At 37.2% G+C, this 72089-nt stretch overlaps 1 long non-coding RNA gene and 2 other non-coding genes across 4 annotated transcripts; 2 read left to right on the top strand and 1 right to left on the bottom strand.

Annotated features, from left to right (window-relative positions):
- Positions 1–10415: 10415 nt before the first annotated feature.
- On the bottom strand, positions 10416–10522 carry LOC112767801 (small nucleolar RNA R71). The gene has a single exon (XR_003185241.1). It is a non-coding gene; the product is annotated as a small nucleolar RNA R71 (small nucleolar RNA).
- Positions 10523–30074: 19552 nt separating this feature from the next.
- On the top strand, positions 30075–30178 carry LOC112768353 (small nucleolar RNA R71). Its single transcript, XR_003185788.1, has one exon. It is a non-coding gene; the product is annotated as a small nucleolar RNA R71 (small nucleolar RNA).
- Positions 30179–51633: 21455 nt separating this feature from the next.
- Positions 51634–55623, top strand: LOC112766903 (uncharacterized). Of its 2 annotated transcripts, XR_003184611.3 has the most exons (3): positions 51634–52131; positions 53212–53368; positions 55251–55623. It is a non-coding gene; the product is annotated as an uncharacterized lncRNA (long non-coding RNA). The 2 variants fall into 2 exon arrangements; XR_003184610.3 differs by lacking the exon at positions 55251–55623 and having other exon boundaries at positions 53212–53566.
- Positions 55624–72089: the final 16466 nt, after the last annotated feature.

Here is a 72089-nt window from a genome sequence, read left to right on the forward strand (position 1 = left end):
TCATATGCATTTTCGAATTATTAGTGTCTACACATTAAAAATTTTTAAGTTTGGTGTCTTGCATGTCTTTCTTTTCTTAAAAATTTTCAAAAATATGTTCTTGGTATTCATCATGATCTTCAAAGTGTTCTTGGTGTTCATCTTGACATTCAAAATATTCTTGCATACATTTTTTGTTTTGATCTTAAATTTTTATGTTTTGTGTCATTCTTATGTTTTTCTCTCTCCTCATTAAAAATTCAAAAATAAAAAAAAATATATATTTTTCTTATTTTGCTCAAAATTTTCGAAATTTTGGATTGATTTAGTCATAAAATTTTAAAATTTAGTTGTTTCTTATTAGTCAAGTCAAAATTTCAAATTAAAAATTCTATCTTTTAAAATATTTTTCAAATTTCTTTCAATATTTTCGAATTCTTTCTTAAATAAATTTTCAAAATATTTTTCTTATTTTATTTCATAATTAATGCTAATAATTTAATGTTCAGATTCAAAAAATTTTCAAGTTGTTACTTGCCTATTAAGAAAGGATCAATCTTTAAATTCTAGAATCATATCTTTTAGTTTTTTGTTAGTCAAGTAATCAACTTTAATTTCAAAAATCAAATCTTTTTAATTTTCTTTTCAATTTTTTTTTCAAAATAAGGTTTCAATCATATCTTTTTCAAAACTTAATTTCAAAATCTTTTTCTAACTTCTTATCTTTTCAAAATTGATTTTCAAATCTTTTTCAATTAACTACTTGACTTTTTGTTTGATTTTAAAAGTTTTTTTATATTTCAATCATATCTTTTTTCAAAACTACCTAACTATTTTTCTCTCTCTCTAATTTTCGAAAACCAACTAACAACTTTTTTTCAAAAATCTTTTTAATTAATTAATTTATTTAGTTTTCAAATTACTTTTATTTCTCTTCTTAAATTTCGAATTCTAACTTCTAATTAAAATAAAAACAAAAATATTTTTTCTATTTTAAACTAATATTCGAATACACACACTCTCTCTCATCTCTTTCTATTTATTTTATTTATTTACTAACACTTCTCTTCTTAAAAATTCGAACCCTCTCCCTCTCTTTGTGTTCGAATTCTTCTTCTACTCCCTTCTTCATTCTATTCTTCTATTCTGCTACTCACATAAAAGAATCTCTATACTGTGACATAGAGGATTCCTATTCTTTTCTGTTCTCTTCTTTTTCATATGAGCAGGAGCAAGGATAAGAATATTCTTGTTGAATCTGATCCGAAACCTGAAAGGACTCTAAAGAGGAAGCTAAGAGAAGCTAAAGCACAACACTCTGGAGAGGACCTGACAGAATTTTTCGAAAAAGAAGAAGAGATGGCCGAACCCAATAACAATGGTGGAGATGCAAGGAAGATGCTTGGTGACTTTACTGCACCAACTTCTGACTTCTATGGAAAAAGCATCTCAATTCCTACAATTAGAGCAAACAACTTTGAGCTTAAGCCTCAATTAGTTTCTCTAATGGAGCATAATTGCAAGTTTCATGGACTTCCATTGGAAGATCCTCATCAGTTCTTAGCTGAATTCTTGCAAATCTGTGACACTGTTAAGACCAATGTGGTTGATCCTGAGGTCTACAAACTTATGCTTTTCCCCTTTGCTGTAAGAGACAGAGCTAGGATATGGTTGGACTCACAACCTAAAGAAAGCCTGAACTCTTGGGAAAAGTTGGTCAATGCTTTCTTGGCCAAATTCTTTCCACCTCAAAAATTGAGCAAGCTTAGAGTGGAAGTCCAAACCTTCAGACAGAAGGAAGGTAAATCCCTCTATGAAGCTTGGAAAAGATACAAGCAACTGATCAGAAGGTGTCCTTCTGACATGCTTTCAGAATGGAGCATCTTATGTATATTCTACGATGGTCTATCTGAATTGTCCAAGATGTCATTGGATAACTCTACTGGAGGATCTTTTCATCTGAAGAAGACGCCTGCATAAGCCCAAGAACTCATTGAAAATGTTGCAAATAACCAGTTCATGTATACTTCTGAAAGAAATCCTGTGAATAATGGGACAACTCAGAAGAAATTAGTTCTTGAGATTGATACTCTGAATGCAATATTGGCTCAGAATAAAATATTGACTCAGAAAGTCAATATGATTTCTCAGAGTCTGACTGGAATGCAAGCTGCATCCAGCAGTACTAAAGAAGCCTCCCCTGAAGGAGAAGCTTATGACCCTGAGAATCCTGCAATGGAAGAGGTGAATTACATGGGAGAATCCTATGGAAACACCTATAATTCTTCATGGAGGAATCATCCTAATTTCTCATGGAAGGATTAACAGAAGCCTAATCAAGGCTTTAATAATAATGGTGGGAGAAATAGGTTTGGCAATAGCAAGCCTTTTCCATCATCTTCTGAGCAACAGACAGAGAATTCTAAGCAGAGCCACTCTTACTTAACAACCATAGTCTTTGATCTATCTAAGACCACTCTCAGTTTCATGACTGAAACAAGGCCCTCCATAAGAAATTTGGAGACACAAGTGGGTCAACTGAGTAAAAGAGTGACTGAAACTCCTCCCAATACTCTCCCAAGCAATACAGAAGAGAATCCAAAGAGAGAGTGCAAGGCCATCAATATACCCCACACGGCCGAACCTGGAGAGAGTCAAGAGGCAGTGATTTCCAGTGAGGAAGACCTCCATGGACGTCCACTGGCCACTAAAGAGTTTTCCAATGAGGAACCAAAGGAATCTGAGGCTCACATAGAGACCATAGAGATTCCACTGAACTTACTGTTGCCATTCATGAGCTCTGATGAGTATTCCTCCTCTGAAGAGGATGAAGATATTATTGAAGAGCAAGTTGCTCAGTATCTAGGAGTAATCATGAAGCTAAATGCCAAGTTATTTGGTAATGAGACTTGGGAGGATGAACCTCCATTGCTCATCAATGAACTGAATGCTTTGGGGCAACTAAAGTTACCTCAGAAGAAACCGAATCCCGGAAAGTTCTTAATACCATGTACTATAGGCACCATGACCTTTGACAAGGCTCTGTGTGACCTGGGGTCAGGAATAAACCTCATGCCACTCTCTGTAATGGAGAAACTAGGGATCTTTGAGGTACAAGCTGCTAAATTCTCACTAGAATTGGCAGACAAATCAAGGAAACAGGCTTATGGAGTGTAGAGGATGTCTTAGTGAAGGTTGAAGGCTTTTACATCCCTGATGACTTCATAATCCTAGACACTGAGAAGGATGAAAAGGACTCCATCATCCTTAGAAGACCCTTCCTAGCCACAGCAAGAGCTGTGATTGATGTGGACAGAGGAGAGTTAGTCCTTCAATTAAATGAGGACTACCTTGTGTTTAAGGCTCAAGGATCTTCTTCTGTAACCATGGAGAGGAAGCATGAAAAGCTTCTCTCAACACAGAGTCAAACAGAGCCCCCACACTCAACTTCTAAGTTTGGTGTTGGGAGGCCACCATTAAGCTCTGAGTCTCTGTGAAGCTCTCTAAGAGCTTCATTGTCAAGCTATTGACATTAAAGAAGTGCTTGTTAGGAGGCAACCCAATGTTATTTAATTATATTTATTTATTTTTCATTGTTATTTTATGTTTTCTTTAGGTTGATGATCATGTGAAGTCACAAAAACAAATGAAAAATCAAAAACAGAATGAAAAACAACATCAAAAATAGCACACCCTAGAAGACAGGCTTACTGGCAATTAAACGCTAGTAAGGATAGCAGAATGGGCATTTAACGCCCAGCCTGGCAGCATTCTGGGCGTTAAATGCCAGAATGGGCAGCACTCTGGAGTTTAACACCAGAAAGGGTTGTCTGGCATTTGGCTGGCGTTAAACGCCAGAAATGGGCATCTGGCTGGCGTTTAACGCCAGAAATAGGCAGCAGAGTGGCGTATAACGCCAGGAAAGGTAGCAGAGTTGGCGTTAAACACCAGGATTGCCACAGAATGGGCTTTTGAACGCCAGATTGGTGCAGGGAGCAGAATTCCTTGACACTTCAGGATCTGTGGACCCCACAGGATCCCCACCTACCCCACCTCTTCTTCTCTCCTCTTCACACCTTTCCATAACACTCTTCCCCAAATACCCTTGACCAATCCCATCAATAACTCTTCTCCAAATACCCTTCACTATCAAATCCTACCCTATTCCCCATATCCTCTTCACCACTCACATCCATCCATCATAAACCCCACCTACCTCACCATTCAAATTCAAACCCTCTTCCTCCTACCCTATAAATACTGCTCCTCACTCCCTCAACTTTCACATATCACAAACACTTCTTTCCCCCTTGGCCGAATCACTCACCTCCCTCCATCTCCTCCATTTCTTCTTCTTCTACTCTTTTCTTTCTTGTTTTGCTCGAGGACGAGTAAACCTTTTAAGTTTGGTGTGGAAAAAAGCCTTGCTTTTTGTTTTTCCATAGCCATTAATGGCACCTAAGGCTGGAGAAACCTCTAGAAAGAGGAAAGAGAAGGCAATTGCTTCCACCTCCGAGTCATGGGAGATGGAGAGATTCATCTCAAAGGTCTATCAAGACCACTTCTATGAAGTTGTAGCAAAAAAAAGGTGAACCCCGAGGTCCCCTTCAAGCTCAAAAAGAGTGAATATCTGGAGATCCGACATGAGATTCAAAGAAGAGGTTGGAAAACTCTCACCAACCCAATCCAACAAGTCGAAATCTTAATGGTTCAAGAGTTCTATGCTAATGCATGGATCACTAAGAACCATGATCAAAGTATGAACCCGAACCCAAAGAATTGGCTTACAATGGTTCGGGGGAATTACTTGGATTTCAGTCTGGAAAATGTGAGGTTGGCATTTAACTTGCCAATGATGCAAGGAGATCCTCACCCTTTCACTAGAAGGGTCAACTTTGATCAAAGGTTGGACCAAGTCCTTAGGGACATTTGTGTGGAAGGAGCTCAATGGAAGAGAGACTCAAGAGGCAAGCCGGTTCAACTAAGAAGGCTTGACCTTAAACCCGTGGCTAGGGGATGGTTGGAGTTCATCCAACGCTCTATCATTCCTACTAGCAACTGGTCTAAAGTTACAATAGACCGGGCTTTCATGATCTATAGCATCATGAACAGAGAGGAAGTAGAAGTTCATGAGATCATGTCCCTAGAACTCTTCAAGGTGGCGGACAAGCCCTCCACTTTGGCAAGGTTAGCCTTCCCTCATCTCATTTGTACCCTATACAATTCAGTTGGAATGGCCATAGAGGGAGACATCCTCATTGAAGGAGACAAGCCCATCACTAAGAAAATGATGGAGCAAACAAGAGAGCCCACTCATGGACCTCAACAAGAGCATGAGAAAGTTCCTCATCAAGAAATCCCTGAGATACCTCAAGGGATGCACTTTCCTCCACACAATTATTGGGAACAAATCAATACCTCCTTATGAGAATTGAGTTCTAACATAGGGCAACTAAGGATGGAGCACCAAGAGCATCCCATCATCCTCCATGAAATAAGAGAGGACTAAAGAGCCATGAGAGAGGAGCAACAAAGGCAAGGAAGAGACATAGAGGAGCTCAAGTACTCCATAAGATCTTCAAGAGGAAGAACTAGCCGCCATCACTAAGGTGGACCCGTTCTTTAATTTCATTGTTCTTATTTTTCTGTTTTTCGAAAATTATGCTTTATGTTTTGTCTATGTTTGTGTCTTTATTACATGATCATTAGTGTTTAGTGTCTATGTCTTAAAGTTATGAATGTCCTATGAATCCTTCACCTTTCTTAAATGAAAAAATGTTTTTTGAAAACAAAAAAGAAGTACATCAATTTCCAATTACATCTTGAAAATAATCTAATTATTTTGATGTAGTGGTAATACTTATTGTTTTCTGAATGAATGCTTGAACAGTGCATATTTTTTGATATTGTTGTTTATGAATGTTAAAATTGTTGGCTCTTGAAAGAATAATGAAAAAGGAGAAATGTTATTTGATAATATGAAAAATCATATAATTGATTCTTGAAGCAAGAAAAAGCAGTGAAAAGCTTGCAGAAAAAAAAAAAGAAAAAATGGCGAAAAAAATAAAGAAAAAGAAAAAACAAGCAGAAAAAGCCAATAGCCCTTTAAACCAAAAGGCAAGGGTAAAAAGGATCCAAGGCTTTGAGCATTAATGGATAGGAGGGCCTATAGGAATAAAATCCTGGCCTAAGCGGCTAAACCAAGCTGTCCCTAACCATGTGCTTGTGGCATGAAGGTCCAAGTGAAAAGCTTGAGACTGAGTGGTTAAAGTCGTGGTCCAAAGCAAAAAGAGTGTGCTTAAGAGCTCTGGGCACCTCTAACTGGGGACTCTAGCAAAGCTGAGTCACAATCTGAAAAGGTTCACCCAGTTATGTGTCTGTGGTATTTATGTATCCGGTGGTAATACTGGAAAACAAAATGCTTAGGGTCACGGCCAAGACTCATAAAGTAGTTGTGTTCAAGAATCAACATACTGAAATAGGAGAATCAATAACACTATCTGAATTCTAAGTTCCTATGGATGCCAATCATTCTGAACTTCAAAGGATAAAGTGAGATGCCAAAATTGTTCAGAAGCAAAAAGGCTACTAGCCCCGCTCATCTAATTGGAAATGAGCTTCATTGATATTTGGAATTTATTATATTTTCTCTTCTTTTTATCCTATTTTTTTTTTAGTTGCTTGGGGATAAGCAACAATTTAAGTTTGGTGTTGTGATGAGTGGATAATTTATACCCTTTTTGGCATTGTTTTTATATAGTTTTTAGTATATTTTAATTATTTTCATTATATTTTTATTTTTTATTCATAAATCACATTTCTAGACTTTAATATGAGTTTGTGTATTTTTCTATGATTTCAGGTATTTTCTGGCTGAAATTGAGGGACCTGAGCAAAAATCTGATTCAAAGGCTGAAAAAGGACTGCAGATGCTGTTGGATTCTGACCCTCCTGCACTCAAAGTGGATTTTCTGGAGCTACAGAAGTCCAATTGGCGCGCTCTTAATTGCGTTGGAAAGTAGACATCCTGGACTTTTCAGAAATATATAATAGTCTATACTTTGCTCGAGATTTGATGGCCCAAACTGGCGTTCAAAGTCAACCTAAAACATCTTTGCGTAAAACGCCCAAACTGGCACCAGAATTGGAGTTAAACGCCCAAACTGGCTCCAAAGCTGGTGTTTAACTCCAGGAACAGCCTATGCACGAAAAAGCTTCAATGCTCAGCCCAAGCACACACCAAGTGGGCCCCAAAAGTGGATTTCTGCACTATTTGCACTTAGTTACTCATTTTCTGTAACCCTAGGTTACTAGTCTAGTATATAAACTACTTTTAGAGATTTATTTTACGTCTTTTGACCAATTTTGGAACTTGTATCTTCATGTTTGGAGGCTGGCCATTCGGCCATGCCTAGACATTTTTCACTTATGTATTTTCAACGGTGGAGTTTTTATACCCCATAGATTAAGGTGTGGAGCTCTGCTGTTCTTCATGAATTAATGCAATTACTACTGTTTTCTATTCAATTCACGCCTACTTCTTCTCCAAGATATACTCACGTACTTAATTCAGTTAAGTCAGAAAGAAGGGGTGACCCGGGACAATCATCCAATCTTCGTTACTCGCTTAGACAAGATCGCGTGCCTGACAACCACAAAGCGGTCTACATGATGTTCAACATAGTCATTGGACGACAGCCGGAGTATATTCTCTTAGATATCTAATACACAGACCGAGTCCGTGAGATTAGTATCTTCGTGGTATAGGCTACAACAATTGGCAGCATTCCTGGGATCCGGAAAGTCTAAACCTTGTCTGTGGTATTCCGAGTAGGATCCGGGAAGGGATGACTGTAAAGAGCTTCAAACCTGCGAATGTTGGGCGCAAGTGACAGTGTGCAAAAGGATCAATGGATCCTATTCCGACGCTAGTGGGAACCGACAGATGATTAGCCATGCGGTAGCTGTACCTGGTATTTTTCATCCGAGACGAGAAATCCGACAGTTGATTAGCCGTGCAGAAACCGTAGAGGACCATTTTCACTGAGAGGATCTTACAGCTTGCCATGGAAAGAGGTAACACGTGGTTGGAAGAAGGCAATAGAAAAGCAGAGGTTCAGAAGCAACAAAGCATCTCCAGACGCTTATCTGAAATTCCTACCAATGAATTACATGAGTACCTTTATCTTATTTTATGTTTTATTTATCTTTTAATTATTCAAACCTCATAACCATTTGAATCCGCCTAACTGAGATTTACAAGGATGACCATAACTTGCTTCAAGCCAACAATCTCCATGGGATTGACCCTTACTCACGTAAGGTTTATTACTTGGACGACCCAGTGTACTTGCTGGTCAGCTGCACGGAGGTCTGAGAAAAGTGTGAGATCACGATTCCGTGTACCAGGCACGCCAGGGATGCCTATGAAGTAGGGAGTGCCACTTGAGGAGTTGAGCGTGGCACGCCAAGCCAAATTTAGAGCAGGGCGTTGCATGCCACTGAAGCGCCAGTCACACGCCAGCTGGAAGATCATGCCTATTGAGTTTCTTTTCCCTCCAAATTGTATTTTTCTTTTCACTTTTGTATTTTCTTTATTTTCTAGTGATAGGAGTAGTATAAATAACCCCTGAAAGTACTGAGACAGGGGTTAAGCAGTTGAGCTATTAGTTATAGCTAGATTTACTTTTCACTTTATCATCTCTTCCATCTCTTGTACTTTTCTCTGAGCTATGAGTAGCTAAATTCTCTCTCATTGAGAGAGGAAGCTCTGTTGTACTTGATGGATTAATGATAGTGAATTTCTTCTTCTTTTCATCTTCTCTTTGATTTGCTAGAAGGAATTTCGTTTTAATGATAGTGTTCAATCACCCTGGAAAAGGAGTTGAATGCAAAATGGGTTTCATGGGAACCTTGGAAAAGGAAACATGAAACCATGCTAGAAATCCCTTCTCACACTTGAGTAGGATCTGGGTTTTGGTGTTTGGATATGGTGACATATAATCCTCCCTCTACTTGGACCTATGATGATGTGTGGTATAATCAGGGACCAAGCATATCTCTCTTCATGAGCAATTAGACCAAGGATTTGGCTATTGATCAAGATTTGAGAGATTGAGTCACCAAGGGATTGGGGCTCAATCAATCATGATTGCCAAGAGGTCAATGAGTTGCATGATTAAGGAGGATATGAGCTGGATTTAATCCAAAGAGACAACATCTCCTGATCTCAATGAATTCCCTTATTCTTATCTTCCACTTTCTTTATAGCTTCATTTACATTCTGTAAATCCTCATTCCCATTTACAATTAAGTCATTTACATTTCTGCACTTTACATTATTGCCATTTTCTTTTCTGCACTTTACTGCTTATATTTACTTTTGAGCCATTTATGTTTCTGCCCATTTACAATTCTGCAATCACAATTTATTTTGCTTAGCTTGACTAATTCATCAATCAATTAAAGTTGCTCAAATCTACCAATCTCTGTGGATACGATCCCACTCCACTGTGGGTTATTACTTGACGATAATTTTTGGTGCGCTTGCCAAAAGAACGGATTCATCATTTTTATATGGGGTGTGAATTCTGGTCATCAAGTTTTATGGCGCCGTTGCGGGGATTGGTTTGAATTTGACAATGATTAAATTGATTGGAGAGCTAGATTAAGCATTTTAATTACCTTGTCATTTTTTTAGTTCTTTAATTCTTCATCTGTTCTATTTTATTTTGATTTTATTTTGGATTTTAGTTATTCATTGTTCATATTTCCATTCTTCTAACTGTTTGATTAATTGCATCAACCAAGCTAACCATTAATCTTAACAAGAGTGATTCCTTCACTTGCCCTCTGCTTGCTGTTTGTTGAATGTATGACAGGTAGAAGGGGAGAAACTTCATCCACCTTCGATAGTGAACCTGAGAGGACCCTCCTTAGATTAAGGAGGGAAGCAAAAGGTAAAGGCATAGTTGGAGAGAAAGTAGTAGAGGAAGATCTAGGAGCAACTATGGAAGGAGAGGTACAAGACCATGTTGGAGTGGATGCTGGCAATCATATTGGGCAAGAGAGGAGAGTCTTAGGCTCTTACATCAACCTAAATCCAGGAAAATGTGGCAACAGCATTCTCAAACCAACAATTCGTGCTAACAACTTTGAGTTGAAACCTCAACTCATCACACTTGTTCAGAATAATTGTTCATATGGAGGGGGCTCAGAAGGACCCAAACCAACATCTCACTACACTCTTGAAGATTTGTGACACTGTAAAGTCCAATGGTGTACATCCTGACACCTACAAGCTACTCTTGTTCCCTTTTTCACTCAGAGACAAGGTAGCAAAGTGGTTGGAAGCATTCCCCAAGGAGAGCCTAACAACTTGGGATGAGGTTGTAAACCAATTTCTAGCAAGATTCTACCTTCCACAGAGAGTCAACAGACTGAGAGCTGAGGTGCAAACTTTCAGACATCAAGATGGTGAAATACTTTATGAAGCTTGGGAGAGGTTCAAAGACTTGACAAGAAAGTGCCCTCCAGATATGTTCAACGAATGGGTTCAACTTCACATTTTCTATGAAGGGCTATCATATGAAGCAAAGAAGGCTGTGGACCATTCTTCAGGGGGTTCACTCAACAAGAAGAAAACCATTGAAGAAGCCATAGATGTCATAGAGACTGTAGCTGAAAATGAATATTTCTATACTTCAGAAAGATCTCAAAAGAAAGGAGTGTTAGAGCTAAATCCTATGGATGCCTTGTTAGAACAAAACAAGATGATTGCAGCACAACTAGCAGCCCTAACAAAGAGGATGGAGATTGGCCAAGTTTCAGCTGTCCAAGCTTAAGCACCATCACAGGAAGAAGATACCCCAGAAGTTGAAAGTGAATGGGAGCAGGCGAATTACTTGAACAACTCTTCTAGACCACCATATGACCCAAACTCCAAGACATATAACCCAGGTTGGAAGAACCACCCAAACTTTGGGTGGAGAAACCAACAAAGCCATAACCAAGACCATAACAAACCATACCAATCCAACCAATACAACAACCATAACTCCAACCATCAAGCAAGCAACAACAGACCCTACAAAAATGCACAAAATACATCATACCAATCCACCCAACAACCACACAACAACCACCACCAAGAAACATCAACCTTGACCATGCAGCCATGTGAGATCAAAAGCAATTTTGAAAGAATGGAGGCTGCAATAGCACAGATGTCATCACAGCTGACAGGAGCTATTTCCAATGTTTTGGAAAGACAAATACAGGCTGAAAGAAAGATGGATGCCAACCAAGAAGAGTGCAGATCAAACATAAAGAATCAAGGCGCAGCAATTTCAAAATTGGAAGCACACTAGCGAACTTATCTAAGCAAATTCTAATGCCCACACATATATTTTCCAGTGATACCATGGTCAACCCAAGAGGGGAATGCAAAGCCATCACACTTAGAAGAGGAAAAGTTGTAGAAGAGGCATCCCAAAATCAAAGCAATCAAGAAAAAGAAGCTGCGAAGGAGCCTGAAAACAAGAAAGAAGAAGAGACCCCTGCACCATCCTCATCAATGCCAGTCCTAAAGCCATATGTGCCACAAGCACCCTATCCACAAAGGCTAAGGAAAGATAGAAGAGAGAACCAGTTCTCAAGGTTCCTAGAAATCTTCAAGAAGCTCCAAATCAACATACCCTTTGCTGAGGCATTAGAGCAAATGCCTCTCTATGCCAAATTTTTAAAAGAACTGATGGCAAGAAAGAGGAATTGGGAAGAGAAGGAAACCATAGTGCAAACTGAGGAATGCAGTACTATCATACAAAAGAAACTCCCCCAGAAAATGAAAGACCTTGGGAGTTTTCAAATTCCATGCATCATAGGTGATATCACCATTGAAAAAGCATTGTGTGACCTGGGAGCAAGTATCAATCTCATGTCCCTGGCTATGATGAGGAGGATGAAGATTGAGGAAGCCAAACCAACAAGGATGGCACTCAAATTGGCTGACAGAACATTCAAATTCCCTCATGGGGTGGTGGAGGACTTGTTGGTGAAAGTGGGAGAGTTTATTTTTCCAGCTGACTTCATTGTTCTAGATATGGAAGAAGAAGCCAACACATCAATCATCCTAGGAAGGCCATTCCTAGCTATTGCTGGAGCCATTATTGATATCCAAAAAGGGGAACCAGTCTTGAGGTTGCATGAAGAGAAGATGGTCTTCAATGTGTTCAAGGCAATGAGTTACCCCAAAGAATCCATAGGAGAGTTCATGATGGTAGATACCATAGAGAAGATAGTCCAAGGAGTATTGGAGGAAGAACAATGTGAAGAGATTATGGAGCTGGAACAACAAGTATTAGGTGAAAAAATGCCACAAGAAATCACAGAGAAATCGATCATGCTGAACCACAAAGACAACAAGGAAGTGGAAGCACCAAAACTAGAGCTGAAGACCCTGCCTCGAAGCTTGAAGTATGCATACTTAGGTGACAACAACACTTACCCAGTGATCATCAATTCAAGCTTGAGTAAGGAACAAGAAGAGGAGCTTCTCCAAGTGCTGAGATAACATAAAGATGCTATAGGATGGACACTTGCAGACTTGAAGAGAATTAGTCCTTCAATGTGCATGCACAAAATCCTACTTGAAGAAGGAGCCAAGCCCTCAAGATAGCAACAAAGAAGGCTGAACCCAACCATGAATGAAGTGGTTCAAAAAGAGGTGCTGAAACTGTGGCAAGCTAGGGTGATTTATCCTATCTCAGACAGCCCTTGGGTAAGCCCAGTGCAAGTAGTCCCAAAGAAAGGAGGGATCACTGTTGTACCAAATAAGAAGAATGAACTGATACCTACAAGAACAGTGATCGGTTGGCGCATGTGCATCGATTATAGGAAGCTTAATGAGGCCACCAAGAAGGATCACTTCTCCCTACCTTTCATGGATTAGATGCTTGAAAGATTGGCAGGACATGAGTATTATTGCTTCTTGGACGGTTATTCTGGTTACAACCAAATTGTTGTAGACCCCAAGGACCAGGAAAAAATCTCATTTACTTGTCCATATGGTGTTTTTGCTTATAGGAGAATGCCCTTTGGATTGTGCAATGCACCTGTAACATTCCAAAGGTGCATGCTCTCCATATTTTCAGACATGATTAAGAAATTCATTGAGGTGTTTATGGATGACTTTTCTATATTTGGTGATTGATATTCTAACTGCTTGCACCACTTAGCCTTGGTGCTAAAGAGATGCCAAGAGACCAACCTTGTTTTGAACTGGAAAAAATGTCACTTTATGGTTACAGAGGGGGTGGTTCTTGGCCACAAAATCTCAAAAAGAGGCATAGAGGTGGACAAGGCTATTAAAAAGTTACCTCTACCTTGCAATGTCAAGGCAGTTAGAAGTTTTCTAGGACATGCTGGCTTCTATAGGAGGTTCATTAGAGATTTCTCAAAGGTTGCCAAACCTTTAAGTAACCTACTTGTCTCTAATGTACCTTTTGCTTTTGATAAAGATTGCATGCTAGCCTTTGAAGAGCTTAAGAACAAACTCTCCTCTGCACCTATCATAGCACCACCTTGCTGGGATCTTCCCTTTGAACTAATGTGTGATGCATCTAACTTTGCTATTGGTGCTGTTTTAGGACAGAGGATGGACAAATTGGTGCATGTTATTTACTATGCTAGCAAATTCCTCAATGAGAATCAAAGAAACTATACCACTACAGAAAAGGAATTACTTGCCATTGTCTTTACTTTTGATAAGTTTAGATCATATCTTATTGGCTCCAAAGTAATTGTATTCACTGATCATGCAGCACTCAAATACTTGCTTACCAAACAAGAGTCCAAGCCTAGACTAATAAGGTGGATCCTGCTTCTCCAAGAGTTTGATATTGAAATTAAAGATATGAGTAGAGCAGAGAACAAAGTGACTGACCACCTCTCAAGGATCCCACAGGAAGAAGATGATGCACCCCAAATTGCAGTTAATTCAATCTCTTCTTCATTTCTCACCAAGGGCATGGGAGGTTGTGCCTCTTTTTCTAGAATCTCCATCTCTTGATCAACCTCTTCCAAGTTTTCAACCAGGGTATGCCTTGGAGGTTGTACACCCTCCTCAACATCAAATGCAACCGTCTTGGAAGGAGGCTCTATGTCTTGACTTTCCCATGGAGGTTCAGCATCTCGCAAGTCTTCAACCACTTTTTCCTCTTCAATAATTACTGCTTTGTCCAGTAGTTTTAATATAAAATCGTACTCATCCTTGATGATTTTCTTTCCATGACAACTCCTTTCAACTGTTCTTTCATCTTCAAGGGTCTTTACTACCTTCACCTTTAGGGCCTCCTCTAGCTCCTTATGAAGTATGGATTCGCGAAGATGATCCCTTCTCTCTTGTTCCATGTTAATAGCATCATTGGGATCATGTTGCTCTTGGATTGATGGATGTGAGTGCTCTTCCATGGATGGTGGTGATGGGATAGAGAGATCATTCTGTGGCTGAAAAGAAAGTGCACTATAGCTTGAGGGTTAATTATTGAAGGTATTTGGTGGTCCGATTTGGCGACGAGAGCTTGTATAGTAGAGTTTAGATCGGTAAGTTCTTTCTCCATGGAGGTTTGGGATGGATAGGAGGGTTCATTTGGCTCATAAGGTGGTTTATATGGTGGATACGGGTTAGGGTCATATGGAGGTGAATGGTGAAAAGGGGCTTGTGAGTATGGTGGTCCAAAGTCCTGTTGAGGAGAGGGTTTATAAGCATATTGTGGTGGTTGTTGATAGTCCATTGGAGGTGGTTGTTGCCATGAGGGTTGATCAAATCCTTGTGGCTCTTCCCATCTTTGATTGTTCCAACCTTGATGCCTGTTCTTATTGTAATTTCCTCTTCCTGCAATATAATTGTAACCAGACTCATAGCCAAAGGGGTGAGAGTTCATAGTAGCAAATAAAATTAAAAACAAAAATAAAAATAATTTTAAATTAAAAGATTATTTGAAATTTAAATTTTTGAATTTGAAAATTAAATTTTGAATTTTAAATTTTGAAATTTGATTTTTGAAATAAGATAAGATAAGATAAAAATTTTAAAATAAAAATCTGAATTTTTTTTTAATAAAAATAAATAAACAAGCAAAAAGCAAATATTTACAATAACCAATAATAAGGCACACGTTTGCAATTCCCCGGCAACGGCACCATTTTGAAGAGATAACTTTTGCGTGGTCTAGAAATTCGCAAATAAATCCTCGTTGCAGGTATAGCTTCTAAACCAACAAAAGTCCTTTCCTACAGACGTTTTGGTTGTCACAAGTAACAAAACCCTTTAAAATTGATAACCGAAGTATTCAAACCTCGGGTCATCTTCTCAAGGAACTGCAGGGAGGTATGTTCTTATTATTGGTTATGAGTCTTGTAAATTGGGGGGTTTTGGAGTTTGGGCAATGGGCACAAATATAATTATAAATTAAAGCAATAAAAATAAATAAGAGATTTTATGTAATTAAATTAAAAGCCTTGATTAGGAGAGATTAATCGGAAGTTCTATCCTTGTTAGATTTTTCTCATGATCAATTGATAATTGATGGTTGTTTCTACTTAGTCATCCTTTACCAAGTGAAGTAAAGGAAAGTCAAGTAAGTTGGGAGTCTACTTTTATTCACAAGTTCTAATCCTCTCCCTTGGGAAGGATTAGCGTTAGTGACTAGAGAGCCAGCCAACAATAAACCCAATTACAATTTAACTCTTGAGTAATTCAACTCAAGGGTCTCCAAATATCAATCAACTCCAAAATTAAGTTGGGATCTAACTTAGAACATTAATTAAAAACAAACAATAGAAGAAGTGATAAATCTGAAGTACCTCAAATTGCATTAAATAAAAGAAATCAAGTCAAACATGAAAATTCATAAACCAAATTGGAAAAATAAATAAAAGAAACATTGAACCTGTGATGAAGAAGAAATCCTAAATCCTTTAAGAGGAATCCTAATCCTAAATCCTAAAAGAGAGGAGAGAACCTCTCTCTCTAATAACTACATCTAAATTATGAAAAGTGAATGTATGAGCTGATCCTTATAAATGAATGGATTTTCCCACTTTATAGCCTCTAATCTGTGTTTTTTGGGCCAAAAACTGGGTCGAAAATAGCCCAAAAATCGCTGGAGAAGAAATCTGCCACGCTGATTTTCGGAACTGTGACGCGTCCGCGTGGAGCACGCGTTCGCGTTGCCTAGCGTCAGGGCAACTATGGCATATTATATATCAAATCGAAGCTCCGAATGTTAGCTTTTCAACGCAACTAGAACCGCGTCATTTGGACCTCTTTAGCTAAATTTATAGCCGTTTGAGTGCGAAGAGGTCAGGCTGGACAGCTTAGCAATTTCTCCAACTTCTTGTATTCCTTCCACTTTTGCATGCTTCCTTTCTATCCTCTGAGCCATTCCTATCCTGTAATCTCTGAAATCACTTAACACACATATCAAGGCATCTAATAGTAATAAGAGAGGATTAAACATAGGGAACTTAAGGCCAAAGAAGCATGTTTTCAATCAAAGCACAAAATCAGGAAGGAAAACGTAAAACATGCGAATAGTATGAATAAGTGGGTAAAGAGTTGATAAAAACCACTCAATTGAGCACAAGATAAACCATGAAATAGTGGTTTATCAGATAGCATAGAAGTTCCCACCTTCTTTCCCTAGTGATTTGGCTCAAGATGGGGTACTCCCCATCCCTCAGCTCAAAACCCATCTCATAAATGATATGATTTGTTTTCATGAGCCTATGATATCTTCCTTCATGAAACTGAGATCTAAATTTCCTTGCATCATAGGATGGGGGGTCGGTCACCATTGGTTCCTTTCCCGGTCTTCTCCTTGAACTTGATGAGGCCATAGATTCAAATAGAGGGAAGAAGCAAGGGTGAATTTGTGACACGGTTTTGTAGTGAGAGGAAGGGAAAATGATGTGTTATTTGGGGAAGGGGGTTGTTGAATGTGTTTTTGGCCAAGTGAAAAGTGAAGCAATGGTTTAGAAGTGTGAGGGAGGCTTGTATGAGTGTGTTTCTTATGAAGTACCTCAACCTATTTATAAGCAAGACATTAAAGCTTTGGTCAAAAACACACTTGAAGAGGAATCTCGATTGAGAGCATGAAGGGTGAAGATTGAGCTAAGTATGGTGGGAGGCTCATGATATAGACGGTCTGCATGCCTTGTTGAAGAATGACAAGGATTCTCTCCTCATTGGTTGCATGTATTTCGGTGTCCAAGAGTGCATGCATGCAGATTTTGTTTTCCAAGGGGCACGCTTCTCTAAGCACATGTGATCACTTCCCACTTGACTTGTCCTAGCCGTGACTCTCCCTTTTCTTGTCCTTTCCTCAATCTTCTTTTTCCTATTCAACCAAATCAACAAAATGGTGAGTCTTAGGATAGAAAATATAGCACGGTGGTGTAGTAATGGTCATTTAAATGATTTGTCATGTTCTTTATTTATAAAGAACCAATTGTGTTCCTTAGATAATGAACCAAGATTTGGTGAACACCAAATTTGTCCATTGCTAAGGAATCAATATAAAATGCACACAGTCCATCACAATTGGTATATAATTCATAAAGCACATTTTATTTCCTATCATGAATTCTTAAAATGAAAACTATGTATGATCCATTCATGCATGACTTTGATTTTATGAACAGAAATTAATTCTTCTGAAAATTAATGTATATGTAGACACCAAACTTAATGTTTGGTCGTATACTTTATCACAATGATTAAGCATATAGTCTAAGAAAGCTTGAAAAGCCAATTTGGAGTGCCTTGAGGCACACCAAACTTAGAAATCTAACATATGCTCCAAAATAGTGCATGCAGCTATCAGGTAAGTTCATAAGAATTCAAATTCATGCTAGAATGATCATAGATTATTGAATTCAAAAGCAAGGCAAAATTCTTAGATCATGGGTTGTCTCCCATGGAGCGCTCTTTTATTGTCACTAGCTTGAAATTGGCCCCTCATTAGGGTGGTTGCTGACTGTAGTGTCTCAGTTTGTCTCCCTTCACTGTGATCTTTCTTTTGGTGCCTTGATGCTCAACTTCAGCATCTCTAGTGAGAGTATTTTGTTGATAGTGTAGTAGTCATCAGCTTGTTGGCTTGCCCCCAGTTGTTGATAGATTAACTACACTTTATCCCCTTTTTGGAACCCCTCAGTTGGAATCTTTTTGTTCTTCCATCCCTTTTTAACCCTTTTCTTACTTTTCTTCTTTCTGTATGTAGATCCTTCCCCCTTTTTGGTACTGGACTGCATCTTTGGGCTTTCCTTCTCAGTAGCTAATACTTTAATTTCATCTTGTTTTCCTTCATCACTCTGCACAATTTCATTCTCTTTTTGCCATGCTGTGTTATTTGTTTCTTGCTCCGGAAGGTAATCAATGATTGTCTTGTTTGTTTTCTTCTTCCATTGCAAGTCTCCTTTATCAGTCTCCATGCAGATTCTCGTTTCATCAATGTGTTGTGTTTCTGGAAAGACATTTAAGGTGATGCTTTCATCGTGCATTCTGAGGGTCAACTCTCCTTGCTCCACATCTATAATGGCCCTTGTTGTGGCCAAGAATGGCCTTTCCAGTATAATGGAATCACCTCCCTCTTCATCTGAGTCTAAGACCACAAAATCTGCAGGAAATATGAATTTGTCCACCTTAACTAGAAGGTTTTCAATCACACCCCTGGGACATATCACTGACTTGTCCACCAATTCTAGAGACATTTGTATTGCCTTCACTTCTTCTATGCACAGCTTTTTCACCAAAGAGGGCATTAGATTGATACTCACCCCTAAATCACACATTGTTTTATTGATATTTAGGTTGCCAATGGTGCACGGTAGGAAAAAGCTTCCAGGGTCCTCAAGTTTTGGGGGAAGCCCCTTCTGGATTAATGCACTGCATTCTTCAGTGAGCAATATAGTTTCATTCCTATGCTAACTCCTCTTTTTGTTGATAAGCTCTGACGTTAGGATTTTTACCAGTAAAGAGATTCATAGAAATATTTGCGTTGTAGATATAGTCTCTAAACCGACAAAAATCCCTTCGTACAAATGTTTTGAGTGTCACAAGTAACAAATCCCTTTAGAAATTGTTAACCGAGTATTCAAACCTCGGATCGTCTTCTCAAGGAACTGCGAGGAAGTATGTTCTTATTATTGGCTATAAAGGTTGTAATCGGGGTTTAGAAGATGAGAAGTAAGTAATTTAAATGACAAGTAAAGTAAATGGCAATTAAAATAAATAAATACTGTAAAGCAGACTTTTGGCAAGGTAAGAGAAGTTGGAGGTCCAACGTAGTTATCTCTCTCAACTATAATGAAGGTTGAATCTAAACTCCACTTGGTCAACCTTTACTAGGGCAAAGGAAAGTCAGGGGACTAATTAAATTAACCTTTGAATCCTATTTATTTCCTAAGAAAAGGTTGGGATTACTTAAGTTCAGCTCAATTAGCAAGATAATGATTATCAGTTGTGTTGAGTTTAATAACTGTTGAGTTACTGAATTCTTAACCAGGGCCAAAAGGGGAAAAAATAAAATTGCTGGAATAATAAAAATGTCCTTAGATGGGAGGCAATGGTAACTTAAATCAAAGAGAACAATCATAAACTGAAAATACCTCAATTATCATTAATTCAAATAACAGTCTGTAACATGGAAGAAATTCATAAATTCACTGATCAATTCAAGTGCTAGAATAAATAAAGGTAAAAGGAAGCTAAAACAAAGAAACGTAAAACCTGGATTGAGAGTCACTCTTAAAACAAGAAGAAATCCTAAATCCTAAGAGAGAGAGAAGAGAAGATCTCCCTCTCAACTAAATCTAAATTATTGAAAAATAAAATATGCGAGCTCGCTTTGAATGGATGCATTCCCACACTTTATAACCTCTGGTCTATGCTGTCTGTACTTGGATCTGGGCCAAAAAGGGCTTCAGAATTTGCTGGGGGTGTATTCTGTAAATTCTAATACGTGGCCTCTGTCACGCGTCCGCGTGGGTCACGCGGTCGCGTCATTTGGAGCTTTTCCTTGCCACGCAGTCGCGTCAGTCATGCGACCGCGTCATGTGCGTTCTGCTTAAGGTGCGCGGTCGCATCAGTCATGCGGCCGCGTCGCTGCTGATTCGTGCTTGGCACGCGATCGCGTCATCCATGCGATCGCGTGGATACCAGTTTCCTTAAAGCTCCATTTTGCCCTCTCCGTCCTATTTTGTATGTTTCCTTTTCCATCCTTTAAATCATTCTGCCTTAGAAAATCTGAAACTACTCAACACACTAATCACGGCATCGAATGGAAATAAAGGTAATTAAAATAATTAATTTTTAAAGCTTAGGAAACATGTTTTTCACAATATGACATAATAAGGAAGGAAAAGTAAAACCATGCGATTAATGTGAATAAGTAGGTGAAGGATTGTATAAATCACTCAAATTAAGTACAAAAGAACTCATGAAATATGGGTTTATCAACCTCCCCACACTTAAACACTAGCATGTCCTCATGCTAAATCCAAGGTAAATAATTAAGGTTAAAGTACTGGAATGTCATGCAATGCAACCTAATTTAAATGCAACTACCTAAATGAATGATGCATCATGCAACTCTAAATTATTTACTTATATATAAAGCTTACATGTAGTCAAGTTAATTCACATTCTCAAGGAGTCATGTGTATATATATATATATATATATATATATATATATATATATATATATATATATAGCCAACCCTTAAATAATAAAGCATTTTAGCAAATGAGATGGGAAAGAAAACATTGTACAAACTTGCAAAACAATTAGTAAATTAAGTACAGATATATGTTGATAAGTTATTGAACCCTCACTGGATTTTGTGTTTACTCTCTAGTCACTCAGTGTTTATTAGGTTTATTCACTCTATTTTTATTTTTATTCTTAATTTCTATAGCTTTGTTCTTCATCTAACCAATCAACAATTATAGAATATAGTCATACCAAAAAGTCATGAGGTCTTTAATTGAGGTTGTAATGGGGTCAAGGTAAAGGTAAGGATTTATGTATAGGGTCAAGTGAGCTAATAAGTGAATCCTTAATTAGACTAAGATCTCACCTAACATACATATTTAGTAAAATAAAATCTTTTTACCTATTTTCCCATATTATCACACTTATTGTTACATACTCATGTTTCACTTTTTATTTTTTTTTTATTCCATGTGCATTGCTTATATTTTGCATTGGGGAAATCTTTTTGTATCCCCCTTTAATTTAAATGCTGAAAAATAACTCTTTTTTTTTTCAAGGCATATGGCAATTAAATCACTTTGATTTTCTCATGAGCATGCTTCCCAAATTTATTTTATTTCTTTTAACTTCTCTACCTTTTTGTTTCTATCATCCATGTTCCCAAAAGGTTTCCCACATTTAACTCTATTCATGATTTTCTATCTTAAGCTAACCAAGGATTCACTTGGGATTTTCTTTTGTTTTTCTGTTTAAGGCTAGTAATTTGGCTAAATAGAATAAAGGGGTTTTTAAAAGGCTCAAGGGGGCTAACAAAGGTGATGTAAAGGTAGGCTAATTTGGGGTAAGTGAGCTAAAATCAAATGATGGCCTCAATCATTCTCTTGGTATGTATCTACATTCTATATTCTATAATTGGACATATAGATTAAAGCAAAGTAAAGAACATCAGAATAAAAAGAAATGAAACACACAGAAATGAAATTATGGTTTGAATGCAACCATACAATTAAGCTCAAGACTCACAGGCTGTGTGTTCTCTAACTCAAGCATCATATATCATTTATATATTGTATGCAGGTTTAGTTAAAAATTCCCATTATTCTCATAAAAAAATATTTAGGGTAGCTTTTAAAGTTTTAATGTTCCTCCTTGATGAAATGTTGTCAGCTTAACTACATCATGTAATGCTATATATAAGGTTTGTGGATTTAAATCTGATATGTTCAATTTCCTAGCTTACTTCCTTTTTATATTTTTCAATTTTAAACTATATTATCTTATGCTAAAAAGGGTAAACTATACTAATTAATCCACTAATAAATCAGAATTGCAAACTAAACTAAATAACTAAAATAAACTAAATGGCTAAAATATGAACTAAAGATGCAAAATGCAGAAAATAGAGTAAAAATACATAAAAGCAATGTATAAGTACTCAGAAAATAACAGTAAAAAGAAAAATACAGAAAAATATCCAAAATAAAAGAAAAAAGATGTAGTGGTTCACCAAAATAAACGCCAGAGATGGCGACCTTCCCACACTTAAAAGGAAGCATCGTCCCCGATGCTCAATCAAGTCGGGTGTGAAGGAGTGTCATCACTGGAAGGGATGGTAGCTGGAGTCTCAGTGGTGGTAGGCTGGGAGTCTGGCTACTGTGGAGGAGGTGCTGACTGGATCGGGATCTCAAGATCCGCAGCCTCAATCTGATGTGGGACTGCTGCCTGTGGTGCGGCTGGTGCTGCCTCCTGGGGATGGGTCTCTGCCTCGGGCGCATCCGCCTCCTCCTCAGATGCCTCGGACGGTGTGTCGGGCTCAGAGGGGATGTCACCGGATCGTATCATCAGCTTTAGGTGCTCATAGCGCCGCTTGTTGCGACGCTCCATCTGGTCAAGTCGTCGAAACAAGCGGTGCACCAGATGATAGACGGGCTCTGTGGCAGGTGGAGGTGCAGTGGTGGTAGCAGGGGTAGGTGGTGCAGCAGTGGAGGAAGAGGGTCCAGCAGACGGTGGGGCTGACTCATCAGTAGCAGTGAATGGTGGTGGTCTGTGGCCCAAGGCTAAGAAGTTCCGGCTGTGCGGAATGATCTTCCTGCAATCCGCCGCTGATGGTCTCTCATCGGCAGCCTCCCATGGCACGTCAGCTCGACGGCCAAGCTGTGTAACTAGATATGGAAAAGGGAGGGTGCCTCAGACGTGGACCCTGGCCATATAGTGCCGAATGAAACGTAGCAGATAAAGGTCCTTACCCTCCAGCACACACCAAAGGAGGGTGATCATAGCAGCCGGGATCTCCGTCTCGTGAGTACTCGGCATCACATAATTACTCAAGATCTGATGCCATAACCGAGCCTCATCGTTTAAGTATGCTCTCTTGATCCCTCTAGGCATGGTAGTATCCTGACCCATCTCCCAAGGAACTGTCGGGTCGAGAGCTATCCGTGCCTTCACGGCATCCCAATCAAACTGCATCTGACGCATGTCCTCCTCAGCCTTTGAATAACCATCAGGCTGATCGGACTTGGCTGGGAGCCAGAGAATGTCCTCTAAGGCCTCCTCAGTGACTAGAATATGTTTTCCTCTCAGGTTCACTGCATCTAGGGTAGTGAGATAGTAGTTGCAGTAGAATTTCCGTACCCAAGATGAATTGACCTCTGTCAGTGTTCTTTCCAGAAAGAACCAGCCCTTTTGCTTGATTTGCTCAGTGGTGTACTGCTGGAGTGCTTCTGGAATCTTCAGAGTTCGCTCCAGGTATAGATTTCTGGAGTTTGCAAAAGCCGAGTACTTCAGCTCACAGTACCGGTTTGCAAATTTTATAGGATCATTCGCAGGGAGCAGCTGGTCAGCTTTTTCCTGCTGTGTGAAGTTCTTCTCCCGCCATGAAGAATCGTGCATTAGAGCAATGATGGACTGGGAGGAATCTCCTCTCTTGCGCTTGCCAGTAGCCTTGCCTTTTCCTTTCCTTTGTGAGGCAGACATCCTGAAAAACAGAAAATCAGGATATGGATAAAATAGGAAAGCAAATAGGCAATTTAAACAAAGGAAACTCAAAGCAGCAAGGGAGAAATAGAATAAGGAAAATGAGTAAATGAAATGTGATTAAATTTATGTTAAATAGAAAAATAAACAATATGCCATGGTTAGAAAGTTAGAGGAAAGTGAAAATAAACAGAAAAGAGATCAAAAGGGTTAGTATGGTTAGAATATTAAAATTAGTGAGTTAGTAAAGTGCGGGTTAAAGTAAGTGGCATAGAAAAATTCCATATAACAAGGATTCACAGGTAAGAATAGAAGTACTCATAATCGAACAAGGAAAACAGGGTGATGCTGATTCGAATAGAAATAAAGAAAGCAAAAATTGAAATCAGTGAATCACAAATGCAGTTTATGAACCAGGAAATCAAAGAGGATAAGAAAGTCTGCCATAGAATTCATGAAATGGTTTGGGTAAAGCAGAGTAAAACAGAGTTCAGAAATGCCAAACCAAAACAAGAATGAAAACAATTTACAAAAAATTTGGGCAGCATTCCGGCTAAAATTGGATAGTCCCGGAAAATAAACAGCAATCATAGCAGTTCATATGAATTAAAAACTTGCTGCAGTTACCAGTAATGAATAGAAACAGGAAAATTTAGATTAACAAGCAGCAATTGCAAGAAATCACAGCATATGAACGAGGTCACAGGAACAGCAGAATTGCAGTTATGATAAAACAGAAACAGGAACAGTGCAAGTAAACAGACCTAGATCCACTAACCAGAGCCTAAGCTACCTAACAACCTAAAAATCCACTACAGCATGCATAGCTATCTATCCTAATGATGAACAGAAACGGAAAAAAGTACAGAAAAATGATGAACGGATAAAAGGGAATGCGTGTTGCGGAACCTGGAAGGCGGGAGGGGTGGAACGGGGAAGAAGGTGGCTGCGGCGGCGTCCGGCGCGGTGGCGGGGAACGGTGTCGCGGTGGCGGCTGAGGGGGGCAGTGGCGGAGAGAGGGGGCGCGACTGGATGGCTGGCAGTGGTGGGCGGTGGTCGCGGAGGGCAGTGGTGGAGAGGGGAGGAAAGAGGAAGAAGGGAGAAGAAGAGAGGGGAGGGGGTTGCGGCAGCGGTGTCTGGACGGCGGTGGCGGCTGGGTGGTGGCGCGGTGGCGGCTGGGTGGTGCTGGGTGGTGGTTGGAGGAAGAAGAAGCAGAGAGGGAGAAGAGGGTTGGGGGTGGGGGCTGCGCGACTGATAGGGTTCGCGTGGCTGGGGGGTTATACTTTCAAATCCACGCGGCCGCGTGGGGCACGCGGTCGCGTGGTTGGGGCGAAAATGGAGGTGACGCGATCGCGTCACTGGAATTCGTGCTAAACGCACAACTCCAGCACTGTTTTAGCGCAACTCTCTGTCTCCTTTTGGGGTGATGTGCAATCCATGCGACGCGATCGCGTCGCTCACGCGGTCGCGTGGGATTGGCATTGTGCAAGGGACGCGATCGCATGGGGCATGCGATCGCGTGGGCCAATTTGTGCGAAACGCACAAGGGCCGCACGATTCCAGCCTAACTTTCTATTCATTGGATCCTTACGCCGATATATATATCACGCGGCCGCGCGGGTGGTGTTTTTTGCAATAAGACGCGATCGCATGGGGCATGCGGTCGCATCGTGCACCCCTTTTTTTTTTATGCATGAAAAATGCAGAATGCAACGGTTAACATGAATGCGATGCATGATTCCAGGTTTAATAAATTAAAATTGAAAAAGGAAAAATGAAAGCAATTAACAAGAAATAAATTGAAAAAGAAGCGACCATACCATGGTGGGTTGTCTCCCACCTAGCACTTTTAGTTAAAGTCCTTAAGTTGGACATTGGAGGAGTATCCTGTTATGGTGGTTTATGTTTAAATTCGTCTAAAAATCTCCACCAGTGTTTGGAATGCCAATAGCCTCCGGGGTCTCAAACTAGGCACACAAAGCTTCTGAACAGCTTCAAATATATTGTTAGGCTCCCGGGGTGACAAATGTCAGAATAAACTCCAGGATTCCAAGCCTTGCTTTTAAATCCGCCTCCATCTTGATCTACATGTCTCCATCTGGGCGGGTTAAAAAGTAGAATCTCACCTTGGTGACCAAATGTTTTCCGTGATCCATGCAATTGAGCATGATACCAATCCGTGTACTTCGAGGTGAAGCGTGGAACCTTATTGAACCTTGTGCACCAGCTCTGAGTACGAGCCATTTCCCTCTTACTCTTAAAGCCGCAGAGAGCTTTAAGTTGGCCATCTGTTTCAAGCAAACCATATTCAAGTGAATAAGTAAAGTTATAAGTTAAGGATTGTACCCACTTGAAGCTTGTATTAGGTGGTAATGGCCTTGGGATAGGTGTTTTTGGTGGTTCTGCAAGTTCCATTTCTTTGTGCTCTTCTGTGAATTCCTCCACTTCTTTGCAAAGATCTTCAATTGTATCTGTGTCCTGGTCAAAGTCTTCTATGTCTTCCTCATCACTTGAGTCATAGATTGGAGGTTGAGAGAAATCTACCTCCGCATCATCTTCATATTCACTTGGGGAAGATTCTTCGATCTCAGAGAATTCACTTGCGGATGCAAGTTCATCACTAAGAGAGCTAGACTTGTGACTATCATCATCAAGGGAATTTGCTTCTTGGATTATTCCGTCTGATTCCTCATAAACGACTTGCCTTGGAGATTGTACAGTAGCCTCCTTAGCATCAACTGTAGCATCTTGGACAGAGTTTTCCTCAATTCTGGATTCCCATGGAGGTTCAGCATCTCCTAGGTAACTCTTCTTCTTGAACAAAGACAGCTTCTTCTAATTGTTCTAGTACAAATTCATTCTCTGTCTTGTCCGCTGGAGTTTCTGGTAGCTCCTTCATGCTACACTCTTCATTGGGCTGTCCACATGGAGCTGTGATTGATCCTTGTGTATTTGAGCGCCTAGAAGCCCATTGAATTATCGCTTGCTCCAGTTGTTGAATGGTTGTTTGAAATTTAATTACTGTTTCCCTTAGGCGATCCTCTGCTTCTCGGGTTGCTGGACTTGGACATGATACAAAGGAAAGTGGTGGTGATTGGGGGTGATTGGATTGGTATTGGGGTAAGGAAGGATCATATGGTGGCGAATGGTGAAGAAAAGCTTGTGAATGTGGTGGTTCGAGGTTATGTTGAAAGGATGGTTTATATGCACGGGGTGGGGCTTGTTGGTAGTTACAAGGTTGTCCACCATGTCTTTCAGCTGGGTATGCATTGTAGAATGGTCTTTGTCCAGGATATCTCGGAGGGTGTTGCTGCCAAAAGGGTTGATTAGATCCTCTTGGTTTCATCCATCCTTGATTGGTCTGACCTTGGTGCACATTCCTGCTGTAACTTCTATTTCCTTTAACAGTATTAGAACCAAACTCAAAGCGAGAGGGGTGAGAGTTCATAGCAGCAAATAAAGATAAAGAGGAAAAACAAAAACAAATAAACAAGCAAAAGAAAAATATTTACAATAACCAATAATAAGGCACACGTTAGCAGTTCCCTGGCAACAGCGCCATTTTGACGTTAGGATTTTTACCAGTAAAGAGATTCATAGAAATAGTTGCGTTGTAGATATAGTCTCTAAACCGAAAAAAATCCCTTCATACAAACGTTTTGGGTGTCACAAGTAACAAACCCCTTTAGAAATTGTTAACCGAGTATTCAAACCTCGGGTCGTCTTCTCAAGGAACTGCGAGGAAGTATGTTCTTATTATTGGCTATAAAGGTTGTAATCGGGGTTTAGAAGATGAGAAGCAAGTAATTTAAATAACAAGTAAAGTAAATGGCAATTAAAATAAATAAATACTGTAAAGCAGACTTTTGGCAAGGTAAGAGAAGTTGGAGGTCCAACGTAGTTATCTCTCTCAACTATAATGAAGGTTGAATCTAAACTCCACTTGGTCAACCTTTACTAGGGCAAAGGAAAGTCAGGGGACTAATTAAATTGACCTTTGAATCCTATTTATTTCCTAAGAAAAGGTTGGGATTACTTAAGTTCAGCTCAATTAGCAAGATAACGATTATCAGTTGTGTTGAGTTTAATAACTGTTGAGTTACTGAATTCTTAACCAGGGCCAAAAGGGGAAAAAGTAAAATTGCTGGAATAATAAAAATGTCCTTAGATGGGAGGCAATGGTAACTTAAATCAAAGAGAACAATAATAAACTGAAAATACCTCAATTATCATTAATTCAAATAACAGTCTGTAACATGGAAGAAATTCATAAATTCACTGATCAATTCAAGTGCTAGAATAAATAAAGGTAAAAAGAAGCTAAAACAAAGAAACGTAAAACCTGGATTGAGAGTCACTCTTAAAACAAGAAGAAATCCTAAATCCTAAAAGAGAGAGAGGAGAAGATCTCCCTCTCAACTAAATCTAAATCATTGAAAAATAAAATATGCGAGCTCGCTTTGAATGGATGCATTCCCACACTTTATAACCTCTGGTCTATGCTGTCTGTACTTGGATCTGGGCCAAAAAAGGCTTCAGAATTCACTGGGGGCGTATTCTGTAAATTCTGATACGTGGCCTCTGTCACGCGGTCGCGTCATTTGGAGCTTTTCCTTGCCACGCGGTCGCGTCAGTCATGCGACCGCGTCATGTGCGTTCTGCTTAAGGCGCGCGGTCGTGTCAGTCATGCGGCCGCATCGCTGCTGATTCGTGCTTGGCACGCGATCGTGTCATCCATGCGATCGCGTGGATACCAATTTCCTTAAAGCTCCGTTTTGCCTTCTCTGTCCTATTTTGTATGTTTTCTTTTCCATCCTTTAAGTCATTCTGCCTTAGAAAATCTGAAACTACTCAACACACTAATCACGGCATCGAATGGAAATAAAGGTAATTAAAATAATTAATTTTTAAAGCTTAGGAAACATGTTTTTCACAATATGACATAATAAGGAAGGGAAAGTAAAACCATGCGATTAATGTGAATAAGTAGGTGAAGGATTGTATAAATCACTCAAATTAAGCACAAAAGAACTCATGAAATATGGGTTTATCAAGCTCCTTCAAAAACTTTACATATAGGGGCATTTGCTCTAAGCCTCAGCTAGGGGATGTTGATCTCCAATTTCTTGAAGACTTCAAGGAATTTAGGGAAGTGTTGGTCCTTAGTCTCCTTGTTGAACCTTTGGGGATATGGCAATGGAGGTGTGAAGTTCACTCCCTGCCTTTGTTCCTTGGTTGGTTCTTCCATTGCTTCCTTCCCTTTTCTTGAGATTTGTGGCTGATCTTCCTTTTCTTTGAGCTTCCATGAAGTTTGCTTGCTTGCTATCACTTCTTTGTTGCTGGCTTCCTCTTTTTCAGCTTGCTTCTTGTCATTTTCCTTTGGCATCTTGGTTGCTCCTTCATCTTTCACCAAGATCTTTCCACTCCTTAGCTGTATAGCTTTACATTCTTTCTTCGGATTTGGAACTGTATCACTTGGAAGTGAGCTTGATGGTCTTTTATTTACAACTTGCTTAGAAAGTTGTCCAATCTGCCTTTCTATGTTTCTTATGGAAGCTTCATTGTTCTTAGTTATAAGTTCTTGCTGCTTCATCATTTTCTCCATCATCATCTCCAACTGAGAGATTCTCTGAGAGTCTTGTGGAATTTGTGGTTGGTTGTGAGCTGGTGAGGGTGGATGATGGTTGTTTAGATTGGTGGTTTGGTTATTGGATGGATAATGATTGGAGTTGGGGTAAGTGTTTTGGGGTTTTCTATATGGATTTTGGTTATTATTCTGCTGGTTGTTGTGGTTTGTGTTTTTCCAACTGTTTTGGTTTAAATTTCTTTGCCATGGCTGCTGATTCTGAGTGTGATTGTCTCCCCATCTGAGATTAGGGTGGTTCTTCCATGATGGATTGTAGGTGTCACCATAGACTTCACTTGATCCAGAACCTTGGTTGTGCATGTACTGGACTTGTTTCTGCTGCTGATCCTATTGATTCTCTTCATTTGTCCCCCATGTGAGTGATGGTTGGCTTGTGTTTACTGCTGCAACTTGGAGGCTATCAATCCTTTTGGCCATTTGCTCAAATTGTTGCTGAATTTGCTGCTGCATCATTTTGTTTTGAGCTAGGATTGAGTCAACTCCTTCCAACTCCATCACTCCTTTCCTTTGTGATGGTTGGCGTTGCCTTTGGTGAGCAAAGAAATATTGGTTGTTAGCCACTATATCAATGAGATTTTGGGCCTCCTCTACAGTTTTCATCAATTGTAAAGAGCCCCCTGCTGAGTGATCTAGTGCCTCCTGAGCTTTTAATGTCAAGCCTTCATAAAAATTCTGCAATATGTCCCATTCATTGAACATTTCAAGAGGGCACTTCCTAATTAGAGCCTTGTATCTCTCCCATGCCTCATAGAGAGGTTCAGCATCCATCTGTGTGAATGTTTATACTTCAGTCTTCAATCTAATAATCCTCTGAGGCGGGTAAAATTTGGCAAGGAACTTGCTCACTAGATCCTCCCAATTGTTGATGCTATCTCTTGGAAATGACTCCAACCATTGAGTGGCTTTGTCTCTGAGGGAAAATGGAAATAACAACAGCTTGTAGATATCTGGATGCACACCATTGGTTTTGACCGTATCACAAATCCTCAAAAAAATGGATAAATGTTGGTTTGGATCTTCAAGTGGTCCTCCTCCATAGGAGCAGTTATTTTGAACCAAGGTGATGAGCTGTAGCTTCAGTTCAAAGTTGTTTGCATTAACATTTGGGGTAAGAATGCTACTCCCACAATGTCTAGGATTTGCAAATGTATAGGAAGCCAAAAGCCTTCTCTGTGGTGGATTGTTGTTGTTGTTGGCCGCTCCTGCTAGTGGGTTTATTGGATTTGTTGAGTGTTCCTCCATTTCCTGGAACTCTTCCTCTGATTCTTCCTCTCCAACAACATTTTTCCCTCTTGTTTCTCTTCTTAATCTCCTGAGGATTCTTTCGTCTTGTTCACAAAAGGTGGGTATAGCTCCCCTTGTCCCTGACATACAAACAAAACATAAAAATCACACAAAACCAGAAAAACCAGGAAAGCTTCACTCTATTGCTAAAGTGAGGTTTTAGTTAGCTTAAGCAAAAATTCAAACAGTTAGTGTGTTAGTCAAAAATTAAAGAAACAGAAAAGAAAAAGTGCTTGATCTAGACCTCCACCTTCCTTAATCATTGTCAATCTAATCAATCCCCGGCAACGGCGCCAAAAACTTGATGTGTGGAAAATGATCCAACACAAAACTCACCGGCAAGTGTACCGGATCGCATCAAGTAATAATAACTCACGTGAGTCAGGTCGATCCCACAGGGATTGAAGGATTGAGCAATTTTAGTTAGGTGGTTGATTTAGTCAAGCGAACAAGTGTTGATTTGAGTGATTTGTATCCAACTAAAGCTAAATTGCATGAAATTTAAAGGGAGAGGGATAATTGACAAGAATTTAAAGTGCAGAAGAATTAAAAGAGCTAAATCTTAAAGTGCAAGTAATGTAAATTACAAAAACTTAGATTGCAAGAAACGTAAATAAATGAAACTTAAGGTGCAAGAAATGTAAATGGCTTGAATCATAAAAGGATTTGGGAACTGGGATTGCAGAAATTAAACAAGCAAAAGTAAATGACAATTACAAAGAAGTAGAAGATCAATTTAGATGCAGCAGATCTAAACAAGAGAAGAAAAATTACTTGAGAAACCAAACAGAAAGCAAAATGTAGCTTAATTGCAATAGCTAAAGGGAAGTTGAGGATCTCAGGGGTGGAGGAGACTAGAAAACAAGTCTAGATCTCAAGTCCTTCCTTGATCCAACAAGAGAATAATTGCAGAGAATTAAAAGACAGATTGCAGAAGAAGTAGAGAAGAAAGCAGTAAAGAGAATTCAAATCCAAAATCACAATTCCTTGAATTATGCAGACAAATAAACAGAGAGAGATCCCAAGGTGAGATTGAAACAGAATTTTTTCAATTCTCCACCCAAGATCCAAAACAAAGAGTAAAAAGTGCAGAAGCAAGAACAAGGAAGAAGAGAGATCAATTCTTCTTCCAAATTCCCCAAAACAGAACTCAGAGATCCAAAGCGAAAATTCAAAAGAAAGTAAAAGTGAAAAATTCTAAAATGAAGGCCCAAGTTTTTCTCTAAATCAAACTAGCTTCTATTTATACACTTCCTATTTTTGGATTTTAGAATTTGGGTGGGCTTCTAAATTTGGTGAAGGAATGAATTAATTTGGCAATTTAATTTAATTTTCAGCCCATGTGTTCTCCCAGGGTCAAGCTCGGTTCATGGGGAGAGTTGAGCTTTGGTGCTTTGGCCTCAAATTTTTGTGGTGCGCACAGCCCCCTCCTGGTCCGTGTCAAGTCGCGCATCAAGCTCCCTGGGCGTGTCAAACATTGCCAGCGCTCGGTTCTTGCAACAAGCTGAGCTTTGATTCCTTGGTCTTGTGCCCATTTGTGCGTGACATGCTTCATGTGACAAGGGAGGTAGCGCTCAGCTCTTGGCAAGAGCTGAGCTTGCTCCTTGTCCTTAGTGAGGTCCCAAGCTCGAACCATTGGGAGAGCATTTGCTGGCTCCTTTTTCTTGGTAACAAAGTAGCGCTTCCTCCTTGCTTTCTTGAGGTACTTGGTTCGATCCTTGGTGAGTTCAAACAAGCCAATTTTGGCTTATTTTTCTTGCAAAGTAGCGCTACACCCTTCCCCCTTGACATTGGGTTCGAATCTCATGGCCTCCATTTGCAAGCTTTTCTCCATGAATTTATTTTGGAGGATGCCCGATAAAGCTCTTGGCAAGAGCTGAGCTTTGAAGTTTTGCCTTGTTTCCTTTGCTATTGAGTAGAACTCGGTTCTTGGCAAGAGCTAAGCTTTCCCTTTGCTTTGCATTTGGCCTTGGAGTAGCGCTCCTTGTGAGAGCTTTGGGCTCTTGCTCCTTGTGTTGTGCCACGCTTCTTCCTTCCTTGGGCTACGCTTCTTAGGCCACTAACGTTAGGGATTTTTGCCAGTAGAGAATTTCATAAAAACAGTCGTGTTATAGATATAGTCTCTAAACTGACAGAAATTTCTTCGTACAAACGTTTTAGTTGTCACAAGTAACAAACCCTTTTAAATTGATAACCGAGTATTTAAACCTCGGGTCGTCTTCTCAAGGAATTGCAGGGAGGTATGTTCTTATTATTGGTTATGAGTTTGTAAATTGGAGTTTTGGAAGTAAGGTGGGAATATGTTATATGACAAGTAAAATAAAATAATAATAATAAAATCTCTTGGCAAGGTATAAGAACTGGAAGTCCTATCCTGGTTATCCTTATCAATTGTGATGAGAATGGATTTTTTTCTCCCACTTTGTTAACCTCTAACTATGAAGGTAAGTTAAGTGGACGAATTAATTCGAATCCTCAAGTCCCAGTCTTTCCTTGGGAAAAGTTAGAGTTATTGGATCTCGAAGTAATTCTTGAAGAATTCCAATTTTCAATCAACAATGAGTTTGATAACTCAAGAGTTACCAATGACTCAACCAAAGCCAAAAGGAAAAAATCCAAATTATTTATATAAATAAAAGAAAGCAATCATAAGTCTGAAATACCTCAAAATTATTAAATAGAAAATCAATCTAAACATAGAGAGTCATAAACAAAATTGAGAAAAGAAATAAAAGAACATTGAACTTGGGATTGAGAGTCACTCTAAAAACTACATTTACTCCTAAAATTGTGAATGTGAAAGCCTCCCTGTGAATGGATGCAATCCCCCACTTTATAGCCTCTAATCTGTGTTTTCTGGGCCGCGAACTAGGTCGAAAACAGCCCGAAAATCGCTGGAGAAGAATTCAAACACGCTGATTTCCGTCACTGCGACGTGGCCGCATAGAGCACGCGGTCGCATCGCCTAGCGTCAGAGCAACTATGGCATATTATATATCAAATCGAAGCCCCGAACGTTAGCTTTCCAACGTAATTGGAACCGCGTCGTTTGGACCTCTGTAGCTAAAGTTATAGCCATTTGAGTGCGAAGAGGTCAGGCTGGACAGCTTAGCAATTTCTCCAACTTCTTGTATTCCTTCCACTTTTGTATGCTTCCTTTCCATCCTCTGAGCCATTCCTGCCCTGTAATCTCTGAAATCACTTAACACACATATCAAGGCATCTAATAGTAATAAGTGAGGATTATTATTTGGTAATTTAAAGCCAAAGAAGCATGTTTTCAATCAAAGCACATAATTAGGAAGACAAATGTAAAACCATGCAAATAGTATGAATAAGTGGGTAAAGAGTTGATAAAATCCACTCAATTAAGCACAAGATAAACCATAAAATAGTGGTTTATCAACCTCCCCACACTTAAACATTAGCATGTCCTCATGCTAAGCCCAAGAGAAACTATAGAGGGATGAAGAGGAATGGTGGAATGCATGAAATGCAACCTATGAATGCAACTACATGCTAAATGATTTTACTTACTTGGTTTAAAAATAAATAAGTTCTCCAAGACAAACATAAATCAGATTTCACTATTTCAAATTATACAGTAAAAGACAAGTAAACTTGTAAGAACATAGCTCATGAAAGCAGGGAACATAGAATTGAGCACTGAACCTTTACTGGTAGTGTATATCACTCTAACTCTCAAGTGTCTAGGGTCAATCACTCTACTCTTCTCTAGTCATGCTTTCTAAAATTTGTTTTTCACCTAACCAATCAACAATATTTAATATACCAATACAAACATCATGAGGTCTTTTCAAGGTTGTAATGGGGCTAAGGTAAGGGTAAGGGTATATGTATATGGCTAAGTGAGCTTTATAAATTGAATCTTTAATTAACCTAAGCTTTCACCTAACATAACATATACTCTATATAACTCTAGAATCATGTCTAGCTACCCATAGTCTTCACTTTTGCATTACATACTCATGTATCAATTTTTCTTTAATTTTATCACATATGCATTGATCTTTTATTAATTTAACATTGGGGTAATTTTGTCCCCTTATTTATTTATTTATTTATATTATATATATTTTTTCTTTTTCTTTTTCTTTTTCTTTTTTTTAAGAGAGACATAAAAACTAGAATAACATATCAATGCATATGAAATTTTTAATTTTCTGCTTTACATGAGTAGGTACCCAAATTTTCCAATATTCAAAATTAGAAACATGATACATTCCCTTATTAACCCAAGTTCCCACAGTTTTCCATACTTAAATAACACACACAATTCTATCTTAAGCTAACCAAAGATTCAATTTGGGATATATAATTGTTTTTCCGCTTAAGGCTAGTAATGTGGTAAAATATAGAATAAATGGGGTTTAAAGGCTCAAAGTGGCTAACAAAGGTAATTGAAAGGGTCGGCTTAATTTGGATAAGTGAGCTAAACAAATAATGGCTTCAATCATATGCAAGCATGTAAATATATTAAATAATGGACATATAGGTTGGAACAAAATATAGATTACAATCATAGAGAAGGAAACACACAGGAATAAAATATTTATGGTTAAATAATGTAACCATATAAATAAGCTCAAATCTCACAGGTTGTGTGTTCTTTAGCTATAATTCATGTTCCAAATACAACTTCCAAACAAATTTAACAAAAATTTTTCAATTTAAATTAGTGAAATACTATAAAAATTTCTTGAAAAAGAAAATATTACTTCAACCAAGTAGTAACTAAATGCATAAAATCAAACAAACAAATATGCAATCAAACATGCAAATGCAACAACTAACAAGGAAAATAAAACATTGGTGTTTGAGAAGGAAATACTAACCCATGGAGATCGGTATTGACCTCCCCACACTTAAAGATTGTACCGTCATCGGTGCATGCTGAGATTTGCAAGTGGACGGGGGTTGTGGTTCCTCAGCTGGGGCTCTTTTTGTTCCTTTCCTTGCCGGTAGTTTGGGAGTAGCTTTCTCTTTACCCTTCTTGGTGACCATCCTGAAAAGGGAAAAAGAAAGTGTCTTTTAAAGCTAAAGGTTAGAGCAAGGAAGAGAGCGGGAAAGGTGGTAATCAATGCACAATAAAGAAGAATGACGTTAACACACGCTCATGAGTACATGTGAAAAGTCATCAATGGAAAATAGCTAGTGCATATGATAACAATTGAATGCAAGGTGTTTATTGGCATGCACGCAAAGGCATGGGTAGCATAGATCAAGCATTCAATGTTTAAGTTAGATTACCAAGTCTTTCAAACTAGCAACATGTTTGTAATGACAATTATATTGAATGAATATGATATGAAAAAGGGTTTTGTGAAAAGCAGGCATTCAGAGTAGTAGGATAAAAGATACTGAAAAGCAGTGCACAATGCCATACGGGCGTTTTCACAAACACATAGCATGCATGGTAAATAATCTAATGAAAATAATAAATTGAACATGCAAGCAACCCTTTAAAAATAAATATATATAATTGTCAAATAATTCCTCTAATAATCCACAAGTAAAATATAGAAATAATGACCCACATAAATTTCTAACACCAATGAAAATAATGCAATGAATGAAAGTATGCAAATAAATTAAAATAAAATAAAAAGAAAAATAAGAAGAATGAGAAGGGAGAGAAGGGAAGAAGAAGTAAGGAAGAAATAAGGAGGGAAAAGAGAAAATAGGATTTGGGGAAGAGAAAGATAAGATATTTTAGCAATTTAAGTTGAGCTGTGCGGCGTAATCGACGCGGAAGCATCGGTCACGCGGTCGCGTGACACGTTTTGTGCTACTGGCGCGAGGGCAGCCTCGCGCTCGCACAACTCTCTGTTCAAAATCTTATTTTGCCAAATTTTGAGTGACGCGATCGCGTGGATGGCCATTTTTGGGAAACGACGCGGCCGCGTGGGGCACGCGTTCGCGTCGGAGGGCTTGGGCTTCCAGCACGAGTCCAGCCCAATTCCAGCTCAACTTTTGGCCAAACACACTTGTTACGTCGATTTTCATTGCACGCGGCCGCGTGGGTGACGCGGTCGCGTAGGAGGCCAAAGTTCCCACATGACGCGGTCACGTGAGTGACGCGGTCGCGTGGGGTCAAATTATGCTAAAGGCGCGCTTCCAGCCACGCTTTCGCATGACTCTCTGTTCAATTCTTTTCTCCCCAACGCACTAGTGATGCGGACGCGTCAGCGACGCTGTCGCGTTGCGTGCGTGTTTTTTTTTATGCAATATGCAGATGCAAATGCAGTGTTGATATGGATGTTATGAATAATTCCAGGTTCAATAAAAATAGGTTGAAATAAAATAAAGAACAACATGAAATAAAATTGAAAAAGAAACGATCATACCATGGTGGGTTGTCTCCCACCTAGCACTTTTAGTTAGAGTCCTTAAGTTGGACACTTGGTGAGCTTCCTGTTATGGTGGCTTATGCTTGTATTCATCCAGGAATCTCCACCAATGTTTGTGATTCCATTGGCCTCCGGGGTCCCAAACTAGGCGCAGAAAGCCTTCAAGTAAGTTAAAGCAAGTGACAAGGCCCCAAGAGTGTTGATTGTTGGAATGAATTCCGGGGTCCCAAATCTTGCTTTTGCACCCGTCTTCAAGTTGATTATCATGATTCCATCCGGGTGGTTCAGCTTTAGAATTCTCACTGAAGCGTCCAAACAACTTCCTAGACCCATTCAATTGAGCTTTACACCAACCTTTGCATTTAAAGCTTCCAACCATAATGAACCTTGCAGGATAATTCTTACCACTGACCATCTTCTTCTTACTCTCAATGCCACAAAGAGCTCTAAGTTGACCATCCGTCTCCAGTAACCCATATTTAAGTGGAATTAGAAAGCTAAGGGATATGAATTTTACCCACTTGAATGTTGTGAAGGATGATGGCAACTTAGGGGGAGGTATTTTTAATGAAATTGCAAGCTCCACTCCCTTGTGCTCTTCTCTGATAATTACCACCTCTTTGCAAGCTTCTTCAATTTCAACCTCTTCCTCTTGGTAGCTTTCTTCCAATTCAATCTTCTCTTCATTGTTTTCCAAGGGCATGGGAGGTTGTGCTTCTTCTTCTTGAATCTCCATCTCTTGATCAACCTCTTCCAAGTTTTCAACTGTGATATGCCTTGGAGGTTGTACACCCTCCTCAGCATCAATTTCAAACGTCTTGGAAGGGGGTTCTATGACTGGACTTTCCCATGGAGGTTCTGCATCTCCTAAGTCTTCAACCACTTCTTCTTCTTCAATAATTCCGGCTTCCTCCGCTTGTTCCAGTACAAAGTCATGCTTCGTACTGTTCAATGGAGTTTCTAGTATCTCCTTCATGCTACGTTCTTCATTAGATTGCCCACATGAAGCCATGAGGGTTCCTTGAGTGTCCGAACATCGGGAAGCTAATTGATTTATCGCTTGTTCCAATTGACGAATGGTTGCCTGAAATTGATCCACTGTTTCCTTGAAACGATCCTTTGTCTCTTGATGCACTCGGCTCTCATAAATAGGATCATAGTGCTCTTGGATTGATGGATATGGAGATAGTGAATATTGAAGTGGTGGTTCTTGTGAGTAATTGGGTTGGAATTGGGGTGGTTCTATATATGGTTCATATGGCTCATAAGGTGGTTGGTATGGTGGTTGAGGGTTAAGGTTATATGGAGGTGAATGGCGGAAAGGGGCTTGTGAGTATGGTGGTCCAAAGTCATGTTGAGGATAGGGTTTATAGGCATATGGTGGTGGTTGTTGATAGTCCATTGGAGGTGGTTGTTGCCATGAGGGTTGATCAAATCCTTGTGGCTCCTCCCATCTTTGATTGTTCCAACCTTGATGCCTGTTCTCATTGTAATTTCCTATTCCTGCAACATTATTGTAACCAGACTCATAGCCAAGTAGCAAATAAAAATTAAAAATAAAAATAAAAACAAATTTAAATTAAAAGGTTATTTAAATTTTGAATTTGAAAATTAAATTTTGAAATTTTGAATTTTAAATTTTTGAAATTTGAAATTTTGAATTTTGAAATTTAAAAATTTTGAAATTTGAATTTTAAAAATTTTTAAATTTGAATTTTGAAATTTGATTTTTTTTTTTGAAATAAGATAAGATAAAATAAAAATTTTAAAATAAAAACCAATAACCTCTTAACTTAAGAAAAATAAAAAATAAAAAACAAAAATAAAAATAAAAACAAATAAACAAGCAAAAATAAAATATTTACAATAACCAATAATAAGGCACACATTTGCAATTCCCCGGCAACAGCGCCATTTTGATGAGAGGAACTTTTGCGTGGTCTAGAAATTTGCGGATAAATCCTCGTTGCATGTACAGTTTCTAAACCTTCAAAAGTCCTTTCACACAAACGTTTTGGTTGTCACAAGTAACAAACCCCTTTTAAATTGATAACCGAGTATTTAAACCTCGGGTCGTCTTCTCAAGGAATTGCAGGGAGGTATGTTCTTATTATTGGTTATGAGTTTGTAAATTGGGGTTTTGGAAGTAAGGTGGGAATATGTTATATGACAAGTAAAATCAAATAATAATAATAAAATCTCTTGGCAAGGTATAAGAACTGGAAGTCCTATCCTGGTTATTCTTATTAATTGTGATGAGAATGGATTTTTTTCTCCTACTTTGTTAACCTCTAACTATGAAGGTAAGTTAAGTGGACGAATTAATTCGAATCCTCAAGTCCCAGTCTTTCCTTGGAAAAAGTTAGAGTTATTGGATCTCGAAGTAATTCTTGAAGAATTCCAATTTTCAATCAACAATGAGTTTGATAACTCAAGAGTTACCAATGACTCAACCAAAGCCAAAAGGGAAAAATCCAAATTATTTATATAAATAAAAGAAAGCAATCATAAATCTGAAATACCTCAAAATATATTAAATAGAAAATCAATCTAAACATAGAGAGTCATAAACAAAATTGAGAAAAGAAATAAAAGAACATTGAACCTGGGATTGAGAGTCACTCCTAAAACTAAGAGAAGTCCTAAATCATAATCCTAAGAGAGAGGAGAGAACCTCTCTCTCTAAAAACTACATCTACTCCTAAAATTGTGAATGTGAAAGCCTCCCTATGAATGGATGCAATCCCTCACTTTATAGCCTCTAATATGTGTTTTCTGGGCCGCGAACTGGGTCGAAAACAGCCCGGAAATCGCTGGAGAAGAATTCAAACACGCTGATTTCCGTCACTGCGATGCGGCCGCATGGAGCACGCGGTCGCGTCGCTTAGCGTCAGGGCAACTATGGCATATTATATATCAAATCGAAGCCCCGGATATTAGCTTTCCAACGCAACTAGAACCGTATCGTTTGGACCTCTGTAGCTAAAGTTATAGCCGTTTGGGTGCGAAGAGGTCAGGCTGGACAGCTTAGCAATTTCTCCAACTTCTTGTATTCCTTCCACTTTTGCATGCTTCCTTTCCATCCTCTGAGCCATTCCTGCCCTGTAATCTCTAAAATCACTTAACACACATATCAAGGCATCTAATGTTAATAAGGGAGGATTATTATTTGGTAATTTAAATCCAAAGAAGCATGTTTTCAATCAAAGCACATAATTAGGAAGGCAAATGTAAAACCATGCAAATAGTATGAATAAGTGGGTAAAGAGTTGATAAAATCCACTCAATTAAGCACAAGATAAATCATAAAATAGTGGTTTATCAGCCATGCTTTCTTGTTTTCCTTTTTCTTCACCTACAAATAATCAAAACAACCAATCAAAGTATCACCAAATTCACAAGGCTTAAAATTCATTCAAAAACCAATTAATTGTAGCTTAAACCTCATGATTTTGTGTCAATTAAAGGGTGGTTGATTGATTCAATAAAACCATACAATTCCACTTCAAATTACTTACTTACAATGCAAGAAAGTGCATAAAACCAAATGAAACAAGTGAAAAATGCTTGAAAAGCTAGCACAAGATGACTTGTCATCACATACACCAAATGAAGGGAGACATACACCATCTGAGAGAGGATGTCAACCAATTCAAGGATAATCAACAACAACAATGGAACCAAGTGAATCAGAACATACAACAACTCCAAGGAAGTATGGAACACCTAAAGGAGCAGCAAGACCAAATCAATTGGGGAGAGATGCAAGGCAGCTTAGGAATGATTCTGGAACAACAACTACATCAGATGGAGGGCCTTGCTGAGTTCAGGCACCTTTATGAAGCAAGAACTGTAGCAAGAGGGGAATATGACTGCTATGCACAAACAAAATTGAGCTACTTGTGCAATGCAGTAGCCAACATGAATCCCGATTATCCTACCTATATGCAGAAGTTGGAGGAACTCAGTACAAGGCAGGAAGAAATCACATACCAGCATAAAGAAAATGTGAAATCCTACATGAGAAGGCTGGGATTCTGGAAATCCAAGGACAAGAAGGCACAAGAAGGATCCTCCAAAAAGGATGATGATGACTCCTCCCCTTCCAAGAAGAAAGACAAAGGAAAAGGGCCAATAAACTGAAGCTGCTCAAGGTTGTTGAGTTCCATGGTTGACACTCTCAAATTTCCAGATTTCTGCTAGTTTCTTTATGTTTAAATTTCTGTTTGATAATAAATAGCAATGCTAGGATAGTTTATGTTTAATGTTTAGTTTTATTTTATGCCTGAAGTCTTTTATGAGTCCTTTTAAATTACAAGAAAGAAAATGCAATGTTAGTCAAGTTCATCAACATCAATACAAGATTAGTTTGTTTCCATAAGATTCATTGTGAGTGTTGTAAAAACAAGAGCAAAAGAGAATAAGACCAAGAGGGAATGTTCAAAAACTAAGGGATAATGAACTAAGTGTAGAACCTTGAATAAACTGGAAAGAAAATGAGTCATGAAGAATAACTAGGCTTAGAAGGTATAACAAGTAGAAGCAAAAGGGTGCTTCTTGACTATCTATAGAACCAAGAAGTAGTAAGAAATAAAGACCCAAGGCTCTGAGCATCAACTACTAGGATGGAAAGAAACACTAAATAGCTCACAAGAGTTGAAAAACCTAGTAGATGCTTGTGGTGAAGATGTGTCAAGAAGAGGCCTGGGCAAGTAAATTCTTAAGGGTGTTTCAACACCTAGTACCCTAAAGCCAACTGGTTTGGAAGTGCTAATTGAAAGCCTAATTTAAGGGTTGTCTTGAGACAAAATACTTAGAGTTGTGGTCAATGAAAAAGAACAAGTGAAAAAGGAAAGAACAACTAAAAAAAAAAAAGAAATAACTCTTGCTACTTCAAGGTGACAATCAATTAAAAGGGCCCCTGAAGCTTATACTTGGAATAACCTTCAAGAACCTAGGAGTTCTTTGTGACATTTAAATAGAAACGATCATGTGTTAAACACTTAGCCTCATCCTTAGTAATGTTGCATTCATTCAAGGTCAAAGTCTCAATTTATCTAAGAACTACTCACAGTGATTTGCTTGGGACAAGCAAAGCTTAAGTTTGGTGTTGTGATGACTTGCATCATCTACCCTTTTTTTTTTCATAAAAAGGACCATAAAAGAGCATAATCTCATTTGATCATTGTAATTCATGCATTATTTGATGAATATTATGGTACATTGCTTTCAAACTGGGCGTGTGAAACTGACGTGCCACTTGGAGTAAACGCCACAAAAAGATATGGACGTGGCACGCCAGGAGTTGGGCGTGGCACGCCAGTACTAAATTCCAGAAAGGATCCTCAAGCTATCTATATGGGCATGGCATGCCATGAACTGGGCGTGGCACGCCAGCTATGATTTCCAGAGGAGCATGATTGAAGGAATTGCATGGGTGTGGCATGCCAGTGTAATTTTCCAGAGAGTAATAATGAAGACCACTAAAGGCGTGTGGCATGCCATGCTGGGCGTGGCACGCCTAGCCCATCTCATACTATGCGCATCCCACTTGAACCATGGGGCATGGCACGCCAGTTCATCCATGCAGAAGGGATCATCACTTGGGCATGCCACTTGGTATCGAAGGCGTGGCATGCCAGCTTCAAAAGTCACTTGGGCGTGCCACTTGAAGAGCCAGGCGTGGCACGCCAAGCTGAAAAGTATCACACTAAAGGGGCGTGCCACTTGAGCATCAACACATGGCATGCCAGTACAAGATTCCAGATAGCAACATTGAAGACCCAAAAGGCTGGGCGTGCCACTTGGTATCGAAGGCGTGGCACGCCAAGCTGGAAAGAGCCACACTGAAGTGGGCGTGCCACTTGAGCATCAAGGCATGGCATGCCAGTACAAGTTTCCAGAGAAGAGGTTGAAAGCCAAAAAGGCTGGGCGTGCCACTTGGTGTCGAAAGCATGGCACGCCAGCTCTCAACTCTCACTTTGGCGTGCCACTTGAAGGACCAGGCATGGCACGCCAGCCACTGGACCAAGGCAAAATACTGGGTGTGGCACGCCAGACCCTAGGCGTGGCATGCCAGTTATATTTTCCAGAGGAGGAGTTAGGAGGCCAACCATATGGGCGTGCCACTTGGTATTGAAGGCGTGGCACGCCAGCTACCATTTCTCACTTCAGCGTGCCACTTCAGCCTCAGGCGTGGCATGCCAACATCACCCATCAACAAGAAGAAGACCTGTGCGTGCCACTTGAGTTCTGGGCGTGGCACGCCAGCGAAGGAGCCAAGCACACAAATGGGTGTGGCACGGCAGACCCTGGGGCGTGCCACGCTAGTTCAACTTCTTATAAGCAAGAAGAAGAGGGAGAAGGCCTGGGCGTGCCACTTGAGGTCAAAGGCGTGGCACGCCAGGCTACACAAGTGCTTAAAGAACCCTGGGCGTGACACTTGGGCTCAAAGGCGTGGCACGCTAGAGATGCCTATGAAGGAGGGAATGCCACTTGAGGAGTTGAGCGTGGCACGCCAAGCCAGATTTAGAGCAGGGCGTGGCATGCCACTGAAGCGCCAGTCACACGCCAGCTGGAAGATCATGCCTATTGAGTTTCTTTTCCCTCCAAATTGTATTTTTTTTTTTCACTTTTGTATTTTCTTTTCTTTCTAGTGCTAGGAGTAGTATAAATAACCCCTGAAAGTACTGAAAAAGGGGTTAAGCAGTTGAGCTATTAGTTATAGTTAGATTTACTTTTTACTTTATCATCTCTTCCATCTCTTGTACTTTTCTCTGAGCTATGAGTAGCTAAATTCCCTCTCAATGAGAGAGGGAGATCTGTTGTACTTGATAGATTAATGATAGTGAATTTCTTCTTCTTTTCATCTTCTCTTTGATTTGCTAGAAGGAATTTCGTTTTAATGCTAGTGTTCAATCACCTTGGAAAAGGGGTTGAATGCAAAATGGGTTTCATGGGAACCTTGGAAAAGGAAACACGAAACTATGCTAGAAATCCCTTCTCACACTTGAGTAGGATCTGGGTTTTGGTGTTTGGATATGGTGACATATAATCCTCCCTCTACTTGGACCTATGATAATGTGTGGTATAATCAGGGACCAAGCATATCTCTCTTCATGAGCAATTAGACCAAGGAATTGGCTATTGATCAAGATCTGAGAGATTGAGTCACCAAGGGATTGGGGCTCAATCAATCATGATTGCCAAGAGGTCAAGGAGTTTCATGATTGAGGAGGATATGAGCTGGATTTAATCCAAAGAGACAACATCTCCTGATCTCAATGAATTCTCTTATTCTTATCTTCCACTTTCTTTATAGCTTCCTTTACATTCTGCAAATCCCCATTCCCATTTACAATTAAGTCATTTACATTTCTGCACTTTACATTATTGCCATTTTCTTTTCTGCACTTTACTGCTTATATTTACTTTTGAGCCATTTATGTTTCTGCCCATTTACAATTCTGCAATCACAATTTATTTTGCTTAGCTTGACTAATTCATCAATCAATTAAAGTTTCTCAAATCTACCAATCTCTGTGGATACGATCTCACTCCACTATGGGTTATTACTTGACGATAATTTTTGGTGCGCTTGCCAAAAGAACGGATTCATCATTTTTATATGGGGTGTGAATTCCGGTCATCAGCCCCTATAAACTCTGTAAAGGAGCTGTCCGTCAAGCTAATGACAGTAAAGAAGCACTTGTTGGGAGGCAACCCAACCATACGTATCTTATAGTTTATTTTCACTCTATTTTATTCTATTTTTGTTTATTTGAGTTTAATTCCATATTAAGTTATTTTCTAATTATTTTCATAGTTTTCCTCATTTTCTAACATTTGTAATCATGTATAGCACTTAGAACAAAAACAAAAAAGCATAGCAGGAGAAACAAACACCCTAGAGGAGACCCCCTGCTAGTGTTGAACGCCAGGCTAGTGTTCAGCGCCAGAGGGGGATGCAAAGTTGGACGTTAAACGTCCAATTGGGAGCAGTTTCAAGCCATGTTTTAACCCCCCCTAGGGCGTTCAAACCCCATTCTTGGTGTTGAACACCAGAAAAAAAGGGATCCCCCTGGTGGCATTCAACGCCAGCCCGACGTTCAACGCCCAGGGGGGAGGCAGCATGCTGAAATTTGAATTGTGGAGTCTTTGGCCAATGGATATAACCCAACCACCAACCACCTCACTATTTACTCACTTTTATCCATTCTCTCTCCTTTTTCACCCTCTTTTCCATCCATATTCATCCATCTCATCACCCATCACTTCCCTAGATTCCCTCAACCCACCTTTCACTCCACTTAATCACCTCTCATCAATCTCATCCATCTCTCTTTCCAACACCCCATTCAAATTCAAACTTTCCCACCTATTCCCCCCTATGACCGAACCCACCCTACCCTCCTCCTATAAATACTCCTCACTTCACCACACCTTCACTACTTCTCCCCTTTTACATACTCTTCACTATACACATTCCCTTTCTTTATTCTCCCCTTCTTCCTCCCCAAAAGCCAAAGCCTATACCATATCCCTTCTATCTCTTTCTTCTATTTTCTTAGCTTTTTTTTATTCTTCTATTTTTATTTGCTCAGGGACGAACAAAGTTTTTAAGTTTGGTGTTGGGCGCTCCGCTTTTTACTCCTTTTCTAACCTCCATGGCACCAAAAACCAGAGAGTCCTCAAGGAAAAGAAAGGAAAAAGCCCCTACTTTTGAGCCATGGGATTTCACAAGATTCTTCTTTAAGGCTCATCAACACCATTTTTATGACGTGATGAGGAAGAAGAAGGTGATTCCTGAGGTCCCCTTCAAATTGAAGGTCGATAAGTACTCAAAGATCCTATATTAGATTCTGAGACAGGGTTGGAAAGTTCTGGCCAACCCCGTGACCGAGGTTGGAGTGTTGATGGTGCATGAGTTCTCTATGCCAATGCCTGGGTCACAAAGAAGCATGATATAAGCGTGAACCCGGAGCTGAAGAATTGGCGCACCATGGTCAGAGGGCACATCATGGATTTCAGCCCCAAGAGTGTGAGGGTGGTGCTACGATTGCCAGAGCCACGAGATGAACCTCATTCATACACTCGAAAGGTCAACACTAACTAAAGGTTGGATCAATTTCTTGCTGACATATGCGTACCTTGAGCTCAGTGGAGGAAGGATGCTCAAGGTTGGTCTTACCAGCTGGGTAGGCTTGACCTCAGGCCAGTGGCTAAAGGATGGTTGGAGTTCATCCAATGTTCGATCATCCCTACGAGTAACCGCTCTGAGGTTACAGTCGAGCGAGTAGTGATGATTCATTGCATTATGCTCATTAATGAGGTGGAGGTACATGAGGAGATCCCACAGGAGTTTTACAGAGTAACCGACAAACCCTCCACCTCTGCGAGGCTAGCATTCCCTCATCTCATTCACCGATTATGTTCAGCGGCTAGAGCTCACATAGAGGGAGATACCTTGATCGAGAAGGAGAGGCCAATCACAAAGAAGGGTATGGAGCATGCTAGGGAGTCCGTGCAAGGACCACAGCAAGAGCCAGTTCCACCATCTCTACAGGATATATCGGAGATGCCTCAAGGGATGTACTTTCCTCCCTATGACTATTGGGATCAGTTGACCACATCTTTAGGAGAGCTGACATCATCAGTTGATCAGCTGAGGTTGGAGCATCAGGACCAGTCTGCTCTCCTCCATCAAATGATGGAAGATCAAAGGAGACTGATGGAGGAGCAAAGAAGGCAAGGGAGTGACATTGAGGAGCTTAAACGCTCTGGAAGATTCCCTGGAGGGAGCAGTAACTGCCATCACTGAGATGGTCTAGTTTCATTCTTCCTATCTTTAATTTATCTCTGTTTTCCAGTATTTCCATTATGTATGTTATATGTTTTCTATTCTAGTTGCATGATCACTCTTAGAATTTTTTTGGCCTTCTAATAATTGTTTATTTTTTGTTTCTTTTTACATGTCTTATGTATTACACATCAAGCTTAAAAAGAAAAATTTATTGAAAAAGAAGTAGTAAAATGCATAAGATCTTGAGTTATATTATGAGTTATTATGATTACTTTGATATGGTGGCCTTATCTCTATTTTCTGAAGGTATGATTTAACTGTGCATATTTGATGTTAAAGTTGAGAATATTGGTTCTCGAGGAACAAAAATTTAGAGAAATATTATTGATTCTCTCAATTAAAGAAAAATATTGATTTTTGAAGCAAAAGAAACAACAAAAAAGGAACAAAAAGAAAAAGAAAATTAAAAAAAGGTCCAAGGCTTTGAGCATCAATGGTTAGGAGGGTCAAAACTGATCTAAAGCTCAAAAGAGTGGATTTTTCCTAACCATATGCTTGTGGTGTGATAGTGTCAAGTAATCTTTGAGACTGAATACTTAAAGTCGTGACCAATGCTGTTACAGAGTATGCCTAAGGCTCTGAGCACCACTTTCTAGGAAAAGTAAAAAGAAAAAAAAATTAGAACTCAAAGAGTTTCCCAATTAAGTGCTTGTGGTGTTTATGTATCAAGTTAAGCTTGAAAACAAAACACTTAGAGTCACGACTAGGCTCAAAGGTGCAAAGCATCAAAGAAAATAAAAGCTGTGTTCAAGAATCAACTAAAGCCTAAAGAAGAGAATCAATAATATCATCCGAGTTCTAGTTCTGAAGGATACCAATATTTCTAAGCTTTAAAGGATAGTAAGATGCCAAAACTGTTCAGAAATAGAGTTTCATTAGCTCTATTCAGTAATTAGACCTGAGCTTAATTGACAACTCGAATCTTGTGTGTTTTCTCTTTCTTGGTCTTATGTTGTTTTGGTTGCTTAAGGACAAGCAACAGTTTAAGTTTAGTGTTGTGATGTGTGATCATCTTATACCCTTTTTCTAGTCATTTTTATATTGTTTTTAGTTAGAATTTAATTACTTTTACTTGATTTTAGTGCAAAAATAACCTTTGGATGCTACTTTGAGTTTTTCTTGTGTTTTTATGGTTTTAGGTAAAATTCGGAGCAATTTGAAAAAGCCTGGAGCAAGAAAGGAAAATACTGGCAGTTTCCCCTTGGGCGCTGAATGCCCATCTGCCGTTCAACGCAAGTAGGGGGCATGAGATCAAAAGCGCTTCCCCCTCTCTAGCGTTCAACGCCCAATTCTGGCGCTGAACACCAGCAAGCAGCTCGTTTCACACATCATTGGGCCTCCAAGTAGATTTAGCACTTATTAGTTTTATCTTATTTTATCTTTGTAATATTTTATTTTAGAATAATATCTTTTAGGTTTAGCATTTATTATTAGGTTAGTATTTAAAGGAGAAGATCAATTAGGTTAGAATCATCTTTCTCCTGCACTTTTCAGAACCCTATTTTCTCTATAAGTTACGAGCAGCTAAACCTCCTGGTTAAGGTTAGGAGTTCTGTTTATTTCTATAGATTAATATTATTACTCTTCTATTTTAATATGTGTTTGTTTCAATTCTAAGGTATGATTTTGTTCTTAATCTAATGAAACTGGGTGGAACGGAAGTATGACCTTTTTTCTATATGGGTTCTTGTGATACTCGGGAGAGATCGCTTGAAGCACAGCTTGAAACACACCTCCTAGACGGCTAATCCATAACCTGTTGGGGATAAGGAACATCTGTTCATCTGGGATTTGGGGTAATTAGGGCCTTTGTGGTATAAACTAGTTTTCTGAACTTCACCCTCCAATTCGAATTGAATGACCAGGGAAGTGGCGTTTGATGAGGCAAAGGAGATTAATCACTAAGGGATTAGGGTTAATCACTTATAGTTTGCCATAGAATGAATCATTTATTGTTAAAATATTTAGTAAGAAGTTTTAATCCGAAAAGATAAACATCTCCGAGACGTTAACTATTTTCTTATCATTGTTTTACACCAAACCTTTTATTGCTTTCTTTATTATTTTGTCTTATGCACTTTCAAGACAACCATCTTTTACTGTTTTCCTGACTAAGTCCAACAGGATAACTATTACTTGCTCAGTCTGACAATCCTCGTGGGATCGACCCTCACTCACCTGAGGTATTACTTGGATGACCCGGTGCACTTGCCGGTTAAGTTGTGCAAGTTCTAATTTCGCGCACCAAGCACCTTCATCATTGCACCAAAAAATAAAGTTCATAATCGATGACAAAGTAGTGATTATTTATGGAGAATAAGATTGGCTGGTTAGCAAATTATCCAATATTGTATACATTGAAGCTTCAAAAGAAGCTTTAGAAATAGCATTTCAAACTTTCAAAAATTGCTAATACAACCAATATGGATTTAACTCCAAATCTATGGATCTCTAGTGCTTCTAACGATGATGAGAGAATGATATATTCCGGAACGAACTGGGAAAGAAATGTCAAAGTATTATGAGATCACTAACTCTTCCCAAAAATATAGAAAAGAGTGGCCTTGGTTACATTCTCACCAAGTTTGACAAGAAACAAATCATGATGCAAAAGAGAGAAAAAAGACTAGCCCAATTAAAAAATTGAGAACCAAGAATTGTGGGGTCCTAATTTGTAATGCTCAAATAAATTTTTCTAGTATGGGATGGATACTTTTAGACACCATGGCATTGATAAGCGAAGGTCCTGATGAATCAAGAAACTGAGTCTACTTAGACTCTCCAGAATTGAATTCAATAATTGGAGTATCATTGATTTGGTTGTGATCACTTAGTATTATCTAAGGCTTTAGGATAATTTATAGTAAAATGGGCTTGATTTTTGACATTTTAGTGTTTCTATAAAATGTATTTGAAGTTTGTTTCTTTTTCTAAATTTGTTCTTACATTTAAAGATCTTGACATCCTTTTACATATTCTCCTTTATTTTCCTTTCTTTTTGCTTCTATCACCATTCACTTAATTTTATCATTCTTTTGTTAATCAACGATTTTTTATGCAAATTATCTTTGCTTGTTCAATCTTTATTCTTTCCCTCGTTCTCAAATATGTTACACGAGTGCAGATCTGAAAATGAATATCTTGAGAATGTACTTTTTGAGAATGGCAATACTAAAAATTCATTGTATAATTTTGATTATCCTATTAACCAAGCAGATGAAGATTATGATTTAGATCCCTTATTATAATTGAAAATATTGATAGAACAAGAGGATAAAAAAATACAATCACCCCAAGATAAAAAAGAAGTCAAAATTGGTGTCACTTTTGTACACAAAAAAGAGTTAATCACTCGATTGCTTGACTATAAAGATATCTTTGCATGGACATATCAAGATATCCATAGCTTATATACAAATATAGTTGAGAATAAACTGCCGCTTAAACTATGATATGTCCCAATAAAGCAAAAGTTGAGATGAATGAGACCAGAAATGTCTCTGAAGATTATAGAGAAAGTCAAAAAGTAACTGGATGTTGGATTTTTAACTGTTGTTAAGTACTTAGAATGGGTGATCAATATTGTTCCTGATCCAAAGAAAGACAGAAAAGTTTGAATATGCATTGATTATAGAGATTTGAATAGAGCTAGCCCCAAAAAGGACTTTCCTTTGCCGATGTTCCGAAGTTTAGTGAACTCACCAACCAAGTAAATCGGGATCCCGCCTTCTTTTGGTGCAATAAGGTTGGTCCCTATAAAGATATTCTGATGCTTAATTAAGTAAAATTTCAAGTAGACAAATAAATTAGAACATGTGTGTGTATTTGTCGTAGTACCCCATTCTCTATGTTCCTCAATTTATAATCTCTTCCCCTTTGCTTGTGATTTAAAATCGTTTATTTGGCTTTTATTACCTTTCATGGATAATGACTGGTTAATTATCCTTTTTCTCTATTACAACATTACTATGTTTCTCCTTATGACCTTGTTAGTTTTTTTTTTTTTTTTTGTCGGTGACCTTGTTAGTTGAAATCCCTGAAGATTCTCTCTCTTGGGCTTACTATTAGTCGTTACTTTGGTTTGTGGGCTTGGGCTTAGTACAAAACATCTGCATATTGATGTATTAGTTGAGAATACTACTCTAGATGCATTCTTCTCTTTTATGGATGAATTTTCAGTACAATCTGAAAAACCCTACCACACAGAGCTTTATACCTAGGACGTAAATAAAAGGTGGTAAGGCGCTACGACCTCTAAATAAAAAATACATAAATAGATATATATTAAGGTAGAATGATGAATGTCAGAGGAATTTTGATAAAATCAAATGACATCTACAAACTCCTCATATACTGGTCCCATCTATAAAAGAAAGACCTCTCATTTTGTACGTGATAGTACTTGATGAATCCATGGGATGCGTACTAGGATAAATTGATGAATATGGAAGAAAAGAACATGCCATTTACTATTTAAGTAAGAATTTTACTAATTATGAGATAAAATACTCATTATTGGAATGAATATGTCGTGTATTGGCATAGACAACTCATAGATTAACGCAATATATGTTGTTTCATAGCACTTGGTTGATAACCAAAATGAATCTAATCAAGTACATATTTGAAAAGCCGGAGCTAACAAGAAGGATGCCCGTTCGCAAGTCCTTTTGTCTAAATACGACATAACCTATTTTGCCCAAAAGGTAATAAAAACAAGTGCCTTAGCAAAGCTTCTTGCTCATCAACACATAACAGATTATTGGGGTAATTCCATTTGACACTACAAAAAAGAGTCTAATTTCAAAGGAGTTTTATAATGGAAGTTTAAAAAATATCCCGCAAATAAACTTAAGGAACCAAGTTTTCCCTTCCATGTTTGACGAGATTTAGAGCGGCGATTTTAATTTTAATTAGTAGGGTTTCTAAAAACCCCCCTTCAAATTAAATTCCTAATACCAAAAATCTCTAACGCGCCAAATCAATTCACTAAATTCTCATTCCCCCCCCCCCCCCCCCAAAGCCTCTCTAAAATCGTCTCTTGGCTCGCGCTCATTGCTTAGTCCTCAAATTGTTCTTTCTTCTTCGACGATTCTTCTGACTTCACTTGGGATTTTCGAGTTCTTTGTTATTGTCGTTGCTGGCCGTTCGCGTCGCAATTGCTTGGATTCGCACTGACTACTTCGCTGTTCACGTCTTGTCTTCTCCCTTCTCTGTTCCTCAGTCATCTTCCAAAGGTATATATGTGTCAAGTGCTCTTGGGCTTTTTTATTTGTTACTATTGGCTACTTTTTGGTATTTAAGAAGTGTGTGATTTTGTGGTTCTTTTGGTTGGAAATCAGTTTGTCAAAGTTTTATCTCCAAATACTGTTATGATTGCTACACTGATGTTGTGCAGTTATTTAATTTTGTGTTCGCTAAACTTAGTTTCTACAGGTTGTATTAGGTCATAAAATATGGAAATAACAGTCATTTCTCAACTATGAAACTAGCTTTTGTGAGTAACTAGCTTGAACATGTAAGTTGTATTAGACTCACAATAACAGCAAATTGATATTGGCCTTGTTGGTATCCATGGATCAAAATCTCTAAGGTCATCCTTGCAAGTGAACCTATTTCTGAAGTGTGGAAATTGGTTAGTTCTTATGCATTATTAGTTTAGTGGTCATGATTTGATGCACAATTGTTCTTGGGGTTGACTTCGTATCTGTTCATAATGCAAAATATAAATAGATTATTAGAAGTGTATTTTAGACTTAGGCTTGTTGCCTGACAAGGATCTTTTATAAATTTATTTTAGGTTTAATTATTCTGTTGGTTCCTATAGTTTCAAAAAATTTTAATTAGGTCTCTATACTTTTTTTCCTTTTAATTAAGTCCTTGTACCAATTTATTTTTTTAATTGGGTCCCTACACTTTTTTTTCCTTTTATTTGGGTCCCTGCATCATTTTTTTAGTTGGGTCTCTATACAATTAAGCCAAACTGCTAAGAGGGACCTAATTGAAAAAAAAAAATTGGTGTAGGAATCCAATTAAAAGAAAAAAAAAAAGTATAAAGACCTAATTAAAAATTTTGTGAAATTATAGGGACCAATAGAGTAATTAAGCCTTTATTTTATTCTCTTTATTTTAATAAACTAAAAGCATGCTAGTGTCACATACATTATTTAATTTGGTATGTTCATTGTGATGTTCTCCCCTGGTTTGTAAATATTGTCCTACTCACTTCTTTTATTTTCATTATTGTTGCCTTTTTTATCATAGTAGAAAGTAAGTATTTGTATTATTATTAATATTGACATTATATGTTTTGCCAGTGAAAATGTTTGATATACAATATTCAACTTGGTCAACTTTGAAGACTTCTAGCAATGCTCCACTATGTATTCCTTATTCTTTTATAGTTATTATCCTATAAAAGCTTCAATTTGGATCAAATTCTAGTTGATACTTAAATTGGATTATCACTTCTAGGTAATTTTACTTCTTTCTTTAAAACTTATTACATGATTATCACCGTTGGATTTTATATTATCATTAGGTTTCATTGATACTGTTGTATTATATTTAGCATTACTACTTTACTTGCATAGTGTGTGAGGATTCCTTTTACCTGATCTTGTGTAACTGCATGATTGGTGCCTAATGTTATTGTGCAATAACTTCTCATTATAGGTAGCTTATTCTTTGATATTGATCGTTGTTTTTCAAGAGCGTATAAATTGTCATTGTGGAATTTCGCTCAAGACTTTGTTTTGGATTGCATCTTAAGATAACCTATTTGTACCTGGTCTAATTGTCTTTTTTGCTGAAATCTTTTTTCTTTGTTAGTTTTTGGATTAGTTTTCTTTAACAATAATTAGCTCTCTGCTATAACATAATTTCAATTATAAAAATCTCAAGTTGTACGTGAAAGGTTGGGACTTTAATTAGATAGTTTCCTTTGTGTGCAGAAAATATGTGTACAAACACAATATTGAATATATTCCTTATTTTAAATTAAGTGCTTCTAAACATGTGGAGCTTTATTCTTAGTCCCTAAACAGAGGCAAGTGTTGAATTTCTAATTTTATTCTCTTTAAATTGGAATATGAGTTTGATATCAAGGATAGTGTCTGTATTGGGGTATATATAAAAATAAAATAGAAACAATTATTTTTTTTCCGTTCTCTTCTCAAACCATGGAACCAAACCTTTTCCCCTTGTGTGTTTTGTATGTCATAGCTTTATTCATTTTAGTTGAGTTATTTGAATTTTTGTTGTGTTGTTTTGTTTTGTGTGATTGATGCAAAAAAAAAAAAGATAGAAGAATGACATACTGAGAATTTTGGAAGTGTGTGTGTTGATACCGTTTTATGATAGTTCTCATAAAAGTTGAATAACGAGTTCAAGTTTTAATATGCATGTTTTAATTTTACTTATTGTGTTCTATTAAAGTTTTATTATTCTAATGTAGTTAGATGTTATCTATAATTAATTTTGAATATATTTTTCGTATTTTCTATCTCAAATTTGGAGTTGACTTATTGGATATAATATAGGTTTGAATTAGTTCTGATGGCTTTATTATTATCATTGTAAAACTCAGTTAAATAGTAATTAATAAATTAATAGTTAATAAATTAAATTATAAGTGAAGAATACTTGGAAATTTAAAATTTATAATTTGGAAGGATAAAAATATTTAGAACATAAATTAAAACGCTAATCTTAAAAGTTTTGGCCTAGAAATTGGCCAACGAGTTAAAACAAGTGAACTAGATCTATGTTGGGTCCAAACCCAAGGCTTATAAGGCTTAGACTTGAACCATTTCAGCATCCTTCCCTTCTAAACACATTTAGCAGAGAGAGAGAGAGAGAGAGCTAAGTTTTATCACCAATTTCAGTGAGTAAAGATAAGAGATACTTTTCCCATGTGTTCATTAAATTTTATGAAATCCTAGTGATTGAATATTGTGTATATTATGTGAAAATAGTATAAATTGAGTATTAAAGGCATTAAGTTTTGTCTTGCTTGCTCCCAGTTGGAATGTTGATCTTCCGTTATAAGATGCGGCTGGACACTTAGACCTTTCCGTTATATTTCGATACGTGTGTGTTTCCGCTTGCAATTTTCTTTAATTCCTTTTCAGGCTTTTCGTTTAATAATTTCTTCTAATTATATATATGTATTACAACTCCATCTTGAGTCATACTACTTTATTACCATTGACTTATAACTCGAGTATAAGAATATGAATGGTAGGATGTTACAATTATCATCATCATCATCATCATCATCATCAAAGTTCATCCTTATATTCATTTTAGAGGCTTGCTGAAATGCTAGATTTTGAAATTAAGTGATGGGTTGCAGGAAAAGAAGGAAACTTGCGTGCTTTGCTCTCCACCTTAAAATATGTATGTTCTTATTGCACACATTTTGAATAATGTGATTTTTTTTGTTAGATCCATGTAATGCCAAGAAGTATATAGTACTATAGTCTTAAATAACTTATTTATTTTTTCATTTAGAATTCTCGGGTATAAATTCTTTGAAATTGAATGGTGGAACTTTGTAATTTTGGATATACATTTTCTCACACATTTCTCATCAATCTACCACCTTTGGGCTAGATGTACATGATGCCCTTATTCTCAAACTATCTTATTGATTGTATAATTTTCAAGTGTTATTGTAACTTCTATGTGCAACTTGAATGCTTTATAAAAAGAAATAATTTTTGGTAGCCAGTGGCAATCAATAGTTTTCTGAATGTTGATTATGGATTGTTATCATTCTAAGTGGTTTCTAAAAAGGGTTTCAACATAGTTTGTGATCACCAGACTTTGTCAGTAAACAATTGTTCAATATGGATTTTGTAAAATGTGTGAACCCATACACTTTTATGTTTGTGTAGTTTTGACTTAATATTAGGCAATAAAAAAATACATTGGCCGTTTATGTGGCTTTTTGAGTGATCACATGACCTTTTAACAATTTTTAATATTATAATTTAATTTTTTTTATATTTGCTTGTAAATTTATGTGGGTGTCAAAATCTCACAATATTGTTTAAAATTTTTTCTTTTCAAAGTTATGGAGTTTTAAAACACCGCAAATATAAAAACTGATACAATTTACAGCAGACATAAAACTGCCGCAAGCGGTTTTTCAAAAATTGACACAAACCAATTGTAGGACATCTAACTGCAGGGGTTTTTGAAACCGCCGCAACAATATTTACAGGGGTCAAAAACTGCCATAAATTAAAAAAAAATTGCCGCAATAAAGCGCTCTTTTTGTAGTGTGAGTTCCGAAATGAAGACACAATGTCCTTATGCGAAAACAAAGAATCAACTAAGACAAAAAGGTGGACATTATTCTTCGATAGAGCTTAGAATGCCTTAGGTCATGGAATTGGAGCAGTATTGAAGCCCCTTGAGGACAAGCTAGTTCCTATCATAGCCAAGTTGTATTTTAATTATACTAACAATGTCGCCGAATATGAAGCATGTGTCATGGGAATTCAAACAACTATAGACTTTAATGTTAAGATTCTAGAGGTGTATGGAGATTCTGCCCATGTGATTTATCAATTAAAAGGTGAATGAAAAACTCGTGAGACCAAATTAGTACCATATCATGCTTATATTCAAGAATTAATTGAGGATTTTGATGAGATTGTCTTTAATCAAGTATCACATGAAGAGCATTATTTGGCTGATGCTTTCGCCTTGTTATCCTCAATGTTCAAAATAAGTGATAATAAAAATGTACCACTCATAAAAGTGAGAGTCCATAATTAACCTGTATATTGCCACACGATGGAATCAGACTTAGATAGAAAGCCATGGTATTATAACATCAAATGTTACCTTCAAGAACAAAAATACCCTCCAGGTGCATCTGAAAATGACAAAAGAACCTTGAGGAGATTAGCCATGGGTTTTTTCTTGAATGAAAATGTACTTTACAAGAGAAATTATGATACAGTTCTACTCAGATGTAGATGCCAAAGAAATTGAAAAACTTACTAAAGAAGAGCATGAAGATACTTTTCGAACTCATGCAAATGAACATGTCATGACAAGAAAAATACTCAGCGTCGGATACTATTGGATTACTATGGAAGTGGATTGCTTCAACCATGTGAACGATATCATAAATGCCAAATTTATGATTATAAAATTCATGTACCACCTGGACATCTAAATATTTTGACTGCACCATGGCCATTTTCTATGTGGGACATGGATATCATTAGCCCTATTGAACCAAAAGCTTCAAATAGGCACTGTTTCATCTTAATGGCCATTGATTACTTTACAAAATGGGTGAAAGCTACTTCTTATGCTTGGCCTGACTTCTTCTGGTAGTGAAATGTGTTAAGAACTTTGTCGTGATGTTAGCAAAAGAGGATATGGATCCGGAAGGCAAAGTATTGAACTAAGCTATAGTTGGTTCTGATAGTGTTACTGGGAAAGCCTTACACCAAATTGCATCACCTACTCCTTCAAGATTCATCCTTGCCTCAAAAGTATCAATGTGCTCTTGAGGATCTGACTTGCCCTTATACTTGAGATCGGCTTGTTTATCAAAATGTTTAGGTAAACGAACCTGGAGAACATGTGGAGAAAATAGAGTTTGACCCATAATCACATGCTCTTGAGCAAATGGAATCGGGCTCCTTTGCGGAGTCTGCCTCCTTTTAGATTGGGCTGAACGGGAGTCAATTCTTGCCCTCCTCTCCAGTTCACAATTTCCTCATCATGTTGAGACAAGTCTCTCCTATCTTTTTGAGGTGAGCGAGAACGGTGAATATCATCCTCCTGACGTCGAGCTCGAACCCTCTCTAGGGTCCTCCTTTCACGACTACGTTCCTGTCCTCTTGTCTTATGCCTTTGGAAATGGAACTTCCTTGATTGTGATTGCTATGCGAGTTGTCGCTCTAACTATTGCACTTGATGACATATTTCTTGCATGGCATGGACATAGTCCTCACCTAAGCCGCTAAATGGCAAATTCCAATGTTTTGAACCTCTCGATGTTCAAACCCTGGAAGAACTTGATGATGTTCTGGATTGGTAGGTGGGATAACATCAGTTTCATGTCTATCATCTTGACTTTATTGCTCCTTGAAGGGAGTGTTTATATTAATTAATGATTGTATTTTGTGGTCAGCCATAGAATGAACAGTATAGGATCTCACAGATAGCGCTAAATGTTCGTACTTTTTGCTGTGATGAGCTAATTAATGAGATTCGAAGACCCTAATCAGACAATAAGTTAGAATCAGGCCGAGAGGGTAACCTGAAAAATACTCCAATGCTTAAGCCAGTGGTGTTTTAGGTGATAGAGTGAATAGTATGTTACCTGCTGACTTTTCTTTTTTCCTTTATTACATCTTGTCGATGTAACCGTTATTAGGTATTTACTACCTTTAATGTATGTTTTTAATGCCATGATTTGACAGTTTCATGAGTTAATGACTTTAATAACATTTATATTTAACTAATCTGTAAATAATGTTAGTAAATTTTATCTTAATTTTATTACACAATGCAATTCTTTTTTAATCTTATTTTTTAATTTAAATTTATTTATTTTATACATTCTACATGTTAAATAACTTAAGATATTTGAATTTTTCACAATTTATTTTTTAATTATTAATATTAGATTTATGATTTTAAAAATAAAAACATAAATATAATTTTTTAAATCTAATAGAAAAGTGGCTGAACAGACACGATAGTGCTTATTGAGCAACTAGTGTGTGTATATATTCTACTTTTTCATTGGGACTAGTTCTTGTTTATATATCGTTATTTTATATTTTATCAAACTCTAATTTTGTAGTTACATCACAACTACTTATTTACGTGAGAACTATAAACGTTTTAATATTTTTTGTTGTGATGTTCATGAATGGTTCAGTGTATCACTAAGATTTTCATCTTTTACCATTGGGGCAAAAGTATTTTGATGGTTTGTACAAGTATTTTTGTTTCACTAATAGCTACTATTCTATATAGATATATATTTTCACGGTATCTCTTAACCCAGTAGGTCAAGGATTAATTCGCTACGGACCAATGAGTTATTGCATTATACAAGGCGCAATTCAAACTCTCAATACTTACTTAAATAGACTAGTAAACTAACCATTAGACTAACTTAAATTAATTTATATCCAAATATATTAATAATGTAATATATCATACTAATCTAAGTTTCACTGTTGTAAAAGGCACTACAAGAAAAACGCTGAGTACCGTCGGATTTAGCATCACAGAGTAGCGGCGAATTTACCGTCGGATTTACCTGCGATAACGACATCGAATTCATAAGGTTAAGTAATTACCGTCGGATTTTATTTTCCGATAGTAAATCCGACGGTAATATTTAAAGGGAAAATAAATTAATTTGGCGCGTCCTTTGCTGGCGGGTTTACCGTCGGATTTTTGTGTTATATTAGAAAATATTTTCAATTCTTGAAATCAATCTTGTGCTATTGATTATAGGAAGTACATTAGTGTTGAACTTGTTCCTCATACTTGCACTTTATTGCGATAATTTATTGTTGACTTATTGTGCTAAATTTCTGTTAATTGGTATGCTATTTGCAGACATGATGACAGGTAAAGGTGCTGCAGATCAGGCTACTGGTCATGGCCGTAGCCGTGGTCGGAGTAGAGGGAGGGTTTCTTCTAATACACCCGAAATTTCTGGATCCTCTCCCTCGACTCTGATCACCCGTTGATGCCACAGGTTGAGTGAACCAGCCGTTCATCATGGTCCCTAACCCCAACTATGTGCCTCCGTCTATGATGACAACACTACCTCCTACCACTTAGCAACCCGCATCCACGGCGACGCCGCCTCCAGCGACGTGTGTCTCGGCCCCGGAGTCCAGCCACGGAAGTGTGGCAGCTGATGCCCCTCCACCACCTCCTATCTTACAATTGAAGATTTGGCCTGATGGCGGCACGAGATAAGTATCACGTTGAGTCTCATGTATTTCCTGTTTATAGTTATCATTGAAAGTGCTTGAAAATTGCTTCTAGTTTAGTGGATTTAGGTTTGAATGCATGGTTATATTTTCCTATTTTCTGTTTATGGTTATGGCTAAAAGTGCCTGAAAAGTGATTATAGTTTAGTGGATTTAGGTTTATTTGGTTGCTTGGTTATTGTTTCCTGTTTTCTGCTTATGGTTATTGCTCAAAGTTCCTGAAAAGTGATTCATGTTTCCTGTTTACTTGATTATGGTAATTGTGGGTTGTTGTTAGGTTTGCACCGAACAACAACGCGTGTACTTAGGAGACGACCAATGTCATCAAGCTGATGTACGACCATCCATGGCCTTGCTATATGAAGATCCCTACTGAGACCAGGGAGCGATGGTTTTAGAAATGGGCGGTAAGTACTTCTTTTTTCAGTTTCAAACCTTTTTAGCTAGTTTATATCCTCTTTCTTGCTTAACTAATTTTGAAGTTTCTTTATTGCAGTTGAACTTTATATGGGACGCTGAGCACGTTCTTACCGCCAGAAAAATATTCGACCATGGAATGGGTCGACGGCTCCAGCAAATGCTGGATGATGTTCGTCAGGGACGAGACCACCAGATGTCCTGGCTTTGACCTGAAATAAAGAAGGCTCTGTTTGTTCATTGGGAGACCAATGAGGAATTCATGCATCAGTGTCTCACTAACAGAGCTAAAAGGGCATCGGCCAAGTCATCCAAGTACACCGGCAGCTCAGCAACCTTCATGAAGACTAAGGTCAGGCTAGTATGTAGTGACTTTAATTTTGTTAATAACTTAGCTATATTCTCTTGCATATCATTACTAGGCATCCTAAACATATTTTTTCAATTCAACATGTGTAGTCGAAGTCGTTGAATCGCGAGGCGACATTGGAGGAGGCGTTCAAGTACACCCATACGCTGAAGGAGAACTAAGCAAGATTTGCTGATCAGTAGTCTCAGGGCCATTGTGTGAGTACACATAATATGATATTGTGTTAACTGTAACATAATAACTTGTGTTACACATGAGTTCTACAAATAAAGACTAGAGGCTGCGACTCGGTAGTCTCAGTAGAGTGGGGATGACGCTACTGATGGCTCTGTAGCTTTAGTCGTCAATCCCGATGTGGTCTGGCGCGACACTGCCTCATCCCCGTACAAGAACTGTGTATATGGGATGAGGTCATTCTTTGCCAGCGGCCTCCGCACCTCTTTGTTGAGGCCATTGTCAGGCTCCGCCACCAGTCGAGTCCGAGGAAGGCGTGGATTTGAGGCTACAAGAGCTCTAACGCAGCCTTCACCAGCAGGCTCAGTAGCTAAATGATTATCGGGAGAGGTATCAGGAGATCCTCACTCGTGTGACGTCTACGAATGATCTCAGGCTAGAGTAGAGGGAGTCACTAGAGCTGCTTCAGCGTATGGAGGCTCAGATGGAGGTGTATCAGGTATAAATGCACGCCATTGGCATCGACCCTGCTGGTGGCACACGGACATCACCACCTTCTGCGCCGCCGACTCAAAGCCACGGGACCGACAACGATCAAGATAACGAGGAAGACTACCTGGATCTGTAGTTATTAGTGTTTTGTTTAATTGTTTGATTGTATTTATTTGATGTACTTGAGTTTTAATTTTATTTGAACATTGTATTATTTATTTTAAATAATAGATTTTCATTATTTATGAATTCAACATTAATTGTGTAAAAATTAAAATTAAAATCATAGTTATTAAACCCGGACCGGACCGGCCAGTTCGACCAAAAAATCGATGAACTGAATCCTAAACCAGTCCGAGTTAACAATTTAACCGGATAAGTATGCAAACCGGCCAAACCCGAAAAGCCTGATCAAATTCGGTCTAAATTGAGGATTGAATCGAACCGATTGACCCGCCGTCAGCACGCAACCTGATGATGTCAGCACGCGTATCACTCAAATTTCAAAAATTTGGAGTGTTGCCAACGCTGGGATTCAAACTTGAATCATTCAAGTTATAAAGGGAGCTTGCCACCACTAGGACAAGCTTACCTTTTGTATTATATTCTATCTTTTTATAAATATATTATTAACTACTAGACATATCATAATTAATAACTTATGTATTAATTCTTTTAGTCATGCAAATTTAAGATACTTTTTTATCTTTTTATTCTAATGAATAGCGTTCATATTAATTTAATTTATTTTTATTTCATATTTACTCTTTTTTAAATTAATTATTTTTTAATTATATCATTATTAAAATAAAAATTAAACTTTGTTAAATATCTATAAATTAAAAAAAAATAAGCAAAAGTTTTTTATTAATCATGACATATTTTTGTTATTGATAATTATATGCCATCTATTAATATTAATATTTTTCAACATATATTTGAATAATATAATAGATACTAATTAATTAATAAATTAAAAAATAAGTTAATTTGATATAAAAAAATAAATTTTATATAATTATTTAATTATGACCGGGTTAATCGGTTGAACCTGTGACCCACCGGTTGAACCAGTGACCCAGTGACCCAGTAGTTTTGCTGGGTCGATTGCCAGTTTGGTTTTGATAACTATGATTAAAATGGACCATTTATTTCAATTTTTTAAAAACATTGACATTACCGTCGAATATACCGTAGAAATAATTTGACGGTAATAGTGCACGAAACAAAATTTTTTGGCGCTAATAATACCATCGAAAAAATTCGCCAGTAACCAATTTGTTTTCCGAACTGGTAATCTGTCGCAACAAAAAAAATCTGACGGTAACCATTTAATTTATTTTTTTACGATAAATCCGATGGTACTCAACGTTTTTCGTGTAGTGAGGCTCTATAACACTATTCTAGTACAGTAGCTAGAATTTCAATGTAATTGTTAATTTTTTTATAATTTTAAATAAATTAATAATTTTATAAAATTTGTATTAAAATAAATAATTTTACAATTTAATTTTTATTATAATTTTTATATTTTACGTTTTTAATTTACTTTTATAATTTTACATAAAATCTTAATTTCTTTATCTTTCCATGCATTTCACTCCAATGTATATATAAAATGATAACTGCTATGTATTTTTCGAAAGATAATATGATCATTTCTTTCATATATTATTGTATAGTAGTCTGTTTTACATATTTTTAACACACAAAACACTAACACATTTAACTAATTTATGTATAATTAAAGTTTGAATAAAATTAATTTTTAAAACACTCATTAAATATGTGATAAGATTACACAAATATTTATCAAATTTGATGTTCTTTTTTATATTCTTAAGAAATATAAATAATTTATGTGATAAATCAATTGTTTATAATTTAATTTAAATATGATATTCTATATTCAAATAAAATATATAAAAAATTATTTTATGTATTGAATGCGTAGTGGAAGTATCTATACATCGAAGATTTTGTTTTTGATATTGGAGTAGCAACGGTGTTTTTTTTAAATGTGGGTTGATGTGGTGTTATTCTCAAATGTGGAACCGTTTAATTAGATAAACAGAAATCAGACCGTCCGATTTGTGAAGATACAGAAATCGAACTGATGAATTTGTGAAATCAGACTAAGGGATTTGTGACAGTACAGAAATCAGACCGAGAGATTTGTGACAGTACAGAAATCGGAGCGAGGAATTTCTGTTAAAAAAATTAAAAAATTTAAAGTATACAAATCGTACCTTCCGATTTGTGTATCTTCCACACTTTTAAAAAATACTAAAAATTATCATATTAAAGTATATTACTATTTTTACTTCCATATACAAAAAAAAAAGCGCCTCTATACATCACATGACATCACTTACTAAAGATAGCCTTAACTAGTTAACTTCTGATTTTGTATAGAAGTGAAAATGATAGCGGTACCGTTTGGTTTTATGTCTATAGTGCATTTCGGTTTCTTGTTTGGAAGGGACTTTTTTTTTTTTTTTTTGGTAACTGGAAGGACCTATTTAATCAGTGCCTGGGCTATCCATAACCCCTATGGTTTCTAATCTATGACCAATATCATAGCGGTATGCTTCGTACAAAACAAAAAAGGTGTATAATACATTTGAAGTAATATAAGAATAAAATGAAAGTGGTAATTGGAACTATTTCTCTAAATTTTAGATTTTTATTTTAGAGAATAAAATAAAATCTTTTATCATGGAATGTTTTTTCATTCATCTTTTTTTTTAATCTTATTTATAAAATAAATAATAATAAATTATACTTTACTCTTTAAAATGAATTTCAAAATTTAGATGATGGAAATCCTTTTGATTTGCTTAAAAGGTTCAATAGGGCACTGAAACTAATAAAGCACACTTAGTTTTTGACTCTGTGAAAAAAATAATTAACTGCTTTAAGAAGAAAGTATGAATCAGCCTTTTTTTTTTCCTGGACATTGATGAATAAACTTTAAAATTTCGATTTTCGAGTGATAACGAACAAATGGAAATGGCGTTATGGGCTAAGTAAGGCTCCACTGTTCCAGTTTCTTATCTTCAATAAGCCCAATAGAAAACGGAGAGCACCTCAAGCGCAGCTCAATACTGCTAATTATTAATTAAGTATCTATTAAACTCTCTTATTTTTCAGTTATTTTTATAAAAAATTCAAATATATAATTATTATTGTGATAAGTATAAATGGATGAATGTCTATTTAATATATTGTGACTTTCTTCACAATATTGGGCGGCCAACTTTTTCAAGATTGAAGGAATCAATCTTTAAGACAGATGCAAATAAATGAACTTTGAAAAGTAAGGCTTAGTACGTGTATAAATAGAGGTTTAAACCTCTGACAACACACACGATCAATAATAATGTTGTGATAAGTATTAATGTGGATGCCCATTTTCATTGAAACTCTCTTTACTAATGATGACTCTATTAAATGTAGTTTGAAAATGTTTCATTATAAATAGAGGCTTAAGCTTCTGAATGGATATACGCTACAAGCAATAACAAACCATTCTTATCTCTCTCTTCTTTCATGCACTATAATATTATAAGTTCTATTTTCTTCTCTCTCTCTTAGTATATAAGTATTAATATATAATATTAATACATTTCTATTAGTGTGAGATATTGAAGTGGTGATTATTATTATTAAAGTTATCCATTTACACATCTTTATTTTATATCTAGTACATCTTTCTTATTTATTTTACAACACGTTATCAGCACGAGACTCTAACGAAATTTTAGGAAGACTCCAGGTAACAAATTTTCATTATGTTGAAGCTCTCTCATCTTAAATTTAATGTTCTTGATATATTTCGAAATAATTATTTATCATGGATATAGTTGCTGAAATCCATCTTGATTCAATGGATCTTGAAAATACCATTAAGGCTGAAAATAATGCATCCCAAAAGGATAAAACCAAGGCCATGATTTTCCTTCGTCGTCGTCTTGACGAATGATTGAAAAATGAATATCCCACATTAAAAAATCCTGCAGATTTGTGGAAAGACATTGAAGAAAGGTACAATCATCAAAAGATGGTGATACTTCCTTAAACCCGATATGTTAGAGAAAATTTTTTCGACCTTCCATGTCTCGAATGTGCTCCTGCAGCAGCAATATCGAGAAAAAGAATTTAAAAATATTCTGAGTTAATTTCTTGCTTTCTTGTTGCTGAACGCAACAATGAGTTACTTTTGAGAAATCATAAAGCGCACCCAGCTGGTGCCGCCCCATTTCCTGAAGCAAATGCGGCAAATTATAACCCCAGAAGAGATAAATGGCAAGGCTATGGTAGCAAGAAAAATTATGAAAGGAAAATGAATTATGTTCACAAGAAAGGATCTCACCAGAAGTGGGATAAAGAAAGGAACAATGGGCAAAATAGATCAATTGAGGATAAATACTTCCGTTGTGGTGGAAAGGGCCATTAGACACGTACCTGTTGTACCCCAAGGCACCTAATTGATCTTTATCAAGCATCCTTGAAAAAGGATGACAAAGGAAAGGAAACAAATTTTATTTCAAATGATGAGAGTTCCATCACTCATTATGATGTATCTAATATCTTTGAGAATTCTGAAGGAAATATTGGCTATTTGATCAATGATGGAATAGTTTAATATGTGAGTTTGTTAAGTATTCATGTGAATAATTTTACTGTGCATTTACTTCTACTCATTTTATTATTATTATCATTTGTTTTTAAAGAAAAATGGCAAGGACATATTATGAAGATATTTGCCTTACGGATAGTGCAAGTTCGCACATTATTCTTAAAAGTACTATATATTTTACCCATCTTGTGCCAAAAGAAGAGTATGTTAATACTATTATTGGCTCGGGTAATGTGATAGAAGGCTCCGGAGGAGCTATAATTTTGTTTCCTGGAGGAACAAAATTTGTAATAAATAATGCACTATTATCTACCATGTCTCTAAGAAACTTGTTGAGCTTTAAAGATATTCGCTGAAATGGATATCATATTGAGACTATGAATGAGGGAAATCATGAGTACTTATGTATCACAACACATGATTTAAATAAAAAGAGTTATATTAGAAAAGTTGCCCACACTTTCATCTGGGTTATATTATACTAAGATTAGTGCAATTGAATCACATGAGAGTGTACACCAGAAGTTTACTAGCCCAAATGAATTCATAACTTGGCACGATCGATTGGGTCATCCGAGAACAACCATGATGCGGAGAATTATTGAAAACTCCCATGGACATTCACTAAAGAACCAGAAGATTCTTAAAACTAGTGAATTTTGTTGTGCTGCATGTTCTCAAGGGAAGTTAATTTTAAGGCCATCACCAGTAAAGATTAGATTTGAGTCTCCTGAATTCCTAGAAAGGATTCAAGGTGATATATGTGGACCTATTCATCCACCATGTGGATCTTTTAGATATTTTATGGTTCTAATATACGCATCTTCGAGATGGTCACATGTGTGCTTATTATCTTCTCGCAACCTGGCGTTTGCGAGATTACTGGCTCAAATTATTCGATTAAAAGCACAATTTCCAGAAAATCCAATCAAAGCAATTCGTCTTGATAATGCTGGTGAATTTACTTCCCAAGCTTTTGATACTTATTGTATGGCTAATGGAATAAGTGTTGAACATCCAGTAGCTTATGTTCACACACAAAATGGGTTAGCAGAATCACTTATTAAGCGCCTCCAATTAATTGCTAGACCCTTGTTTATGAGAACAAATCTCCCAACCTCGGTTGGGGGCATGCTATTTTACATGCCGCAGCACTTATTCGTTTGAGGCCAACGAATTATCATAAGTTCTCTCCTATGCAATTAGCTTTTGGCCAGAAGCCAAATGTTTCCCATTTAAGAATATTTGGGTGTGCGATATATGTTCTCATTGCACCACCTAATCGCACCAAAATGGGACCCCAAAGAAAATTGGGGATATATGTTAGATATGATTCTCCCTCTATAGTAAGGTATCTTGAGATACAAACGGGTGATGTATTTAAAACCCGGTTTGCGGATTGTCATTTTGATGAATCAAAATTTCCAATATTAGGGGGAGAGAATAAGCTTCCTGAAAAGGAACTTAATTGGAATGCATCATCGTTGATGCATTTAGATCCTCGATCAGGGCAATGTGAACTAGAAGTTCAAAAGATTATACATTTGCAAAGAATAGAAAATGAATTGCCTGATGCATTTTTCAATACAAAGAGGATAACCAAATCTTATATACCAGTGAAAAATGCCCCAATTCGAATTGATGTCCCAGTAGGACAAGTAGTCACTAAAGCAAATTCATGCCAGAAGCGTGGCAGGGCGGAAAATGTCCCAATTCGAATTGATGTCCCAGTAGGACAAATAGACACTGAAGCAAATACACGCCAGAAGCATGGCAGGCCTGTCGGTTCCAAAGATAAAAATTCTCGAAAGCGAAAAAAGGTAAATACTATTCCTGTTGAAAAAGACATAGTAGAGACACCTGCAGTTGTCCAAAATTCTGATATAGTTTTAACGCTAGAAGACGTTCAGGTACCTGAAAATTGTGAAAATGATGAGATCTCGATAAATTATGTCTTTACAGGAGAGAAATGGGACTAAAATAAGACAATTGTCAATGAAATATTTGCATATAATGTGGCATTAAATATCATGCATGAAAGTAAGGATCTTGAGCCAAGATCAGTCGAAGAATGTCGACAAAGAAATGATTGGCCAAAATGGGAAGAAGCCATGAAGGCTGAATTAGACTCACTTGCAAAACGTGAAGTCTTTGAACCTGTAGTTCGTACACCTGAAGATGTAAAACCTGTTGGATACCAATGGGTATTTGTGAGAAAACAAAATGAGAAAAATAAAGTTGTGCGCTATAAAGCCCGACTTGTGGCACAAGGTTTTCCACAAAGGCCCGGTATAGATTATGAAGAAACGTATTCCCCTGGATGCGATAACATTGCGTTATTTGGTCAGTTTATCTGCATATTATAAACAGCATATGCATTTAATGGATGTGGTAACAGCCTACTTATACGGCTCATTAGATCGGGATATCTATATAAAAGTCGCTGAAGGACTAAAGATATCTAAACCATCCAGTGAATATTCGCAAGGGTTATACTCAGTTAAATTGTAAAGATCTTTATACGGTCTAAATCAATCTGGACGAATGTGGTATAATCGTCTTACTGAGTATCTGGCCAAAAACGGATTCAAGAATGATGATATCTGCCCCTGTGTTTTCATAAAGAAATCTGCATCTGGATTCATTATAATTGCTGTGTACGTTGATGATTTAAATATCATTGGAACTTCTGAAGAGATTCCAACAATTATAAAAACTCTAAAAGAAGAGTTTGAGATGAAAGATCTTGGAAAGACTAAATTTTGTCTCGGCCTGCAGATCGAGCATACAAAAGATGGGATCTTTATTCATCAAACAACATACACAGAAAAGATCTTAAAGAGATTTTATATGGATAAGTCACATCCATTAAGTACCCAATGATTGTAAGATCTTTAGATGTGGAAAAGGATCAATTCCGTCCTAAAGAAGAGAATGAAGATATCATTGGTCCTGAAGTACCATATCTTAGTGCCATTGGAGCGCTAATGTATCTTGCTAATAATACATGACATGATATATCATTTGTTGTGAATTTACTAACAAGATATAGTTCCTCTCCAACCATAAGACATTGGAGTGGAATCAAACAAATCTTTCGATATCTTCATGGAACGGTTGATATGGGATTGTTTTATCCATATGGATCCAAGTCACAACTAGTTGGCTATGCAGATGCTGGATACTTGTCTGATCCACATAAAGGGAGATCTCAAACAGGATACTTATTCACATATGGTGGAACGGCTATATCTTGGTGGTCCACGAAACAGACAATTGCTGCAATATCTTCTAATCATGCCGAAATACTAGCAATTCATGAAGCAAGTCACGAGTGTTTTTGGCTCAGGAGTTTGATCCAATATATTCTGTCATCATGTGGACTGATTGATCATAAGATAGCTCCAACTGTCTTGTTTGAAGATAATACAGCATGCATTGCTCAACTTAAAGGCGGATACATCAAGGTGATAGAACAAAGCATATTTCTTCCAAATTCTTCTTCACTCATGATCTTCAAAATCAAGGGACAATTGATGTCCAACAGATCCGCTCAAATGACAATCTAGCAGATTTATTTACAAAGTCACTCCCAAAATCATCCTTTGAAAGATTGTACATGAGATTGGGATGCGCCGATTTCGAGACATCAAATGATGTCGACAAGAGGGGGAGACTGTACTCTTTTTTCCTTGGTCAGGTTTTTTCCCATTGGGTTTTTCTTGACAAGGTTTTTAATGAGGCAGTCCCCATCACAAAGGATATTGTACTCTTTTTCCTTCACTAAAGTTTTTTTTCCCACTGGGTTTTTCTTTAGTAATGTTTTAATGAGGCATATTCCTAAATGGCCATCCAAGGGGGAGTATTGTGATAAGTATGAATGGATGGATGTCCATTTACTATATTGTGACTTTCTTCACAATATTGGGTGGCCAACTTTCTCAAGATTGAAAGAATCAATCTTCAAAACAGATGCAAATAAATGAACTTTAAAAAGTAAGGCTTAGTATGCGTATAAATAGAGATTTAAACCTCTGACAACACACACGATCAATAATAACAAATATTCTCTCTTTATACTGAATACTTCTCTCTCTCTTTATATACATTATATAATATCTAATATTAGTAATACATATAGGAATTATTGTTATTGAGCTAATTATATTAATATTAGAGTCTTCTATTTACACATCTTTATTTTATATTTGGTATATCTTTTATTTATTTTACAACAATTGCGATAAATACAGATAGATTTGATATTCTTTCTTTTTCTAGTATTCAAAAACATCAGTTATTTTAAATTAAATTCAAAATTTTAAAATTAAAAAAAAAATACTCAATCATCAAAAATACTCTTCCGATCCATTGCTATGACGTTCTTGTTAAGGTTTTCATTTCAATTGAATGAAACTACCATTCATTATCTCTGATCCAAGTTTTAGATAGAGACTTGAATCATACACAAATGATTAGAAAAAGTTCACTTTATGCACAATTATTTTACCGTGGATAATTTTGATTGAGTGTGGTTTAAATGTTTGACGATATTTATTTCTGGATAAAATTAAGTGAGTTTCGGATGTGTCTAAAATATATTTTGTGTGCTACTATATATGTTATTTTGAATGTTTCTTGAAGATTTGATGTAGTATTATTTTGTATATTGGTTAACACAAGCTTATTCATTTTTCAGATGTATTTCGAAAATATTATTATATTTGTTATTAATGGTCCAAAGTTAAAGTAACTTGCTTTATTAATTTCGGTCCCGCTACGTTACCAACAGCATATTTGCCAACTTCTGCCAACTCTTATTTATAATTGTGTTTCATGGAAGTGTCTTCGTAGATGTGTTTAATAAAAATGTCTTTTTTATGATTGTGTTTAATAAAAGTGTCTTTATAGATATATTTTTTAGATGTGTCACCTTATATATGTATTTAAAATATAATAATTAATTATTGTTGACAATAAATTGGCAGATAATATATTGGTACTCTATACTTTTTCTATTAATTTATAGTCCTAATAATAAATTAAAATAGGTCTTAATAATGGATATTTACTAAGAGTTATAGATAATAAATTTTAATAAAAATATAGTAATTTTTTTTAAAAGTTTTCATGTATTGATCAATGCATGAGTAACAAACGATTAACGATGAAGGCTGTGGCACAGCAATGCATGTGTTACTTGCGATGCATTAACTCATTAAGTGGGCTCGGAAATTAAAGAAAAGAGCAGCAACACCCCGAAGTGTAGGATTTCATGCCCCTAAGTTTGAGAAAGCAAATATTCTTCTCTTCCGATGCTTTGTCTTCTTCCTTCCACACTTTTTACTCCAGCTGCTTTTAGGCCTCCTTTTGAGGGTTTTGCCACTCACATTAAATAAAAAGAAAAAAAAAAAAAAAACACATTCAAGTTTAATACGGTGCATTTGCCTTAGCGCTAGTTATATCAAATGATGAATACTTATTATAAAGTTATCTGGTTTAACCTTTTTTGATGAATATTTCAGACACTCAAATCCAGAGAGAGTAATAAACTAATAATAAATATCAACATACACAAAATTAAAGTATTCAATGATGACTGAGCAATGAATCAAACAAGAATTGTTGTGTGTTGTCCGAATACACGGTTGAAATTGCTTAACGGGAGAAATCCTTTATATGCTCTCATCCGCGAAAAATAAAAGAAGAAAAGAAAAGCTACACCTTAGAGATGAAAGGCCATATAGAATCTTTCTTTCAAGCTAGCTAGACTCAATAAAAAAAAGTAAAAAAAGAAAGAAGATAAGAATATGACAAGTGAAAATTGCAAAAGGCCACATATATTTATTTTGGTAACAGCCAAATGACTTTATATGCTTTGTAAAAATGGGCTCCATAAAGTGTTGGGAAGGAAGCCTGAGAATCTTCTTATTAATCTCGTCATAACCAAACTAAGAAAATAATTTAAAAGTCATAAGATGCAAGAATAATACAATGAATGACGTCATTATTATATATACAAGTCGGTATCATTGTTATTATATAATAAAGGCCCAAAGGGGGGCTAAAATTTTTATATATGAATAATTTTAATGTGAAATACAA

Source organism: Arachis hypogaea, chromosome 17 (genome assembly GCF_003086295.3).
Source record: "Arachis hypogaea cultivar Tifrunner chromosome 17, arahy.Tifrunner.gnm2.J5K5, whole genome shotgun sequence".
Classification (NCBI taxonomy): domain Eukaryota; kingdom Viridiplantae; phylum Streptophyta; class Magnoliopsida; order Fabales; family Fabaceae; genus Arachis; species Arachis hypogaea.